At 37.8% G+C, this 72,089-nt stretch overlaps 1 protein-coding gene and 1 pseudogene across 1 annotated transcript; both read right to left on the bottom strand.

The window, feature by feature from the left end:
* Nucleotides 1–32,812: 32,812 nt before the first annotated feature.
* Nucleotides 32,813–52,019, bottom strand: LOC132267242 (uncharacterized). The gene is made up of 10 exons (XM_059768343.1): nucleotides 51,792–52,019; nucleotides 51,666–51,694; nucleotides 51,477–51,523; nucleotides 50,773–50,838; nucleotides 49,091–49,131; nucleotides 48,398–48,534; nucleotides 38,748–38,838; nucleotides 35,225–35,296; nucleotides 34,466–34,581; nucleotides 32,813–33,257 (listed from the first exon to the last, which is right to left on the bottom strand). Exons 1-10 carry the CDS (start codon nucleotides 51,869–51,871, stop codon nucleotides 33,133–33,135), a joined length of 804 nt encoding a protein of 267 aa, XP_059624326.1. The 5' UTR covers nucleotides 51,872–52,019; the 3' UTR covers nucleotides 32,813–33,132.
* Nucleotides 52,020–62,163: 10,144 nt separating this feature from the next.
* LOC132267855 (small nucleolar RNA R71) lies at nucleotides 62,164–62,262 on the bottom strand (annotated as a pseudogene).
* Between the last annotated feature and the right edge of the window lie 9,827 nt (nucleotides 62,263–72,089).

The raw sequence follows: 72,089 nt of genomic DNA, 5'->3' as shown, positions 1-72,089 counted from the left end.
AAATAGTGGAAAGACTAGGATCCTTGGCTGCAGACCAATCGAGTTATTCCGGGTTACTAGCCCGCAAGGTACTACCTAGTGCACAAATGTATAAGTTATTCCGGGTAATTACGACCCACAAGGTACTACCTATTGCGCACTTCATATGACTTAGGAGACTCACGAATTCGTACTAGGGCCAAACCCTAGCCATCACATGAGTATGATCCTTACAAGCCTCCAAAAATAATAAGTTCAAAACTTATGCAAAATCAATAAGTTAAACCAAACTTATACATCTCAAATAATGTCTAAGAATCAATTTACTTGCACAAGTAAGGTTGAATTCACACAAACCATGTCTTAGAGTTCAAGTCTAAATAGCATTTGACATGTTATGTTCTCAATATGCAATTTACATACAATGCAAGAATATTTTACAACAATTGAGTCAGATTACAATCCTAAGCCACAAGTACTAAATAAGCTTCAATTTAGTAACAAGCTTTCAAGGTAAACAATTATAGTATTCTAACAAGCTATATACCTACACAAGATATATTTAAACAAGCTTTATAAGTCAATGATATTCTATATCATGCTAAGTCCAATTACCATTTTAAGAGGCCCCAAGTACTAATTCTATATCCAATTAGTAATATGCTCACAAGGTAATTAATTTCACTACATTAAAAGGGATTTTCAACCTAACATGAAAAGTCTATAGATTTCATATTAATCCCAAATAAACTTAAATTAATATATGTTAAGGGACACATCATAGTCTTCACATATATTATACCCAAAATCAATTTAAGTGACTACAACACTGAAAAATAAATTAATTAAACTAATTAATTAATTTTCCCTAGATTTTCAAACATATCTAAATGTCCTCAATTTAATATATGTTAAAGAACTCACCAAGGCCTACTTTAATATCACATTACAAGTTGATTCCATGCTTGATACAACTAGGTGAATTAAACTTTCACAAAAGATAAATATTAAATAAAATTTGCAATTCTTAATCAAATAACCCCAATTTAATATATATCAACCACCATACCAAGGCCTAAATTTCTAGCATGCCACAATTTAATTCTAAGTTGCCTAGTATCATGAGAACTAAATCTTACACAAAGAAAATAATTAAATTAAATTCTATAACTTGATCAAGGCATGCTCACAAGTTGTATATGATCATATAATAATAAATACAACATTAATATAACCCTAAAACATTCCCTACCTCGATTTGAGATGAAAATCTCAAAAGCCCACCGAAAAAAAAGTACTCCGAATCCGACGATACCGCGAGGTTTTGTCGGGGACAACACGATCTACATGAACCTCTAGGAAGCCCCATCAAAATCACAACTTGACTTCAAACCCAAACTCAAAATTTGGCCAAAAATAGGTTCTAATAAGGGGGAAAGATGCGCATGGTCAAGACAAACACAAAACGCGAAGGCACTTCAACTTTTTAACAAAAGGAAGAAGGTTCAAATGAAAGAAGAAGGGTGGTAGCCCCCTTGGGCTGCCATAGTAGGTTCTGGTTGTGCATGGAGAGGGGAGAAGATGACTTTTTTTTATTTTAAATCCCCCTATTTATAGAAAATCTCAAAAAGTGCCCCGAATGGGTCCCACCGGGTCCGGAAAAGTAAAATTTGAGCAGACGAGGTCAAACGACAAAACTCCATGAACAAAAAATATTCAAAATGAAAAAATATGAATAACGGAAGAAACAATGTCAAAAACTGAGTTCTGAGCAGAGAGATATGCCCCGAACAAGTTCGGCAGCAACCGGGGTCAGAAACCCTAAAACTGAAGAAAAACAACCAGAAGGAAATTCTAAGAATTTACGAGTCAATGAAAAGTGAAAATAAATCCTGTACGAGGATCCAGGCTCCATACGAAGTATTTTACAATAACTTTCATTAATTGCAAAATGGCCCCTCCAAAAAGGGTTAATTGCACTAATGCCCCAGAATGAAAATATCTTCCAAAAATATTTTCTTAAAAACCCCTGAAATAAAATATCTTCAAATGATATTCACGAAAAACACCCCAAGAAAAGAAAATAATTCCAAAGAATTTTGCATCCATGCCCCTATGGACACCGGGAGTAACTAGAATACTTTCTTGCAAAAGTAAAGATACGTATTTCATGGAAACCACTTAGAATGAAGACACGTGAAGTCAAAAACCAACTCCGAACACAAGGAGTGAGGTTACTCCAACAAAGTGACAAACGGGGAAAAGACAGAATAGGGAAAATGACAAAACAGGGAAAAGGAGGAAAAGTGAATAGTGTCAAAAAACAAAAAAACAAAAAATATGGAAATGACTCGGTCCTCAAAGGAAGTTGTCAATCCAATGGAAAGAGTCTCAGAAACCATTTCCGAACACTCGAGACGACACTAAGCGACGAGAAACTGAACTCAGACAAGAAATTTCAACGAAAAAAATTCATCCGTGAAATTCTGAGGAAAAAGAAAAGGAAGGAAATGACCGGGTCATTACATAATTAATGAGGGGAAACATGTGTTGCAATTTGAGAGTGTGTGATTGATTGTTTCAACAAGCATGGATGACTAATGAAGCATATATTGTCTAAGCAACCTAGTGAATAGCATAATACATCAAACAAAGCCATTAATCATCTAAACACATCACATGGTTAGAAAATAATACTACCTGCATTAATAAGCATGGAACATCAAACAATAAGCATGGATTGTCCTTCCATCTAACAACTAAGGCAACTACACTACAACTAAGCTAAGGGCATAAAAATTAAACTAAATCAACTAAGGGAGAGGCACAATCCATCAAGACATGAGTATGAACCATCAAATAAACCACAATAGTATTGTATTAAGCACTGTGCCTTGACAATCTCTAGATCCATAGCATCAACACACATAAACATGCATCAATAACACAAAAACTAGAGATAAACATATGAACATCTATTCTAACATATGGATAGAATTAAATGATTAATTGGAAGTATTAAACCACACAAATCATTGAATAAACAAGATTCATATATAAAATAAGTGTCAAGATAAGATTACAACACAAATTCCCTTAAAATACAAAGCATTAGAGTCTAGAAGGCATGCTTAGGGCTAACTCTAGCTCCAAGAAGATGTTTAGCCACTCATTGAAGTAGTCATCTAACCCTCAAGGGCTATTTTCGTGGTAGGAATGACCTCCTTCTTGATGGAAACCCTAGAAGAATGGAAGAACTCCCAAGAATGTATCTCTAGCCTCTCCTCCTCTCTTTTCTTCCTCTCTAAGAATGTTTCTAAGTATATCTCTAAGTATATTAGATGATATGTAAAAATGGCTCAAAATCGTTATATAGGTAGCTCAAGTGTCACACCTAATGGTATGGACTTGTGCACGAGGGCTCCTGCAATGATTGCACCATGAGCCAACTTTTAATGAGCTGGAACTTATTTTTTTCGGACTTGAGGAGGTTCGATCGATCAAACTGTGTTAAGATTGATCAAACTTAGGTGAGATCCATCGAATGCTGCAAAGATCGATAATCCTTGGCGGTGCCTTTTTGACTAAAGACAAATCTCTGAGATATTTTGGGATATTTTGGGAAAGAGACAAAAGTGGCAGGTGGGGTGGTAGGTGTGGATAAGATCGAATATTTTCGATCGATCGAAGAAATGTTGGATAGATCGAATTTGGTGGATTCTTTTGGAAAAGGACAAAGGCTTGGATCCATCTTGAAGTGTCCAGATCGATGTTGCTTCGATCTTTGAATGAAATTCACTCAATCAAGTTTTAATGACTAAAGATTGAATCTTTGAAAAAAATACCTCAATAAAGGTACCTATTATGTCACTGGACCTTTTTAATGTACAAAAATTGAATCTTCGAAAGAAAATGAGCATTTTGAGTTAAACTTATTCGAGTTCCATTTGACATCCCGAAGAGTGTTTTAGTGAATAAAGATTGAATCTTTGAATGAAAATACCTCAATCAAGGTACCTATTATATCACTAGACCTTATGAATGTATAAAGATTCAGTCTTTGAAAGGAAATTAGAGTTTTGAGTTAAACTTATTCGTGATCCCTTTGACATCGCGAAGAGTGTTTTAATGAGTAAAGATTGAATTTTTGAATGAAAATACCTCAAAAAAGTTACCTATTATGTCAGTAGACCTTTTTAATGAATAAAGATTGAATCTTTAAAAGAAAATGAGAGTTTTGAGTTAAACCAGTTTACTGAGTAAAGATTGAATCTTTGAATGAAAATCCTCAATCAAGGTACCATTATGTCACTAGACCATTTTTATGTATAAAGACTAAATCTTAGAAAGAAAATGAAAGTTTTGAGTTTAACTTATCGAGTTACCTTTGAAGTTGTGAAGAGTGGTTTAATGACCAAGATTGAATATTTTAATGAAAATACCTCAATTAAGGTACCTATTTTGTCACTTGACCTTTTTAAGGTATAAAGATTGAATCTTTGAACGAAAATAAGAGTTAAGAGTTAAACTTATTCGAGATCCCTTTGACGTCACGATGAGTGTTTCAATGAGTTAAGATTGAATCTTTAAATGAAATTAACTCAATCAAGGTACCTATTATGCCACTAGACCTTTTTACTGTATAAAGATTGAATCTTTGAAAGAAAATGAGAATTTTGAGTTTAACTTATTCGAGTTACCAACGAAGTCGCGAAGAGTATTTTAATGACTGAAGATTGAATCTTTGAATGAAAATACCTCAATAAAGGTACCTATTATGTCACTGGACCTTTTTAATGTATAAAGATTGAATCTTTGAAAGAAAATGAGCATTTTGGGTTAAACTTATTCGAGTCCCATTTAACGTCCCGAAGAGTGTTTTAGTGAATAAAGATTGAATCTTTGAATAAAAATAACTCAATCAAAGTACCTATTATATCACCAGACCTTTTGAATGTATAAAGATTCAGCCTTTGAAAGAAAATTAGAATTTTGAGTTAAACTTATTCGTGATCTCTTTGATGTCGAGAAGAGTGTTTTGATGAGTAAAATTGAATCTTTGAATGAAAATACCTCAAAAAAGTTACCTATTATGTCACTAGACCTTTTTAATGAATAAAGATTGAATCTTTGATACAAATTGAGAGTTTAGAGTTAAACTTATTCGAGTTCCCTGTGATGTCCCGAAAAGTGTTTTACTGAGTAAAGATTGAATCTTTGAATAAAAATCCTCGATCAAGGTACCATTATGTCACTAGACCATTTTTATGTATAAAGACTAAATCTTAGAAAGAAAATGAGAGTTTTGAGTTTAACTTATTCGAGTTACCTATGAAGTCGCGAAGAGTAGTTTAATGACCCAAGATTGAATATTTAAATGAAAATACCTCAATTAAGGTACCTATTTTGTCACTAGACCTTTTTAATGTAAAAAGATTGAATCTTTGAACGAAGACGAGAATTGAGAGTTAAACTTATTCGAGATCCCTTAGACGTTACGATGAGTGTTTTAATGAGTTAAGACTGAATCTTAGAATGAAATTAACTCAATCAAGGTACCTATTATGCCACTAGACCTTTTTATTGTATAAAGATTAAATCTTTGAAAGAAAATGAGAGTTTTGAGTTTAACTTATTCGAGTTACCAACGAAGTCGCGAAAAGCATTTTAATGACTAAAGATTGAATCTTTGAATGAAAATATCACAATAAAAGTACCTATTATGTCACTAGACTTTTTTAATGTATGAAGATTGAATCTTCAAAAGAAAATGAACGTTTTGGGTTAAACTTATTCAAGTTTCATTTGATGTCTTGAAGAGTGTCTTAGTGAATAAAGATTGAATCTTTGAATGAAAATACCTCAATCAAGATACCTGTTATATCACTAGACCTTTTGAATGTGTAAGGATTCAATCTTTGAAAGAAAATTAGAGTTTTAAGTTAAACTTATTCGTTATCCTTTTGACGTTGCGAAGAGTGTTTTAATGAGTAAAGATTGAATCTTTGAATGAAAATACCTCAAAAAAGTTACCTATTATGTCACTAGACCTTTTTAATGAGTAAAGATTGAATCTTTGAAAGAAAATGAGAGTTTTGAGTTAAACTTATTTAAGTTCCCTGTGACGTCCCGAAAAGTGTTTTACTGAGTAAAGATTGAATCTTTGAATGAAAATCCTCGATCGAGGTACCATTATGTCACTAGACCATTTTTATGTATAAAGACTAAATCTTCGAAAAAAAATGAGAGTTTTGAGTTTAACTTATTCGAGTAACCTAAAAACTCGCGAAGAGTGGTTTAATGACCCAAGATTGAATATTTGAATGAAAATACCTCAATTAATGTACCTATTTTGTCACTAGAACTTTTTAATGTATAAAGATTAAATCTTTGAACGAAAATGAGAATTGAGAGTTAAACTTATTCGAGATCCCTTTGACGTCACGATGAGTGTTTTAATGAGTTAAGATTGAATCTTTGAATGAAATTCACTCAATCAAGGTACCTATTATGCCACATTTGTTTTATCTTGAGCTGTCCATTTCTTTAAGGTGGGAAGAATGTTTCCTTTTCGTGTTCGTCGTGTTGACACTTGTGGGGGGGATAGGGTTCTCACCTTTTCTTGGTCTGTGTTTGGGACTTCACAAGGAGTGAGTCTCTTCTCTTCGTTGCCTTGTGCACGGTTTGGGGTTAGTTGGTTCGTGAGAATTATTGTTGTCGTTTTGAGTCCTTAGTGAGGATTTGGTGGATTTTGGTCGACTTACTTCCATGGAGAGGGTGAAGTCTTTGACCTTATTGTCTTTCTTTTAGATATGGGGTTGTGGTGCTCAAAGTGAATTGATTTGTGTGAGATCATTTTCGGGGACTTGTGTCCATCTGATTGAGGATTTGGTTGATTCATGAGGTGAGCTCGATGCTATTTTGAGAATGTCTTTTAGAGACTTGCTTTGGTTTTTGGAGACCTGGATGTGGTTGACTCTTAAGAGAGGTTTTGAAAGATCACTGTTGGATTTGGTTTGTTTATGGAGTTTGCTCGTCCTAGATATGGCTAGGCGTAGTTTTAAGGAATTGTTGTTCCAGTGATTGATTGTGGATTGAAATTAAAGGATTTTGATTTAGCTTGGTGATGCCAAGCACGGTTTTGAGAGATTTATTTTGTGACTTTAGTTGTCAGGACTTGATGTGTGTACCGCTTAGTGGACTTGTATTTCAAGGATTTAGTCATCCGTGATAGGGATTTTGATCTATATTTGATTTCGGTGTGGTTTTGTAGTTAATCTGTTTCAGGATGATATCTGAAATTTCGAGACATTGGAGTTGTTGGTTCTGCGGTATTCAGGATTTAAGGCCTTAAGCGTAGCGGTGCCTGTGACATTATTGTCAGAGCTTTGGGATTTGCTACCCTAACTCTCACATGATGCATGGTTTCCGTAATACTTTTGGTAATGATGATTCACGACATTGATGTCATTGGTATCGAAAGGTTTCATGGGTAGACCTAGTGGGGGGCATGTTATGAACAAGTGCCTTATACTGTCATGCTACCGTACAAAGTTGTATGTTGTAGGCGAGTGCTAGTTGCCGTCAATGCTACCTTACTGACGAGTAAGTGTGGGCGGGCACTAGGTACTATCGTTGCTACCACACATTTGAGTACGTTGTGGCCGGGTTCTGGTCGCTATTCGTACTGCCATGTTGTCTTTGTTCTGTACCTTGATTTGATACGTGATTGTATTGAAGTTCTTTGGGGGGTTGTTTTTGGATCGGTATGATGGTTCATCAAGAAAAATGCTTACGATTGTTGTCTTCCGTTCCTTTGACTGGCATAGGGTTCTACGAGTGACCTTTGACTTGTCGGGTGGCCGTGTGGTCACTTTTCTTTTGAGAGATTGTCCTGTCGTAAGTACGTGGGTGCGAATGACATTGGCTTGTGCGGTGTCTTTCAGTCTTGGGGTTGCTTTAATAGCATGTCGTGGGGTACTCGGAGATGTACTTCGTAGTTATCTTAGTTTCGCCTTTTGTGTTGTTGGGGCTAGATTTCGGGGATAAAATCCTTTTAAGGTGGGAAGGTTGTAATGACCCGGTCATTTTCTTCCTTTTATTTTTTCCTCAAATTTTGCGGATAAATTTTTTCCGTTGTCTTTTATTTTCTGTGGATGGTTTTTCGTCACTTAGTGTCATCTTGAGTGCTCGGAAATGGTTTCTGAGAATCTTTTTCGTGGATTGACAACTTCCTTTGAGAACCGAGTCATTTCCACAATTTTCGTTTTTTGACACTATTCATTTTTTTGTCCTTATTCCTATTTCGTTCTTTTCCCTGTTTTGTCATTTTCCCTATTCTGTCTTTTCTCCGTTTGTCACTTTGTTGGCGTAACCTCACTACTTGTGTTCGGAGTTGGTTTTTGACTTCACGTGTCTTCATTCTAAGTAGTTTCCACGAAATACGTATCTTTACTTTTGCAAGAAAGTACTCTAGTTGCTCCCGATGTCCATAGGGGCATGGATGCAAAGTTCTTTGGAATTATTTTCTTTTCTTGGGGTGTTTTTTGTAAATATCTTTTGAAGATATTTTATTTCAGGGGTTTTTAAGAAAATATTTTTGGAAGATATTTTTATTCTAGGGCATTAGTGCAATTAACCCTTTTTGGAGGGGTCATTTTGTAATTAATGAAAGTTATTGTAAAATACTTCGTCTGGAGCCTGGATCCTCGTACGGGATTCATTTTCACTTTTCGTCGACTCGTAAATTCTTGGAATTTCCTTCTGGTCGCTTTTCTTCAGTTTTAGGGTTTCTGGCCCCGATTGCCGCCAAACTTGTTCGGGGCATATCTCTCTACTCGGAACTCTGTTTTTGATGCTATTTCTTTTGTTGTTCATATTTTCTCATTTTGAATCTTTTTCGTTCATGGAGTTTTTCCATTTGAGCACATTTACTCAAATTCCACTTTTCCGGACCCAGTGGAGCCCATTCAGGACACTTTTTGAGATTTCTTTAAAAGGGGGGTGAGATATTTCATTTTTCATCTTCCCCACTCACCTTGCACGACCAGAGCTCCCATGGCAGCCCAAGGGAGGCTGCCACCACCTTTCTCCTCTTTTGAACTTCATTCCTTTGTTAAAAAGTTGAAGTGCCTTTACGTTTTGTGTTCGTGTTGACTACGCGCACCATTACCCCTTATTAGAAACCAATTCTGACCATATTTCGAGTTCGGGATTGAGGTCAAGTTTGGATTTTCATGGGGCTTCTTGGGGATTCATATAGATCGTGTTGTCCCCGACAAAACCTAAGAGTTTCGTCGGATTCGGAGTCGTTTCAATTCGGTGGGGATTTGGAATTTTCATCTCAAATTGAGGTAGGGGATGTTTTAGGGTTATATTAATGTTGTATTGATTATTATATGAGCATATACAACTTGTGAGCATGCCTTGTTCAAGTTATAGAATTTAATTTAATTATTTTCTTTGTTTAAGATTTAATTCTCATGATGCTAGGCAACTTAGAATTAAATTGTGGCATGCTAGAAATTTAGGCCTTGGTATGGTGGTTGATATATATTAAATTGGGGTTATTTGAATAAGAATTGCAAATTTTATTTAATATTTATCTTTTGTGAAAGTTTAATTCACCTAGTTGTATCAAGTATGGAATCAACTTGTAATGTGATATTAAAGTAGGCTTTGGTGAGTTCTTTAACATATATTAAATTGAGGACATTTGGATATGTTTGAAAATTTAGAAAAAAATTAATTAATGAGCTTAAGTAATTTTATTTTAAGTGTGTTGGTCACTTAAATTGATATCGGAGGTAATAGGTTATTAATCCCTTGAAACGTAGTTCGTTTAATCATCTTGTGAGCATATTACAAATTTGATGTAGAATTAGTACTTGAGGCATCTTGAAATGGTAATTGGACTTAGCATGATATAGAATATCATTGACTTGCATAGCTTGTTTAGATATATCTTGTGTAGGTGTATAGCTTGTTAGAATATTACAATTGTTTACCTTCGAAGCTAGTTACTAAATTGGGACTTATTTAGTACTTGTGGCTTAGTGTGGTAATGTAATTCAATTGTTGTAAAATATTCTTGTTTTGGTGTATAAATTGCATATTGGAGGCTTGACATGTCATATGCTATCTAAACTTGAATTCTAGGACATGGTTTGTGTGGATTCAACCTTATTTGTGCATGGAAGATGGCTTTATGCATTAGTGGATTTGGTATAAGTTTGGTCTAACTTATTGATTTTTGTATTAGTTTTGGACTTATTGATTTTGGAAAGCTTGTAAAGACATATTTCACGTGATGGCTAGGGTTTGGCTCTAGTACGGAGACAAGAGTCTTCTAAGTTATAAGTGCGCACTAGGTCGTACCTTGTGGGTCATAATTGCCCGGAATAACTTATGCATGTGCGCACTAGGTAGTGCCTTGTGAGTCGTAATTACCCAAAAACACTTGCTTGGTCTAGTGACCACATGTCCTAGTCTTTCTACTTTGATTTCGCATTCAATTTCAAGTTGTTAATCATGGATTACTTGTAGCTTGAAAATTAATGCTTGCTTTGGATATTTGAATCTTACTTAGTATACTTGAAACTGTATACTTGTTTTGTGCATTTAGATCTCATATAGTGTACTTGAACTTGTATGCTTGCTCTGTGAGTTTAGATTTCATTTAGTATGCTTGTGCCGTGTATACTTGTTTTAGGCGTATCTCTTTTAACTTAGTATACTTGTGTTCGTATACTTGATTTACGAGATTTTCATATAAAATGCATACTTGTGTAAATATGCTTAGACATTGCATGATTTGTCTTAATGTGGTTTAGTATACTTAGAAATGTATGCTTGTATGTTGTATAATGTGTTTAACATTGTTTAGTATACTTGAGCATGTATACTTGTATACCGTTATCACTTTAAATTGCATGAGTAGCTTAGGATGCTCCCTGAGTCTCATTTTGATATAGACGTTAGGTAGCATGAGCCCCTTTGACATGTTTCACCTTAAGGTGATATAATTGTAAAATGCTAGGTCGATGCATACTCATCTCCTACGAGTAGCTTTATGTTACTCACCCACGTAGTGGGGACATTTTTCAGGTACCGGGATCAAGATTTGGGATTCACATCATGCTTGGATGATTTGTAAACTTGAAGTTCTCATTTTATGTAAATGTTGGCTTGAAATGCCATTTATAGTTTTATATGTCAAAATGTGTAAATTTGATTCTATTTTTGTAATGTGTACATAAGTACACTCTTTACAATGTATTTGACATGTATGAGATGAGGCCATAGCCTAATGACATCTAATTTGTATCATATGTAACTTTTAACTTCATGAAATATTATGAAAATATTGAAAAACGCCAAGTCATTGTCTCACCATGGTTGCATCGGGTGTGGGAATTCTGTTTTCATTCTTTCATAGGGTCTTATAAATCATGTTTGAAGTGTGGCCAAGGGCCTAACGGTCATTTGACCCTTTTTGTATTTTTAGATTCCGAGTTTTCATTCCAAGTTCCATTTTTGTTTTTTTGCCTTTTTGCCCGTTAGGGTCGGATTTTGTATCGGTGGTATTTTTAAGTCATGGACCATTGTAGCATGTCTAAATAGGTAAGTTACGTTTGTGTGCATGGTCATGTCCGGACAAAACCTTATCATTTGTGTTTTGAGCTTCCTATGAATTTATTTTGAAGTTTTGTTGCATAATCTGATTTTAGGGCACTTTGGGGTTTTCCTTCGGGAAATAAATTCCGTTCTTGACACGGTCACTTAGAAAACGTAATTTTAGGGGCTTCTTCGTGTTTTTCCAGAAAATGTCGTCTTGGTACCGGAAATCCCGTGCAAAGTTCGGTTTTTCTGCTATGTTATAGTAGTTTTTTTTCAACTTCTTGCCCTTTCCTAATCTAGGGGCAGTCTGGGTACTTCATGGTGTTTCTTTTGCGTTTTCGTTTGTGGTCCGGGTAGAAAACGTGATTTTAGGGGGGGTTTCTTCTTCGTGTTTTTACAAAAAAAAAAAAAATCATCTTGATGCCGAAAACAACTCGAAGATCTGGAAAATCTGGTCGTTCCAGGTTTTTCGGGAAAAAGTGCTGATCTAAAGGGCATTTTGGGTATTTCACTTGAAAAATAAAAACTTCTCTTGACATAGTCATGTAGAAAGCATGATTTTTTTTGGGGGAGGGGGGGGTTTCTTCACAACTTTTTGCCAAAAAATGTCATTTAAGCCCTCAAAATCCCATTTGAATTTGGAAAATGTGTGCAGGCCCGCTCATACTTGAAACCCAGAAAGTCTAATTTTTTGAAACATTGAAGCTTCATATCTTCATCATCCGAACTCCAAATCAAGTGATTTTTGAGTCTAAGTTTATTAGTTTTTGCTGGTCTATATAACGGTATGGACGGTTGCATCAAATTATATCTGAAAAGACCATTTTACCCCTTGTAAAGTACCCTTGCCGCACTGATTTGAAACCCAAAAGTTATTTTTATGAAACTTTGACGTTTCATATCTTCTTCGTCCGGACTCCGAATCAAGTGATTCTTGAGTCTAGATTCATTAATTTTTCCTGGTCTATCTAACAGTATACTCAATTGCATCTAGTTTGGTCTGAAAGGACCACTTCAACCCATGTAAAGTACCCTTGCCGCATTGATTTCAAACCCAAAAGTTTGATTTTATGAAACTTTGGAGTTTCATATTTTCTTCATCCGGACTCCGAATCAAGTGATTCTAGAGTCCATCTTGATTAGTTTTTCATTATCCTTCCAGCGGTGTGCTCGGTGGCACCCGAGTCCACAGTTTTTAGAAATGACTATTTTACCCCTGGGGGCTTATTTGTCATATTTTTGGTCTTTGCTTCCGCGTCAGTTCTCATTGAGTTCCACGACCTCATGGAAGGTCATTTTGACTTCTTAGAGTCTTGTTTTCTGTTTATCGCTTCCGCATATCGGATCCATTATCGGGTCAATCTTCGGTTCATCACAGGACAGGCTGGCCTAAAAACCAGGGTCGTTACAGTGCCATTAATTGAATTACCAAGCATGGATGGCCAAGTAAGCATACATTGTTTAGTCAATCTAGTGAGTAGCACAACATATCAAATTAAGCCATTAATCCTTCCATAAGTCCACAATTAATGCGCACTCATTAAATTAAAGAAATATACTACTTGCATTCATAAGCATGGAACATCAAACAACAAGCATGGATTGTCCATTTATTTAAAAAAGTAAAGCAATTACACTACAACTAAGCTAGTGACATGAAAATTAAACTAATTAAACTAAGGAGGTGGCACAATCCATCAAGAAATAAGTATGAACCATCAAATAAATCACAATAGTAATCTATTTAAGTACTATGCCTTGACCATCACTAGATTCATAATATTAACACACATAGACATGCATCAATGTCCCAAAATCTACAGATAAACACATGAACATTCATTCTAGCATACACAGACATATGGATAGAATTAAATGATCAATTGGAAGTATTAAACTACACAAATCATTGTAGAAACAGTAGTTATATATATAAGATGTCAAGACAAGAATCACAACACAAATCCACATTCATTACAAATCATCAAAGTCTAGGAGGCATGCTTAGGGCTATCTCTAGCCCCAAAAGAATGGTTTTGCCACTCATTGATGTTGTCATCCAACCCTCAAGGGTTATCTTCAAGGTAGAAATCATCCCTCTCATATTGTATTCTTAGTAGAAACCCTAGATGAGTGGAAAAACTTTCCCAAATGGTATATTTCTCTCTCTAATCTCTAGCCTCTTGTCAAAACCTAATCAACCTCTGTGCTCTCCCTTACTAAAAATTGCCCAAAATCCTTATACATGTAGCTCAAATGTCACACCCAATGGTCAGACCATGTGCACTAGGATTTCCAAATGATTGCACCACGAGCACACCTTTAATTTGGTTGGAACTCTGTTTTTCACGTAATTTGAGGCAGTTCGATAGATCACAAGGTTACTTGGATTGATCAAACCTGGCGGCGCACTTTTTAGATAAAGACATGGCTTAGATTTTTTTGGGATATTTTTGGGAAAAGGACAAAAGTGGTAGGTGAGGATAAGATCAAAACTGTAAGATCAATCGAAGGAAAGGTTGGATCAATCGAATAGGAAATTTTCCTAAAGATAAGGACAAAAGGTTCGATCCATCATGGCATGGTTAGAACGATCACAGTGTGATTGATCGGAGCTTGATTCGATCGATCGGAGAAGGCTTCTTCACCACTTTGCTCCTTTCTTCTACTAGGCTTGAGATTGCTTCTTTTAATGTTCTAATTCAGTTGAATTGACTTATTTTGAGGATAAGTGTCTGAAAGAGAAATAACATGAAATTAGACTATAACGGGAAAATAAGATAGAAAGATCCTAGAACATTCAAGCTTAAGGGGTTTAAATGTGCACTTTTCAGCTCTTATCACACTCCCAAACTTAAATATTGCTAGTCTCTAGCAATGAACTACGAAGAAAATAAAGAAATGAACAACTAAGCAACTATGAACTAGAAAGCAACAAATGGATAACGTCACTTTCGTAGGGAACACGATTGCATTTAGCACATGCAATAAGCCTTTTAAACCCCTAGGTTACCCCTAGTGGATGAGTGAAGTCTCGTGAGGGTTTCCAGAAATGATACCCCCAAACATTAAGCTCTTTCTCACTAAAGAGGCACCAAAATTCCAAACAAGCATTGGGAGAAAACTACCTCAAGTATGCAATTTTTCAACCATTTCCAAGCAGTCTCCCAAAATTTCAACATCAAGCAAACAAATATGGTCCTCCACACATCAAGACAATGATCATGTAAATCAAAACAACTCTAGAATCCTTTTTAAGTGAACCAACATCAAATATGTTACTATCTAAGCCAACTAAAGAAATGATCACATCCGGCCTCAAGCTAGCACACAAATCTAGTACCGATCATCAAGACAAAGAATGGACCTTTTATTAAAGCTTTATTCAACTAGGTGCGTTTATAATTTTCACTCGATTTTTTTTTTTTTCTTTTTTCTTCTAATCCTAAGGATCAAAGATGGAAGCAGTGCGTTAGGTCAATGACTCCCAAACCGGACGGCCATAGGGCATTAGATGTTTAAACACCCCTAAGGACTTACAAGCTCAAATCAACTAGGCTACGAATCAAAACAATCTCCATCTAATCATTTCCCATTTCTCACCTTTTGGGAGAAGACCTCACTTTTTTTATTTGCTTTTTGCAAACTTGCTTCTTTTTTTTTTTTTTTTTTTATACCTAGAGTTTTGGCGTGATAAGGCTAGATCCCGGCTACTTAGTGAAAAGGGTTTGTTATCCACCTTTATCAAGAATGAAAGCTTTCAATGCACTACTAGCTTAATTGGGATATAATCAAATCAATAGTCAACAAAACATGTACTCTACAAATGAATGCTAGTGTTCATCTGTGCTAATGTAGAATCCTAGAGTGAATTTCAAAACAATCACAAAATCAAGATGATGTGGACCACAAGTGCAAGCATGATATCAATCTTTCAAAAAATTTACTCCTAAATGGCATTCACAAAGCATACAAGGAGTATTGGACTCTCAAGTCAAGCAATTTTTAAAGTTTAAGAAATATAGTCCTCAAAAGATCAAAATCATAGCTAGTCATGAACCAATCATAGAAAATCTCAAATACACCAGTCATGCTCAAAATCTTAAATTAAATACAAAGAACACACATTACCCCCCAAACTTAAACTGCACAATGTTCTCAATGTGCAATGAGAACAAAAGAAAGAGGAAAGAGTATACTAGTGTAACTACGGTGACGAATGATCGGGATACAAGTATCCGAAGTGGGTGGTATAACCCCCCCAAACTTAGAATTAACTGTGGTCCTGAAAAGATGGCACTAGAATAAAGCCTCATCAAATAACAAATGGGATAATAATGGTGCATAGTGGGCATGCAAGTGCAAGTAGGATAGGAAATGAAATAAAGAGAGGGGGATAAAGGCGGTCCTAAAAAATATGGGTTGCACTCTCTCATTGATGTCACTGGGATGCACTTGATAATGGAGTCCTTCATAAACAAATATATCAATATAAGAACCTGACATCCAAAATATCACAAATAAAGAAAGTATAAAGTACATCAAAGTAATCAGGCCAACAGACTGGCCGCAAAAATGGAATAACAGTATCAAAGTATCAGTCTAAGAAAACAGGCATAAATATGATAAAGAGAGAAGGGGTTCAGGCAGATGAAGACGGTCTGGCAGGGCATGAACCCCGGATATATCTAGAAATGTCCTGCAGCAATGTCATAACATCCGTGCGGAGAGTGGTCACATCTGCTCTGAGGGAGACGACTGTCTGGATACGCTCCCCTAAGCTATGTGTCTAAGCCTAAGTGTCAGGAATGACTGGATCATCCCGACATGGCAATCTGAAGTCATCAGGAGATTAATACTCGTCCTGGCTCTACAAATGATGGCTCTGCTCCAAAGAGTGATGTGGTGACCCCACTGGAGGCTCATACTCCAGGTCAATATCTATGTAAACTTTTTCTACTGCTGGTGCCTCTACTACTGCCTCTGCTGCTACTTCCTCCTTCTCAGCCTCAAGATCCTCCACCGCCTAGGCTGCCTCTACCTCCAGACTCTTAATAAGAGCGTTATAGCTCTTAGTCCAATCATTCTTCCTGTAATGGCAAGGTCCAGTCTCAATGTCTTCCTCTAGGTCAAATAGATAGTGCTGGTCCCAGAGGAGCTGTGTAATCAAATGGGCACAGGGGAGGAATTTGGGCCACTTTGAGTTACTCTTGCTGATAAAATCAATATACAGCTTCATCATGACACTCCAATAGAGTGTAGGAACTAAGAACCAATGCCTTGTATAGATAGCATATAAAGCTGCTAGGAAATCTGCCCGCCTCTGGATCTTGTGACTAGCCATAAAAATATTTCGGTATAAAACCGAATCAAAGAACCACATGCTGTTAGGCAAGTAGGTCCGAGTGGCATAAGTGTCGGTGGCAGTAATGGTGCCATAAAGAGCTGTGGCCATATCTGCAAATGAAGGCCACTATAAAATTGGATAATCAATGCCCGGACGACAGGCATGTGGGCACTAAAAAGCTGTCGCTAATATCTTGACAGTAATGCGGATAAGATGCCCATCAATGGTAGTCCGCAACTCGGTCAAGTTACTCGGAGCTGGCTGGAGGTTCTAGTAGAATAGCCGAACAAGCCTTAGGTAAACTGGATTGGCAACTAGGGCCAATATGGGAGAAAGATGGCGGCAGTAGATCTCATCATACGACCACTTGGTCATGATCGACCGAGCAAAGAAGTCCTCATCAAAAATAAACTCATGCGCCACTGAAAGGTGCGTAAACCTCCGAGTGACCCTATCTCAGGCAATGCCGGGCTGTACCAGTGGTGGCACTGGAGCAGGTGAAGGAGGTGGTGTAGGCTCACCCTCCTGAGATGAAGAAAAAGAAAAAGAAAAAGAATGCTCAGACTGTGCAGGAGCAGGCTCCTCTATCCGCTGCCTCACTCGGCGGTCATAGGTCCAGTTAACCGTGGTCTTGAACTTAGTCATAGCCTGTAAAAAGAAAGAACACCTACAATTATAGTCAGCAACTGGAAATGATATATAAGATGCAGAACTAAAAGCACAAAAGATAGAAGCATGCTTGTCATATCAAGATAGACAACACAGAATAGAATACATGAACCTATCTATGCAAGTGGTAATATAGCCAAGTATAAACAGTGAATAATCAAAAAAGTGTGAAACATGCTAGACATAAGAAGTACAGAATGCAACCAATGTGGAAAACATAGGCATTGGGCATAGATATAATAGTATGGACACAGAAGAGGGTATAGGAGCATCAATTATACAAAATAGTGAAGTTCGAAGGATCATAGAAAAATGTGATCGATCCATGTTAGATCGATCATAACATACATTGGATTGATCGTGCCCTGATTGATCAGGGCACTAGTGTGATCGATCAAACCTGCTGAGAAATGAAAATTCACCCGTTCGTGACGTAGAAGACACGGGGCGCATCCTAATGGTCACTTCAAGGCTCGTGACCCCCTATACACCTCAACAATGCACAACTGGTCACTTAAAACGGCACATGACGCCCGAACCAAATTCAAAAATAAAAACTATATATACACATATATACATATATATATACACATGCTCACAATTCTAAAAACGGAAACAAAATCAACATGGAAGGCTTGAATCTAAACATAGCAACACAAGAACACATGAATCAACATCAAAATTAAAAAGGGAAGCTTGAACTTACCTAAATCCGAGAAGAGAGATGAAGAAAGATGAGAGATGAGATCGGAGATGGAGAAGATGAGCTTTGGGGCTCGCCGGAAACTTGCCGGAGATGAGGAAGATGAAGGATAGCCTCGGGAGAGAGAGAAGGGCTTTGGATCGATGTAGTGAATGATCTAAATGACCCTTGGGTCATTTTTTTAAAAAACTATTCCCGACATGTGTGATCGATCACATGGTTCAGTGGATCGATGAACCTGGACCGATCATGAAGGTGCTCAGATCGATCGAACATACAAAACGATAAAATATTTTTAAAAATTTTTGAATTTTGAAAATTGAAAATCTTTTTGGATTTTTGAAATATATATATATTTTTTATAAAAAAAAATTGAATTTTAAAATTCAAAGTCAATGGAAGGAAAAACTCAGATCGATATCGATCCAAGAACTAAAAACCTGCAAAAAGCTTCGAACGATAGACAAAGAGATGAAATTTTCAAAGATTCAAAAATTTTCTAAGTATAACACTGAGATCGATTGCAGGGATAACTGGATCGATCGAGGGATCTTTGAATAATCGAAGAATGAGTTCGAACGGTGGACGGAGAGATGAAATATGCAGAGAATTTTCGATCGATCGAATATCTCTTGCAATCGATCAAATAGGCTCTAAATACCTAATTTGGAGATAAAAGAGCATGCATTCCCCATCAAAGTCTCAACCAATATATATGATCCCAGATTATATCTAGACGACGGAAGAAAATAAAATAAAATAAAAATGAGGGAGGAATAAGCACTAGTGTTTAACGTCTCTAGCAAGACATTGGGCTCTTTTAGGCCGGAACAAAGATCTTAGTGTACATCCCCTCCTTAATGGGGTGAAAAGAACTTTGAACCCCACCCAACAAATTATTCCCTAAGGAACTTGTTAGATTTGATTCAAATGGAATTAATGGTCCTTGATCAACAAAATCTTTGGGCTTCCATGCCCTTTTAACACTTGACTTGAAAACACTCTCTTTTGAAAACTTTTTGGAAGGCAAAACAATTGATTGTTCAATATCAATCGAAGACTCATTTTTGTCAAATTCATTTCCAAGACATTTTTCAACAACACGTACTTCTTCATATTTTGTCCATAGAATTGGGGGTTGGATTAAAAATGTTCAACTTCACCTTTATATGACTAAATGAAATTTTCATTATCCTCATCCTACAATTAATGTTGGCATTAGCGGTTGCCAAGAAGGGACGGCTAAGGATAACGGGAATTTGGCTCTTAGATTCGGGACCGGTTCCGTGTCAATGACAACGAAATTAACCGGGAAGAAGAACTTATCAAATTTGATCAACACATCCTCAATAATACCCTGGGGCTTTTTGATGGATCAGTCGGCTAGTTGCAAAACTACCGATGTTAGTTTTAAATCTCCTAAGCCCAATTGAACTTTGCTCCTAAATCAAGAAGATCCCGGTTGATAACATAATCACCAATAATGCAAGAAGTGGTAGGTGAACCGGGGTCTTTGAATTTTGTGAGGGTGTTATGTTGCAAAATGGAGCTTACATACTCGGTCAAAACAACTTTTTTCGGTGCTTGGCTCTTGTTCTTCCTCTTAAGAATACAAAGATCTTTCAAAAATTTAGCATAAACTGAAATTTGTCTAATTGCATCCAAGAGAGGAAGATTGATTTTCACTTGCCTAAACACATCAATTATCTCATTTGCTTTACTTTGTTATTTTTCAAGAGAATTGGACCCTTTTAAGGCATCCGAAAACGGAGCCTTGGACTCAAAAACTGTAACGACCCGGTCAATTGCCTTCCTTTCCTTTTTCCTGAAATTTTACGGATAAATTTTTTCCGTTTTATTTTTCTTTTCTGAGCTCTATTTTTTGTCACATAGTGTCATCTCGAGTGCTCGAAAATAGTTTTTGAGACTCTTTTCCATGGATTAACAACTTCCTTTGAGGACCGAGTCATTTCTGCATTTTCATTTTCGGACACTATGTGCTATTTCTTCTTTTCCTTATTCTATCTTATCTCCGTTTGTCAGTTTTTGGCATAACCTCACTTTTCATGCTCGGAGTTAATTTTTGACTTCACGTGTCTTCATCTTCAGTGGTTTCTTCGAAATATATATCCTTACTTTTGCAAGAAAGTGCTCTAGTTGCTCCCGATGTACATAGGGGCATGGATACACAGTTCTTCAGAAACCTTTTCTTTTCTTGGGGTGTTTTTCATAAATATCTTTTGAAGATATTTTATTTCAGGGGTATCTAAGAAAATATCTTTTGAAAGATATTTTCATTCTGGGGCAGTTTCGTAGTTAACCTTTTTTGTAGGGGTCATTATGCAATTAACGAAAGTTATTGCAAAATACCTCGTCTGGTGCCTGGATCCTCGTACGAGATTCATTTCACATTTCGTTGAGTCGTGGACTCTTAGATTTTCCTTCTGGTCATTTTTCTCCAGTTTTAGAGTTTCTGGCCCCTATTGTCGTCGAACTTGTTCGGGGCATATCTCTCTACTCGGGGCTTGGTTTTTGATGCCGTTTCTTCCATTGTTCATATTTTCTCATTTTGAATCTTTTTTGTTCACGGAGTTTTGTCGTTTGAGCGCGTTTGCTCAAAATTCACTTTTCCGGACCTGACGGGGCCCTTTCGGGGCACTTTTTGACACTTACTATAAATAAGATGCCCTAAAGTGAAAAATTAGATTTTCACTCATCTTCTCCACCTCTTGGCCGGCAGCCATGGGAGCTCCTTGGCTGCCACCCTTTCTCCTTCTCCTCCACTTGATTTCCTTGGTAGAAATCATTCAGCCTTTACATTTATTGTTCCCCTCGACATGTTCTATCATTCCCCCTTATTAGAAATCATTTCTGACCATTTCTTGAGTTTGGGGTTGAGGTCAAGTTGTGATTTTCATGGGGCTTCCTTCGGATTCATGTAGATCGTGTTGTCCCCGACATAACCCTTCGATCTCGGCGGATTCAGGACACTTTTTTTTCAGTGGGGATTTGGGATTTTCATCTCAAATTGAGGTAGGGGGTGTTTTAGGTTATATTCTTGCTATCTTGCATGCTATTGATGTTTGTACAACTCATATGCTCACTTTTGGTTCAAGATTTAGAAATTGATTTAAATGTGATTTAAATTCTGCATAATTGTATCATGCTTGTTTTCCAATTTTGACTTAATATATGGCATGGCCATGACTTAGTCCTTGTTATATATTAATTTGGGATCATTTGAATAACCTTTGAAATCTAGAGATTTAGTTAATTTTAAATTAATTAATTTATACATGATGATATCTTGCTCACTTTGTGAAATTGATGTGATATTTGCAATCACCATGAAATGGACATTCAGATATATTATTTTGAAAATTTTTGGACAACTTTGATTTCTAGAGAAATTAATTAATTAGCTTAATTAATTTCTACTTAGTATTCTAATGAATTAGACTCGTATTTCATGGGGCTTTTGCCTAATTATCATGTATCATGACTTGTTGCAATTTAGCTCGATTAATGTGGTTAATGAACTTGCACCCTTACATTGGAATGATTTAATTGTTCAAGAGTTGTTAAACCAATAATTAAATCATTAATCTTATACTTGAGGTATATTCACATCAATGGATTCCTTATGTTTTAAATCCTAGTTTGTAGTTTATATAGATGCACTTGATAATTTCTTAACATTTCACATGCCATCATAGTAGAGAATCTAGGGCATGACTTGCGTGTTCCAAAATCTTGATTGTGCATGGAATGTGGCTTAATGCATTACTTGTATCTTGATACTATCTTGACTTGCATAACTTGTTGATTTTAGAACTTGGGATATCAATTAAGAAATGACATGGCTAGGACTCGGTTCTAGTACGGGGGAATGTCCCTCTACACTATAGTGCGCACTAGGGGAAAGTTACCCATGGGTTAGCAGCCCTAAAGTGATCTCAAGAATACGGTTTTAATCCGGGCGATATCCAAGTTTCCATATTGGTTGATTTCACTCTTTAAATTTCAAGTTGCTATTCCTTGAAGATTTAAACTTGTCGTGTATGTGAAATACACCAATCTTGTCTCATTGCATAGATTTTATGCTTCATTCATGATTTAACTCCTTAAATTTCAAGTGTTGTATTCCTTAAAGATTTAAGACTCTTTTTGTGTTATGTGGTAGGTTCTACCCATGTTTAAATGCATAGATATTATTCTTTGTTCTTGAATCCATGTATAACTCTTATCGTGTCAATCGGAATGTTCCAATCTTGTTCACTTGCATAAATATTATGCCTTGTTGTTGATTCCATGTATGACTCTTTTCGTGTTTCATGTAGCGTCCCATTCTTATTTAGTTGTATAGATATTATGCCTTATTCTTGATTTCATGTATGACTCTTTTCGTGTTTCATGGAATGTCCCATCCTTGTTAATTGCATAGACATTATGCCTTGTTCTTGAATCCGTGTTTAACTTGCATAGACATTATGTCTTGTTCTTGAATCTGTGTTTAACTTGCATAGATATTATGCCTTATTCTTGAATCCATGTTTAACTTACATGGACATTATGTCTTGTACTTAAATCCGTGTTTAACTTGCATAGATATTATGCCTTGTACTTGAATCCGTGTTTAACTTGCATAGATATTGTGCCTTATTCTTGAATCCGTGTTTAACTTGCATAGACATTATGCCTTGTTCTTGAATCCTTGTATAACTCCTATCGTGTTAATCAAAATGAACTAATCTTGTTAATTGCATAGATATTGTGCTATGTTCTTGATTTCGTGTATTATCCCTATTGTGTTAATTGGTATATTCCAATCCTGTAAATTGCATTTCTTTATGTGATCCATGTATTCTAGTATCTTCTTGTCATGTTGTATGAATTATTCCAAATCTTGCTAAATTGTATTGAAAATGCAATTTATGTTAATCTATGTTCAAGCATCCTTCTCGTCATATTCTTTGGATTATCCCAAACTTGACTTTTTTCATATATGTATATATATCATTATTCTTGTTGATTAGACTCTAAGATAGCTTAGGATGTTCCCTGAGTCTCACTTTGACATTGACGTTAGTTGGCATGAGCCCCTTTAACATGTTTCACCTTAAGGTGATAAAATTGTAAAATGCTAGGTCGATGCATGCTCATTTCCTACGAGTAGCTTTATGTTGCTCACCCCAAAGTTACTGGGGCATATTTCAAGTACAAAGACTTGGTTCATGATACTTAGCATTCCTTGGATGTCGTGTAGCTTTCAAGTTTCCATTTCATGCAAATGTTAGCATGAAATGTCATTTTTTAGCCTTACATGTAAAACTTGTATTCTTTGATTCCATGTATGTAATATGTACTTAAGTACACTCTTTACAATGTATTTAACATGTATGAGATGAGGTTAGAGGCCAATGACCATTATATTGTATTCTATGTACTTTTTAACTTCATGAAAATCTATGAAAGGCTTGAAAAATCGCAAGTCATTGCTTCACCATGGTTGCATCGGGTGTGGGAATTCCATTCTCATTCTTTCATAGGGTCTTATTAATCTTGTATGAAGTGTGTCCAAGGGCCAAATGGTCATTTGACTCCATTTTATATTTTTGGATTCCATGTTTTCCATTCCAAGTCCATTTTTGCCTTTTCGGCCGTTGGGGGGTCGGATTTTGCATTGGCGGTATTTTTAAGCCATGGATCATTGTAGCACGTCTAAATAGGTAAGTTATGTTTGCGTGCATGGTCGTTTCCAGGCAAAACCTCATCGTTTGTGTTTTAAGCCCTCTATGGATTCATTTTGCACTTTTGTTGCATATTCTGATCTAGGGGCATTCTAGAATTTTCACTGTGGTTTTATTTTCTTTATTCAACATGGTTGAATAGAAAACATGATTTTAGGGGGGTTTAATTTTTGTGTTTTTCCAGAAAATGTCGTCTTGGTATCGGAAATCGCTTACGAAGTTCAGCTCTCAGTTTTTCAATTTAGCAGCTTTTTGGACCTCCATGACCAGATTTCATGGAGAGGAATTTTGGGCATTTTACATTGCGTTTTTTTTTTAATTCTTTTGCGATTCACGTAAAAAAATCGATTTTGAGGGGGGTTTCTTCTTTGTGTTTTTCCAGAAAATGTCATCTAGGCCCTCAAAAATCCACTTTTTCCCGAAAAACCCCTGCTACGAGGTTTTTGGGTTGCACGTTACTGCCCTCTTCACATCTAACCGGTTAGATGGGGTCTTCTAAATCGTTAGATGACCTGGGGCAGTGTCTTGGTCAAGATTTTTGGCCTCCTAACCGGTTAGATAGGTCTCCTAACTGGTTAGATGTTCATGGGTTGTCTCTTTTTGACCTTTTTGAACCTGTTTCTTCCGTGGGCCATATATTCTTCGTCCGGACTCCGAATCATGTGATTCTTGAGTCCATCTTGCTTGATTTTTCGTTGTCTTTCCAATGGTATGGTCGGTAGAACCTATTTTCAAGTTAGAAATTATCATTTTGCCCCTAGGTTCATTCTTGTCTCTTTTTGTAATGTTGCTTCCGCATTTATTTTCTTTGGGTTCCGTGACCTCATTGAGGGTCACATTGGTGTCTTAGGGATGTGTTGTGTCTCTTGAGACCATTATTTCATCTTTTGATTCCGCATTCTAGATCCAGTTTAGGTCATCACAGGAAACGCTGGGTTGAAAAATCCAGGGTCATTACAAAAACTTTTTCACAATCATTTTTTAAATCTTTCTCAACAAAGGGTTCTTTCACATGCAATGAATGAGGAATAGGATGTGAGACGGGACGGGTGTTAACTTTTGGTTGCACCGATTCACTCTCTTCATTGTGAACACCAATTTAATTATCAACAACTCTTTCACTACTCAAGGCGGTCACCGCATTTACATGTTCAATTGTATGACCTTCCGAAGAGGAATTGGTCTCCACAACAAATTATTGCTTAGGTGGTGGATTCAAAGGCATTTTCCCTTTTTCCCTAGTATTCAAGGTACTAGCTATTTGCCCGACTTGGGTATCTAGCTTTGCAATTGATTGGGAATGAGAATGAAGTAATTAGGTATTTGCCTCCAAAGTACCCAAAGCGGTTAAGACTTTCTCCTTAAATGCAGGACTTCTTGAATTCCCTTAAGAATATGAAGATTGATTTGGAAAGTGAGAGTTTGAAAATTGGTTTCCATGTGGTGCATAGAACGTTGAGCGATAACCTTAGGAACCTTGGCTTTGCATTGGGAACGGAACATACTTGCCTTGAAAACCACATTGGGAAGGGTTTGAGCCTTCCTCTTGGCTTTTCCAAGAAAAGTTTGGATGGTTCCTCCACCCGGCATTATAATGAGTGCTATAGGGATTATTCCCTTGGTTGACAAAAGCTGCATTCATTTGTTCATGGTGTTCACTTTGCACATGTCTATGAGGACAATTGGAAGTAGAATGTAAAACACTAGAACAAATCATGCAAGATTCATTGGAAATATGATGAGTAAGACTAGGGAAGGAAAACACTTGATTCGCCGAGTTTTGGTTGATCAAAAATTGATCAAACATTTGGGATAAAGACTTCACTTCGGCGGCTATATCATTGGAATGGTCAACTTGATATAAGCCGACATTCTTCCGTCCACCTAGATTTTTACCATTTTTGGATGATAAGGATCGATGTATTAAATTCTCACTTATGCTCTCATATAGACGCCATACATCATCCTCATGCTTATCAAGATAAGAACCACCCATAGAAGCATCTACCATTCCTTTATAATTATTTGATAAACTTTCAAAGAAAAATTGAACCAATTGCCATTTAGGAATGTCGTAATATAGACACTTCCTAAGCAAGTCATTCAAGTGCTCCCATACCTCATGAAACATTTCCCCTTCCCTTAAGAAAATTCTCGAATTGAAGTTCTTATTGCATTGGTCTTTGAAACCGGATAATACTTTTTCAAGAACTCTTGTTGTATCTCTGCCTAAGAAGTCATCAAAAAAGGTCTTAAATTGTTGAACTAATATTTTGCCTTATTTTTAAGGGTGAAAGGGAAGATTTTTAACCTCAAAACCTCTTCCGGCATGTTCGTGTATTTCACGGTGGAACATATTTCTAGAAACTCATCCAAATGCTTATAAGGTTATTCACTTGGTAGCCCATGGTAATTGGGAAGCATTTAAATTGTTTGTGGTTTGATTTTATAATGGTGTGCTCTAAATGGAGGTAATTGAATGCATGTTGGTGCATTATACTCATTTGGCATATAATGATCTCTCAAAGCAAGAGGAGGATTCACAACCGGTGGCGCTACACGAGCACCATAATTTCCTTGAACAATGGGAGGTTCGGTGGAACAAAATTTGGCCGAGGCATTCCCATTAGACCATGGCCTTGTTGTTGTGGAATGAAGGATCTAGGCATGCCTAATGGTACTTGAATATTGTAATAATGGTGATACACATTAGGGTTAAGGATGCTTTGTTGGTCTATGTAACCAATGTCCTCCACATGATCCTCATTATGTTCTTCCATTGATGAAATGGAGTCACTAGATTTACCCATTCCCCTAAGATTACGAACAATGGAATCAATATTCAAATTAAGTGGGACAAGAGTAGGATTCAATGATCTACGACCATGCATGCACTATCAAAACAAACAACAAGTCAACAACAAGCATGTGGCAAGCACTTCTCCTCCACAACAAATCAATCAACAAACCTCCACAAATATTGATCACATACTCCCATGCTTTCAACAATATGCAAGAAAAATAAATTGCCTCCACGCGGGCTCACGATTTATCTAAGAAATTAAAACTTGCCACCACGCGGGCCGACGATTTAACTAGGGAGAGAGTTAGAAAAGCTCACAGAGGGTCCTTAAGCAACTTCAAATTATTTTCAATTTTTCTTTGCCTTGCTTTGCTTTGCAAATTTTATATTCTTAGCTTTTTATGCTTTTGCTTAGCTTAGCTTAGCTTACCTCTTTGCTTTAGAATCATTTTGCTTCACTTCCCTTGTTCAATGCACCTAGCCAATCAAGAACAAACACAATAAGTAACCAAACTGAAATAAAATAAAGATAGGATCAAAAGAGTACTAATTCCTAATTGTTTCCCAAAATACGGCGTTGCCAATCCCCGGCAACGGCGCCAAAACTTGGTGTGGTCAATACCAGTTGCACAAAAGTGGTGTGATAAAATGTGGCCAAGTTTGAATTTATAGAATACCACTACTACTACTAACTATTAATGTAACTAGAGTAAGTAGGGATTGGCCCAAGGGAAAGAAAGCGTATTCTTGTTTGGAATCAATGTTGGATTAGTAGGTCAAATGATCAAAAGATGATTTGTTGGTTGAATCAGGATTCAATTTAAACTAAATAAATGTAATGTAAAACAATTTAAGTATATAAGGTGTAGAGAATATGAGAGAGGAGTCTTGGGACATAGAGTTCACCACTAAGTATTACCTTTCTAGACATTCAAAATTTGATGGATTAGGGGGATTGTGTGTTGTAAATGAAAGTGTGTGCCATTAATTGAATTATCAAGCATGGATTGCCAAGTAAGCATACATTATCTAGTCAATCTAGTGAGTAGCACAAAATATCAAATTAAGCCATTAATCCTTCCATAAGTCCACAATTAATGCACATTCATTAAATTAGAGAAATATACTACTTGCACTCATAACCATGAGACATTAAATAACAAGCATGGATTGCGCACCTATCTAAGAAAGTAAGGCAATTACACTACAACTAAGCTAGTGATATCAAAACTAAACTGATTAAACTAAGGAAGTGACATAATCCATCAAGAAATAAGTATGAACTATCAAATAAACCACAAGATTAATCTATTTAAGCACCATGCCTTGACCATCACTGGATTCATAATATTAACACACATAGACATGCATCAATGCCACAAAATCTAGAGATAAACACATAAACATTCATTCTAGCATACATAGACATATGGATAGAATTAAATAATCAATTGAAAGTATTAAACTACACAAATCATTGTAGAAACAAGATTTATATATACAAGATGTCAAGACAAGAATTACAACACAAATCCCCATTAATTACAAATCATCAAAGTCTAGGAGGCATGCTTAGGGCTATCTCTAGCCCCAAAAGAATGGTTTAGCCACTCATTGATGTTGTCATCCAACCCTCAAGGGCTATCTCCATGGTAGAAATCATCCTCCTCCTCTTTCTGTTCTTGATAGAAACCCTAGATAAGTGGAAGAACTTTCCCAAATGGTGTATTTCTCTCTCTAATCTGTAGCCTCTTGTCAAAACCTAATCAACCTCTATGCTCTCCTACTAAAAATAGCCCAAAATCCTTATATAAGTAGCTCAAATGTCACACCTAATGGTAAAACCTCGTGCACTAGGACCTCCAAATGATTGCACCATGAGCACATCTTTAATTTGGCTGGAACTCTGTTTTTCACGCAATTTAAGGTAGTTCGATCGATCACAAGGTTGCTTGGATCGATCGAACCATGGCCGCGCACTTTTTGATTAAGGACAAGGCTGAGATATTTTTGGGATATTTTTGGGAAAAGGACAAAGTGGTAAGTGAGGATAAAATCAAAACTGTTCAATCGATCGAAGGAAAGGTTGGATCGATCGAATAAGAAATTTTCCTGAAGATAAAGACAAAAGGCTCGATCCATCATGGCATGGTTGGAATGAGCACAGTGTGATAGATCGGAGCTTGATTCGATCGATCGAAGAAGGCTTCTTCACCATTTTACTCCTTTCTTCCACTAGGCTTGAGATTGCCTCTTTTAATGCTCTAATTCAACTGAATTGACTTATTTTGGAGATAAGTGCCAGAAAAGGGAAATAACATGAAATTAGACTAAAATGGGAAAATAAGATAGAATAAGGTCATAGAACATTCAAGCTTAAGGGGTTTAATGCGCACTTTTCAGCGCTTATCAGGAAACTTTTGTATTCCAAACTTTTAGGTCAAAGGTGAGTGGAAGGGGACTAAACTCAAGGTTTAAAGCCTAGGTTAAGCTTTCCTTCAATGGTGGCTAAGAGGTTTTGTGAGGAAGAAGCAAAGTTAGTGGAAAATGTGTATTTCTCCACTAACTAAAGGTTGTTGGTCAAATACACACACACATAAACTACCTCTCTCACACACACAAAATGTAAGACAAAGTTTAGAGCCTACACTTGTCACAATCCTAAGCATCCATCCTAGGCTTAATCTTAAGCCTACACTTGTTAACCATCCAAGCCAATAAATGCACCTATCCTAGGTCAACAAGTGGGTGAATCCTCACCCTCCACATGTCATCACCCAAGGCCCCCAAGTGTGAACCAATGAGATGCCTATAAGTGGACCAATGAGAGTGTGACACTTGTCACACTTTCCGGAAATTGCAAAAACGTCATTTTCCAAAATATCTTCCAAATTAAATTGCAAAATGGTCCCTAAGACAAATTATTATTACAAAATTTAATTACACTAAAATCCCAAAAATCAAGAATGTTTCCGAAGATACTATGCATTCATGCTCTTTATTAAAAAGTAAGCAACTAGCATACTTTTCTACAAAAGTAAAAATACACATATTATTGAAATTAAATATAATGGATGCATGCAAAGTCAGAACCAAATCCAAGCACAAAAAGTGAGGTTACGCAAAGAATACCGAAACCGGGAAAAAGACAAAAAATGAAAAATGTCAAAAAAAAAAAAAGAAGTGTGAAAATGACGCGGTCCTCACAAGGACGTTGTCAATCCAAAAGAGAGTCTCGAAAACTATTCCCGAGTACTCGAAACAACACAAAGTAACAAAAACCCAAACTCGGAAAGGAAAAAATCAACGGAAAAAAAAAATAAAATAAAATAAAAAATTGAGAAAATGGTAAGGAAGGAAAATGACTGGGTCATTACATGTTGCCTTCTCTGAACAGCGCGATTACCATCACTAATAAGAGTAATCCTTTCCGTCGCATCATTAATAAAGTCAAGAACTGATAATATGATTTTCACTCCAACTTCAAGCCAACAACCAAGAGGTCTGCAAAGTCTATTATACATAACCTCAAACATTCCTTTCCAGTAGTCTTTTGTTAATCGTTGCCACAGATAAACTCCAAAAAGAGACGTAAATACTTCCAAGTGTCATACAAAATCTAGGATATAACTTGAAGCATATCCTCCAAGACCTGATTAATTCTCTCGATCGGTCCCTCCCTTTAAGGATATGAAGCACTGCGAAATACATTCCGCACCCAAAATCTTCGAGAAACTTTTCTGAACTAGAAACTCTTATCCACTGTAATGGATAATGACATAGTATAGCACATTGCCACCTCCGCAATGTAGAGCTAATATAAAGCTCTAAAGTAAACATTACTCGCACAAATGTCAACAAGTGAACTTGATTAATTCATCACTCATGACCCATATGTAAATATATTTCTTATCCGACGTTGATAATTTTCTTCATATCATCCACGCATGTTTGTTCCAATTTCCATTCCGATGTAGGAGGTGGCTACAAAAATCTCAATGATCTCTGATGATTAATGTTCACCCCTCTATCAGATAATACTCTTAGAGACAATTATGAGAGTGTCCCTACCCGTACCCGTGCACCAAAATTAACGTTTGATATCTTGATGTACCTTGTAACCTTCTAGGTGCATCGAAAATCATAAACTATACAACCTAGTCACCCGTACCTCCATAACATCATTTACAGAACCTACCAATCGTCCCCCGATACTCTAAACTTTTATCTGAGTAAAGTAACACACTTTCCTTAGCCAGCTCCAAAATTTTAAGTCAACCTCCCTAATTTCCTTGATAGTAGTAGGTGTCATTATTACACATGCTATAAACGCAATCGGTAACTCAACAACTGACCGAACGATTAATCCTTGTATTGGTTGTTCAGAGTATTTACTTCCACATTCGCTTCCACATAGTGATACTTGATGAAAAGTGTGAATCTTTCACCATTTCCATCCATCTATGTTGTCTCGTAAACAGTTCCATTTGTTTGAACTTAGTGTCTGAACTATAGTAGACACTAAACTACCTGGAAGCTTTCTTAAAAGAAACACTTCTCCTTACGTAAGGTGATACCACTACTGCGAGCTCTAAAATCGTTAGTTCATTAAGCTTGTAAATTATAAGATTACAATATAATGGACAATGATATGCCCTGTACCTTTACAATCTCTACAATGTAAAGCTTCGCCAATTGTTCTGAAAGTGATAATGGTGTAGATAAGCAAGAAATAAGCTGATTTAATCAATCAACTAACCAATAACCCAAATGGAATTATGACCCTGGCGCGTAGTCGGAAATCCCTCAACAAAATTCATCGAAATGCTCTCTCATTTCCACTTCGGTATAGGAAATAGCTGCAAAGAATCTAGCAGTCTCTGACAATCAATTTTGACCATTTTGTATATACTACATTTGGAGACAAAAATAGCTATGTCCCTTTTTATGTCTGCCTGCCAAAACTGCCACTTCACAACTTGATGCATCATATCTCCACCTGGACAAATAAAGAACTGGGAGTTGTGAGTCTCAGTCATCACATCCTCCCTCAAATCGTCTGCAAGAGATCCCACTAGTCGTCCCTTGTACCGCAAGCTTCCGTCTGCTCCCACTGTATAAATTGGAGTATCTTCAAAAGCTAACTCTGCAACTGTTTCCATGCACTGTTGATTTATAACAGGCTTACTGATAATAAAATCAACTCATACGTCAACTCATCAAAAGTCAGCTAACTACGGTCCTTCCTTACACACCGTGCACCCCCTTTTTGTCATATAAGTGATCGGTCTCAAAATCTTGTCTTTGACACATCCTATTTCTTTAACACAAGTACCAATTGGATTTCTTATCTAACTTAAAAAAGAATATGGAACCTCTCCATCCATCAAATAAGTCAACAATCCCTAGCAACATGTAATTGTGAAAATTAGACCAATCTCTAAAGTTTTTTAAAAAGGGACCAATATCAAAAGTTCAAAACCTATATAAAATGATGGAATTTAAGTTTTTTTTTTTTAAAAAAAAAAAAAAAACCAATAAAAAAAATGCGATTAACTAATGCATTTTGACAAATGAAATTGTGAATTGTACAATAAGCAGTTGCCATGAGTACCTAGCCAACTTATAAGAAGGCATAAGCTTTAAAATGGAAAAACAAGCCTTCAAAAATGTCAAGCAATGTTCAATGGCACTTTGAAGTGATGAATGACAATAACTAAACAACTCGTGACCACACAGTTGCCGATTGCTACCCCTATTGTCTTGTAGAAGATATGGAGGGAGAAATTAGAAATTCTTTCGTGCATAGGTAACGAGAACCAACTACATAATATTTCCGTACAAATTATTACTTAAATTTTATTAGGGTAATCATATTTAAAGTTTATTAGGGTAATCATTTATAATATGCTACTTGTAAGTTAAAAAGACACAAGTAATGGTACTCAGTGCAACAACTTTTGTAATTGTATCAATAAGAACTCTAGAATCATTTGTTGTACACTCCCAACTCAAGTAAACAAGAGTAAAAATCATATCAAATAACAAAACACGCAACATTTTGCGCGGGGAGGAAAAAAAAATAAGTACTCAGATCAAATACCAATACATCTTCAAAGCCCAAAACACAAACAGATAATTATTAGAGAAAATTTTACAAACACAGCATCATATTCTTGGGGAACTTCACATGTGCAACGATGCAGCATGTATATATATATATATATATAACTAGCACTGAGTTCCAGCTTCTCACACCTATTTATTCACTATCCTCATCGCTTTCCTCCAAGTTCAAATGATTTAAATTCTTTTCAAGAGGCGGAAGTCCGTCTTCAGAATCATAACAGGAGCCTTCATCTCCACTTTGAGATACCACGTCTGCTCCTGGAGCAGCCAAAAAAAAAAGGTGAGCATATTGTTAGGTTACTATAACCTAAAACCTCTTTTGAATTGCTTACAGTGACCATCTTGATTTTTCAGACAAGATATTATCATTGAACAACCATCTCGTGTCCTCATTAATTTAGAGAAAAGCATGAGCTAGATTATGTCAGTTTCGTAAGGGGTACATGGATATATGAGCATGATAAATAACATGTAAGATAGAGCCATGACTGCTGTGAAGCCTGTACATTGATGTGTTGAGTATGGGTGTCATGACTAATCCTATAAAAGAAAAGGTTCATTAAATCATCCTATTGACTTAATATGCCACCAATGACCATACGACCAAGTGAAGCTAAACACAAAGATGCTTTAAAATAAAAAAAGGTTCAACCAAAAACTGGATTTAGAGTGCAGAGATGTACACTTAATAAGGCAAGTATTAAAAGGAGAGCAATTAAAAGTGATGGCCAGGATATGCCCAAGAATAATTGTTCAGTAATCGATGTTTAATTATCTAAAAGGAGAATGGGATAATGATGTCAACATAGATTAAAGCAGGAAAAATAAGGGTGTATTTATGGAAGGGCACCAACATATTTGAAGGAAAAAAAGATAAAAATCAGACAGTCTGCAAACTAGTTATGCTTTACAATACCAAATGGTGGGCGAGCAACATGTTCATCATTCTGCTAAGATGGGTAAGTAGAAAGACAATAAGGGGGTTGTAAAACTGAATGTATCATGAGTAGGTAGCAAATTAAAAAAGTTGGTACAGATGGTTCAATGTGTTTTGAGGGCCAATAACCATCCACAATAATGAACAATACAGTTGAGTTTAGGTGATGCAGATAACGGGGAGAACTAAAAGCCAGTGGCTTGATTGAGGTTGGACAGAAAGATATTTAAATAAACAATTTGTCAAAAAAGAAAAGGTTCTCAAAGAAGCATAATGATAGAATTGAACTAAAGCAACAACAAGAAACTGTTGAATCACAAATTGTTGTCTTAAGGTACCAGTGTAGCTCACAGGGTTTGAATAAGAGGATCATATAACCTGTTGGTAGGGTAATGTGCTGAATATAAAAAGTGTGACGTTTTTACCGCAAGTGATTAGGCAACATATATTTTTACCTTTGTGGGAACTTATAAAATGGCCTTTTTGGGAAATGTAAAGGAAAATTTTCTTGAGCAAAATAGAACAGTACCTTCTGTGAGTGGTGGAACCTCTGGGACCCGCTGGCGTTGTTGGGAAAGCCAAGCATTTTGAACCGAAATAATGTCAGCACTATTTTCACATTCAGAGTATACCTTTAGAAGTTCCCTGCATTTGTCAAATATGCCAACAGTCAAAACGATGAAAGAGTTGAAAGAACATATATAGCTAATAATTATATTGGGAAGGGAAGCATTTGGACCTTATGAATCACACAAAGTTCACACATCATTTTAAATGAATCCATTGTGTCCTTAAAAGCAATTGAAATCTATAATGCACATTGCTTACAGATTATAGTTTAAAAATCACAATATATATCAATTTCATTTTGTGGTAACATTTTCCTGCAGCAAGTTTGTTTTATAATGGTTCTATTCTAAATAATGAATTTGTGCCTTCAGATCTTACAGGACACAACAGAATTATATCATCTCCATTTATAAGCATATTAATCAAATCATCCACCAAGTGACACACTCGAGGAGGACCGAAACCCATGACAAAAATCATAATAAAAAGAAAAACATGTCAACCATACCCAAAGTCCCAATCGATCTTCTCTATTTCAGTCTACTGGATGGTTGACAAATATTTTAAAAGAATGTATTTGTACACGAGTGCAGGCATAAGCACACAGATGTGCACAAGCACATGCAAACACAAACACAATCAACAAATCTGAGGTCCAGGCAGAATATATATTTTTTGCAACATTAACTTTATGCTGTAAGAAAAAAGTAGAAAGTACCTGTTGAGGGACAGGAAAGCATGACCCCACTTGAACTTGCCTAGTAATAAATTTGCAGTTTCCTTCTCCCCACTGTTAAATCATATGATAGAAATGTAAAACTAACAATGAATTGCTCGATAGATTACTTAATCAACTCTTGCCAACAAGTTTAACAGAACTGAATATAACATAGAAGTGAATGTGACCACACATATTAGGTCAATTACACATCCAAATTAGTTGTATTGCCTGTGTAAGATACTAGGGGATTATTCTTGCTAGAGGTTGAAGGTCAGAAATGGTAGAGGATTAAAATGATAACCGTTGGTCCGTCAAAGAATGCAAACTATGTTAAATATGCTGATAATGATAATATGCAAAAAAGTGTGATCCATTAATCCACATTATATGTTAAACTGGATTTGGGTTCAGATGTCAGTGGCAGATTGTCCAGTCACAAAATTTCACGACATGGGGACTGACTGGATTTTTAAAGTTCTGCTATCTTCTTTCCAGACTTTGGTTGATACAACATAGAGCAAAAATAGAAAGATATTTGGAGTGGAAGAACAGCAATTTCTAAGAAACCAAATAATTCAAAGAGTGTCTATAGTGATTATGTATATACATTTGAAGTTACTGTTTGCATATATACAAATATAAATTTATCTCGTAGAACTTGTAGAGAAGGGATGGTGTCATTCCATCCTTTGGTTGGTCGAGTAGAAGGAAGAGGAGTGGACACCTTTCATTGTTCGGTAAGAGGGAAGGGACGGAGTAGTTTTATAACTTTTTGCTATTACACCCTCATTGTCCAAAACAATACAACACATTGAAGGGTAATAATGTCAAGCTACATTATATATAACAGTTGTCCTTCTCTTTCATCCTCTTTTCCGTCCAATTTTGGATGGATAAAAATTGTGGGCTAGGACGGATGCCCCATCCATCCTTTCTCTCTGACTCTCCCTTGTACCAAAGAATGGAGACATACTCCATCCTTTTCCTTCCCTTCCTCCTCTTCCTTTCATCCTACCAAACAAGGCATTAATGTTGGAAGTGGGTTATGCTAGAGAGTTGTATTTTATATACTTTTCTATATTTGTTAGGGGTAAGTTTGTCTTTTTCCTTTCTTTTAGTTAGTCAGCCTTTAGGGCATATTTATTAAATTATTATTTTGTTCTTGTGTAATGACTTACGATTGAATATACAGAGGATCATCTTCTCTCTTCTATTTCACTGTGCAAACCTTCCATTGCAAATGTATCAGGTTCAACCCTTCAGTACAGCAGAATCAACATCTTTAATTTAAAACTCCAAGAGTTAAAGATTAACGCCAAAAGCAGTCAAAAAAGAAAATTTTGACCATGGAAGACATGGGTACATGAGGTCAACGTGCAACCAAACAAGCCGTAAGTCAAATTCACGGTTGACTAGGAACTTGCCAATTTTTGCAGAATTTGATCTGAGCCAACTAATCCACAGATTAGGAGCAAATCCATCACCCACTTTGATGGATTAGGCATTCCATATTTCATAACTTTTAGTGAAAAGTTTTACAATTGGAAGAAAGGGCTTGACCCGTGTACATGAGTATAAAGGAACCAGAAGCCGGACTCCTATAAAGCTCAACACACTTAAAATAAGAACAAAAACATGTAAAGAATCTGAGACATGGCCATATATTTAAAAAATGAAAAGCATCAAGTATTGATACAACTCCATATCCTCAAAAGTATTCCTCTCCAGCAAAACACTCCACATAAGACATAAATGTGTATCCCATCAAACGTGACAAACTCTACTGTTACAGCAACGTGTGGCCCACGGCCGAAACCAAGGTATGACCTTAGTACACACCGGACAAAGATAAAACACACACCACAAATCTCACACTGCCTCAACATGAAGGATGAGATGATGAGTGTTCTCCTCAACCCTCTTGTAAATGCAGCATCAAGTAGGGGTGAACTTTTCTCTCCTACCCAAATTTTCCAAAATTCAGGATTACCTCCAAGGAAGGCAGTAATCCGAACAAAGAAAGGTACTTCACAAGGTACCTCAAAATTCTAAATACCTTTTTAAGGGAACCTGAATCTACCTACCACACAAAGCATTCTACAAAATGATCAAAATCCAACTGTTCCATGTTCCAAATATTCCACGTTCGTCAGAATTTCAAATCAAAGCATCCTCTGTGACCCAGACAAACAAGAAAAACTAGAAAGGGTCCAAAGAAGAATTCTGAATGACCTCTGCGCTTGCACCACTCCATTCTCTGAGAATCGGACATAATTAGAACAAGCGTTCCTTAATTCAAAAATTCTGTAAAGTTCCACAAATATTACCTTAACGTCAATATCCCCGCACAAGAATCACGATCCTCCTTGACCATCGCCCATCATAGAACTAACTTATTTGGAGTACCTCCACCATTTTCTCATGTTCTTCCAAAGCCCAACCTCATATGAAGCTTGTAACCTCCATAAAGGTCCATCCCCAAGATTGTCCCCAAATTTTCCCTCCACTACATTCCTCTGTATACTGTCAGATTCCACCACGTCTTCACAGCCTTTTTTACTTTGGTTGAACTGCAGAAAAGACCTCACTCCAATCCTTCCAGAATTGTCTTCCATGCCATGAGATGGTACTTGAACTCCTCCATAACAAGGATCAGTAGTGACTCAGATCTGATCCAGCAATAAACTATTAATGGAATAAACCCATTAATCAAAAGGCGCTAATTCGAATCAAAGGTTAACAATCGTCCATCCCGTTCAAAGGATATATTCAACAAGGAATTTTACAGAATAAATGAAGTAGATAATTAGAAACAAATCTTGATAATGTAGTCTTATTAAATATTGACCATAATAAATTATATAAATATAAATATGTACTATTTATACACTTGTATAATATGTATATATTTACTACATGAAGGAATATTGTCAAATCAGATCATGATTAGTTAATAATTAATAAAATAATAGGATTAAACATAACAGACCACAAGTCTCTCGCCAAATCTGGATTATAGTAGAATCCGATCCATTGGCAAACCCAATCATACCAACACATAAGAAATATGTCTAAATCTTCTCGAACCTTTTAACAACCAAGGCTAGTATAGTTATTATAGACATGAAGTATGTGAAACATTATTAAATGAATATATTTGAAACATTCATGATTCATGTAGCATAGAAATATATTAAGCAATAATCTTTGTAACTTTCAAAAACCAAGGAATCCACTTCTCTTTCTTTTGTAAGAGACGCCCGTTGGGCAAGTGTCAGCCAATAGAGGTATATTATATTTCATAGCCATTATCATGTCATGGTGTGTTCATTTTGTCATGTCAGGTCAAACAAAGGTTTTTCTCTATATCTTGAAGTGTCCACAAATGGGGTCCAGCATCTGAATGCTTGCCTCAACAACAAAAGATTATTTCTCAAAGAGATATTTACCTAAATACTACATATCAGTTAGCACCCAAATAAAAGAAAATCAACTCATGGAAGAGCATAAATTTTGGTACCATATTAATAAAGCTGCAGATAACGCCTCAACACAAGATAGTTGACATGGTCGACCATAATTTACGGGATTTGCTGCTACCAACCATGGTACTGAAATTCCAGATAATTTGTTAATTTTAGACACAAAATCTGGGAAAGAACACAAAATAACAATTCCACACATGATCATGAATAAAGTAAGCATAATAATCACCAACACAAGATTCAATATTTTACATTTATCACCTCTCTAGTCTGAAGTACCAATGTTTCTACAAGGAGTTGTATCACTATTGCATACGTATTGGAGGGTAATACATCTTGGGTGCATGTGAATACGTGTCCGATACTTCTATTGATTCTTTTGTTTTCAAACATGATCTGATACATACTACATGACCTTCTGACACACATCTTGAACGTTAAAATACATTATTTCAAGTAAAGTAATTGTTAGAGAAGTAATTCAAAACTTGGACTTTCTTTAAAAATAAGAATGGGATATAATGAGAATATACGATATCTAATTAAGTCCAAAAACAATGTCCATGCAACATAACTCTCAGCCTTTTCATGTGACTTTTAATATCATAAGTTGTAAATTAGAAATACATAATATTTGATAGATTTATAAAAGTACTTGTTTACCATAATTTTTTATCAGTGAATGTTAACCATAAGAGATGTATTTATGACAAAATAATGACTACTTTTAAGGTATGCATAGATACATATATATATTTTACTTCTTATACATATGTACATACATACAAAATATACACACATGCATACTTCTTTGCATCCCTACCATATTTGTATCAATTTTTTTCCTAAAAAAAAATTTATCATATCATTGTTTTGGATCATATTGTATTTGTATCTCGTATATGTGTCCATGTTTCATAGTCAAGACCTATATGATGTCGTATCCAGCCGCAAACCATCTTATCAGCTATGGACCTTTGTGTTCAAGAAGGGATATATATATATCTTGTATATGAGTTTATAATTACAAGTATATATAAATGTTATCATAGATAAGGGCATGAACACTTCAGAGCCACTCTTCATCTCATTGTATTTCTGAATTTGCGACTCCCGCTCCTGCACTCGCTCTAACCCTTACATTCTGGTATCCTAAAGATACACAGTTCCATGTCCTAATTAATGTAATTTTGATATCATTATCTTCTTCTTTTTTTTGATAAGTAAAAATGTATTAGAAAGCGTTTAAAAGGGGAATGCGTCCCAAGAGCTGTACAAAAACGAAGAAAAGAAAATGAGATCTATGGACCCAACGACCCAAAAAAGTCCATAATCTCATCCAAATAATTACAATCTCTCCCCATACCCCAACTAAAAAGAGACCAAAGAATAGCGAACTTCAGATCCCCAATGGAGGTCCCCTCCCCATCAAAAGATCTTCGATTGCGTTCTTTCCAAAGACTCCACCAAATACAAAAGGGAATCACCCTCCAAAAATTACGGGCACGCGCTCCCACCCTTTGGCCCCTCCAACCATCAATCAAATCCCTTGAAGTCCAGGGCATAACCCACTGAACACCAAAGAGACACAACAAAAGGCTCCAGCAATCATGAGCAAGAGAAGATGATCCACAGACTCTCCATCATTCATACACAAACAACACCGGTTAACGATAACATGTCGTCTCTTCCTCAAGTTGTCCAGAGTCAAGATCTTGCCCCAAATAGCAGTCCACACAAAGAAAGCCACCCTAAGAGTAGCCTTCGAGCGCCAAACCGTTTTCCACGGGAAGGTGGAGCCACGAAAACCTAAAAGCTGGTGAAAAAAGGACCGAACTTGGAACGTCCCCTGAGGAGAAAGCGTCCAAGTCAAGGAGTCTGACCCTGTGCCATCCACTTCCTGTCTATACATAAGATCCAACAAACCAATGACATCATCCAACTCCCAATCCTGAAAGGATCGCCGGAACTGTACATCCCAAGACAACCTACCGCTATCAAGGCGATAGCAGTCAGCAACCATAGCATGTCTATTAACAGCAATCCTGAACAACCTCGGGTACAGACAAGACAAAAGACGGTCCTCGCACCAAGCATCCTCCCAAAACCGGATATCCCTTCCTTCCCGGACTCTGAATCTAATGTGCTTTGAGAACTCATCCCAACCTCTCCCAATGGATTTCCAAACCCCCACATCGACAACGATTTGACCAGTCCCTCTCCTCCCCAAACCGACAAGAAATAGCCTTTCTCCATAACCTATGTCGTTCACTGCTGAATCTCCAAAGCCACTTGCCTAGGAGGGCCCTGGTAAAAGGGGCCAATCTCCTAATCCCTAGGCCTCCCAACTTGAAAGGCCTGCAAACCTACTCCCATCGAACAACATGATACTTAAACTCCTCTCCTCTACCGCCCCACAAAAATTCCACTGAAGCATCTCAAGTCTTCCAAGAACAGCAGAGGGAAATAAGTTGGAAGGCTAGATAAAGTGCTCTTCACCAGAGTAACTTTTCCCCCCTTCGAAAGGTATTGCTTCTTCCACCCCGCCAGCCTTCTCTCGAAACGCTCAGTCACTGAGTCCCAGCTTCCCCCCCACCTCCTGAAAATCCCCCACAGATACAATCACGCTCTTTCCCACGCTGACTTTTAGCCCAGAGACTACCTGAAAGCAAACAAGGACACATTGCAAATATCTCAACTGGGGCACCTCAGCCTCACAAAAAACCAGAGTGTCGTCCGAGAAGAGCAAATGAGAAATTTCCAACTGATAAGATGCGTCTGAACCAATCTTGAAGCCCCGTATGAACCCCAAGTCCACAGCCCTCCTCATCAACCTACTAAGAGCCTCCATAACAATAATGAACAGGAAAAAAGAGAGAGGGTCCCCTTGCCTCAAACCACAAGAGCTGCCAAAAAGCCCGGATGGAGACCCATTAACCAACACCGAGAATCTGACAGATGAGACACAAGTTTCAATCCATCGCCTCCATTTCTCTCCGAAACCCATCCTCTCTAACAGATAAAACAAAAAGTTCCAGGAAACATGATCATAGGCTTTCTCGATGTCCAGCTTGCACAAAACTCCAGGAATCCCGTTACTGAGCTAAAATCCACACATTCACTGGCAATAAAGACAGAATCAAGGATCTGTCTACCCCCAATGAACGCATTCTGAGAATCAGAAATAACACAGTCCATAACTTCCCTCAATCGTAGCATAAGGACTTTAGCGATCAGCTTATACATACACCCAATCAGACTAATGGGTCTAAAGTCCTTTACATCAGTTGCTCCTCCCTTCTTGGGGATAAGGGCAATAAAAGAAGTATTCAACGACTTTTCGAACCTCCCATTACAATGGAACTCATGAAAAGTGCCCATAACCTCCAGTCGAACCACCTCCCAACTCTCCAGAAGGAACCTCATAGTGAAACCATCCGGACCTGGAGCCTTGTCGCCATTACAAATCCTCAACGCCAAAAGAACTTCCTCCTCCGTAAAGGGTCTCTCAAGTCCTTCCTTATCCTCCACTAAAATAAAATCAAAATGAAGACCATCAAGACGTGGCCTCCAATGAAGAGGCTCAGTGTACAACCTCTGATAGAAAGAAACGACCCCAGTACGCACTTACTCCTCAAACTCAACATTGTTCCGTTCACACTACATCCACCCAATGTGGTTGCCCCTCCTATGGGCATTAGCGGTACGATGAAAGAACTTAGTATTACTGTCACCCTCTTTGAGCCACAAGGCCCGAGACTTTTGTCGCCACGAGATTTCCTCCAAAACCGCAATTTCGCCACATTCTGCCTGACAAGTTGCTCTCCTATTACGTTGAGACTCAACAAGACCACTCACTACTTCCAATCTGTCTAACTCTGCAATGTCAGCGAGGGCTCTATTCGTCCTCCATTCCAGATTATCAAACACCTCCTTATTCCATTTTTTGAGCTTATCTTTTAGAAGGCAAAGCTTCCCTGCTAAAATGAAGCTCGAAGTTCCCACAACCATATCCTCCTCCCACCAAGACCGCACCAACCCCTAAAAATCCACCACTCTAAGCCACATATTCTCAAATCTTAAGGGGGTACGACATGGACTCAACCTTCCACAGTCCAATACCAAAGGAATGTGATCTAACGTAACCCTAGCCAGAGCGACCTAAACAGCATCCGGAAACTTCTCCTCCCATTCTCTAGAGATCAAAAATCTATCCAAGCGGGAAAAAGTAGGCATCTACCTCCCACTGGGCCAAGTAAAAGCAGCACCCTCTAACGGAAGATCAATAAGCTGATGAACATCAACAAACTCCGAAAAAAGAATCATAGCCGAAGTCCATGACCCCAGTAGATCTCTCCGACGGGGATCTCACCACATTAAAGTCTCCTGCCACGCACCAAGGAAGAGGCCACCTCCCCTTCACCCCACTAAGCTCCTCCCACAAAACTAGCCTATCACAGTCATCCACCGCCACCGGCCCATACACACCAGAGAAGATCCAAGAGAAACCCTCCTCCATCTTGAAGACACAAGACAGAGAAAAGTGCCCCTTACAAACATCCACCTTTGCCATCCATCTCCTATCCCACATGAGAAGAATGCCTCCAAAAGTCCCTACTGAATTTAGGGTCACCCACTCCACGAACCTATTTCCCCAAAGACTCTTAACCCCACGGTCAGTCATAGATTCAATCTTTGATTCCTAGAGACACACCAAATGGACCCCCCATTTTCTCACTGCCATTTTCACCACCTTCCTCTTGCCCGGGTCATTGAGACCACGAACATTCCAAAATAAGATTCGTAGCTTCATGGAAAGTCAAAATCACCCACCTCCCCCAAACCCCTCCCTCCCTCCCTCCTTATCACACCCTCTTTCCACCTCTCCCACAAGCTTCCTATCGTAGTTCACATCAGAACACAGATTTCTCAGCTCCCTCTCCCCTCTCCAAGGAGACTGAATCTTCTTTTTTCTATTCCTCCTTCTAGAAAACTCGATCATCTCCCCTTCCTTCCCCTCCACCGTGGCCTGAAGAATTGCTAAGGCCTGATCCCGATTATCATTACAAGAGACCCCCAAGAATTCACTGGTGACCCCGATATTAGCCAAAACCCACTCCTTGCCTAAGTCACCACACTCCTGCTTATCAACATCGCAATCCAAACCCTCCGAACGCACAACCGCCAGAGGGTCAACAATCCCCAAATTAGAGTGACACTCCTCCCACAAAATCATGTTAAGAGACCCACCCTGGTCTTCCCCACTCCCTCCCTCCCTCCCTCATCTCCTTCCTCAGTCTCCTCAGCCTCGTCAAAACAAGACTTCCAGTCCTTAGAGCTGTCCACCCCACCTTCATGAACCACAGTGAAAGGATCTGCATCAACCTTAGGCAAATCGTTCTGGTGCCTGTGTTTCTGCAATTCCTTAATCAACAGAGAAGCTGCATCATCACTGAGGGTTATGCGAAAGTCTTTGCCCACACAAACTGTCAACAAATCTGTCACATCAGTCTCAGATGACACCAGAGCATCACCCATTGGTGAACGCAACCCCAACTGAGGCTCAGACAGCCCACTCAAATCATACTCAGAAGAGCCAAACTGAGAGGAAGTAAAATCAGAACAAGGACAGGAGGGGTCATGCCCATCACAACAATCAATACCCTCATCCACAAACAAATTGACCGTCCCATCCCTTTCTGACGGTCCAAAATCCCCACACCCAGAAACATCCGTGCCCAACAATTCGACAACGGAATCCACCTCCATCACTGGTGACAACAACCGAGGCTTCCCATCACGAGCCTCTGCCAGCTCCCTCCTCATCACCCCACGAGAAGGAGAAGAGACAGAAGAGGGAGCAGAGAGAGAATACCAAGAGGAAGATGAGTGGTTCGTACCAAGTTTTGGGGCTGCCTTTCGGGCGACCCATTTTTGCTTGTCATTCCTTGTCCATCTTTTGCCAGACTAATGCGACATACCCGAAGAAAAGCCGCCTCTTTGATGGAGTCACAGCTGCGAGTATCATCCTCACAAAAAGAACCTGACTGAAGCAACCCAAATCTGTTATCAGAGAGCAGATTCTGACAACACTCACCATGCCTAAACGTCTTCGATCTCAGTCCAGTACCCGTCATCATGTTCGAACTCACGTTTGCGCAATTCTCCTTTTCCGCTTGTGACCAGTGTCTCAAATCTTCCTTCGGTTGTGCCGAGTCAAGGAGTCTGTGAGAATCACATCTAGAAGCTAATCCAGGAGATGGGCTGGGCTACAGCCCAGTGATGGAAATAGACAACAAACAACTTTAGTTTTGGAGTGTGTGGGCTTAGCAAGAGAAGACCGAGAAGGAAAAGAAGGCTTTAAAATCTTCGGACTAACCTGTCTAGCCCCGTTCATGGCCCACGATCCTTCATGTCCAAACCCAGAAAAAGATGATGACCCAACCAAATTGGGCCTAAAATGCCCAACCCTGCCATCAGCCCTCAAAGCAACCTTCGCAAGCCCATGTTGGGTAGGCCCACTCCTACCAAGCCCATCAGAAGGAGAATTCAAATTTCCAAACGCCTCGCGTGCCAAGTCATGTGGACCATTAGCTGGCTTCCACCTATAACGGGGGGTAGCCGTCCTCCAACCACGTGTCCCTCTGGCCATATTCTCCTTCCCACTCGCCACCAGTGCGTGAGTCTTCACTCGTCCCTGACCTTGCATCCGACTACCTGGAAAATCTTTCCAGTGAATCGCCGGTTCACACCCAACTCCGATTCCCGATCTGCGGGACGATCGTGCCCCTCTATCCGTCGCCTCCAAAGGTTTCAAATGTTAGATCCGGCCTTGGAGATTGGCTCGAGAGAAGGGGCGATTTCCTCTGTGAGAGAGATGCGAAAGGCCCACTGACTGTCCTCCACGATAATGGACTCCGGGATCACACCACCTTCACTCATAGTGATGACGATCCTCTCCGTATTGCTCATCTCATACACCTCGACGTCCCGGAAGCCACCACAAAGATGCCCAACAGCAACAAAGAGTTTCTAACACCATAGGTGAAGAGGAAGCCTATGTACGATGATTCTCCGGCGGTTGTCCTTCTTTCTTAACCCAAAGCACCCAACAATGTAAAACCAGTAGTCAATGTACAACTGTGCATCTCCCCATGATTTCTTTCCGTAATCGAGAACCTTCACAGCCTCCATGACCGACGGGAAGCGAAACAGTAAAAGCCCATCGGGCTAAGTAGAAACCCTAACACTAGCCAAGATCAACCAAGTCCTCATAGCCCACTCTTCAATATTTTCAAGAGTCCCCACCTCTTTATCAAATCTCCCAACAAGACAAACCCTAAGCGTACGTTCGCGAGAAGAAGTGCTGTAATTGTCCACCCTAAACACATAATCACTGGAAGAAGAGAAGCACTCCACCTCACCTTTCATATCCAGACAAGGAAGACTAGCGACCTCCAAAAATGACGGCCTCTAACCGTCGAGAGCTCTCATGAAAGCAACCGAAAAAACCTCGATCCACCACAAACACCTAAACCAATAGAGAAAGAGAAACGTGAAGGAAAGTAACAGAAGATTTCACCGGAGTTTATGACTCTGGTGACTGGTCGGAGTAGTGGACACCGGCCGCATCTCTGCTACGACTTCATGGATGTTTTGAGTTCAGACATTTGTAGTTTGATTAATCCTTCCTTTTCCCTCCACTTTCATAAACAAATACACATGTTAGACTATCCTTTCATCTCATTTCCTTTTGATATCATTATCTATTGACATCATAAACATGTGAAAAAGAAGTAAACTATGTGGGAATTGTCATATGTTAGGTGATTACTTGGTGCAATGATATAAACTCATTACCAGGTACTAACACTAACGTCTGAGGTTAGATCTCCACCCCTCCTAGCACCATACATTGACAAGGTCAACACCAGCCAATAACCTTTAACTATCATGTGTGGTTATTTATTTCAATTTCTAGTGTTTTGTGTCAAATGTCTGAATATTCCATAAATGAATGATAAATGCTACTGTAAACGATTGTACATTGCCTTTTACCCCGGTCAAAGTTTAAAATGTAGGACTGGTGCCAACAGTTCATCACAGACACTCTGCGTATAACAGCAAGAGAGTTGGTCTCCCTTCGAAGTGGAACATTCATGTCATTAGCTACTATTGTTCATTTTCATTTTTTGAATAATAAAGTAATGTCCATTATGGGAATAACGAGCATTCTAATTATTAAATATTCTAGAAATCATTATCATCATCATCCTTACCTTTATCCCATATTATACGGGTCTATAATGTATGTGTCCAAGCCATCTAAACCCACTTTCTTTTGTTTTATCACTAATAGGCATCACTCCTAATTTTTCTCTTACAGGCTTACACATTGGTTATTAACCCCAATTTTTTCTAGTCAATCCTATCGTCCATCTCACCATTCTCATTTTAGATTCTGTTTCTTTTTTAACGCCCTTTCCTCTGTATAAGATAACTGGTCTAATAATCATCCTACAAAGTTTTCTTTTTTTAACTTATTTGATATTTGTTTACCACATAGAATACCACTAGCATGTCTTCATTTTGTCCAACCTACTCCAATCTTACTCATCACATTATCATCTTTCTCCCTATTCTTTCCTATTAATAATCCTAAACACCAAAATGGTTATTTTGAGTAATCCTTTTGTCTTGAATTGTTATAATGTTAAAAACACAAAAGTGGTGGTAAAGAACAGTGGCAGCAAGTAAAGGACAGTGGCAGCAGCCTTTTAAAATGTATAAAAGGCGTGGGAAATTATTCTAGAGCTCAAGCCTTGATTTGGCACATGTTAGGTGAAGTGGGGTCCACTTGCAGTCTTTCATAATTGGGGGGATTAGGTCAAAACTGAATAATTATGGTAACTAACGTCAATTAGTAGCAATTACTTTTATTATGTTAGAGTCAAATATTGATTACCTCAATTATGGGGTAATCCTAGAGTCAAATATTGATTACCTCAATTATGGGGTGATTTCTTTTATTATGCTAGAGTCAACTTTTGATTACCTCAGTTATAGGGTAATCCAAGGGTCATAAGTTGCTATAAGAAGGGTATGATGTAAACTTGGTGAGGCAGCGAATGAATGAATAAAAAAAGTCTTTGAGAATTCTTTTTGAGTGATTCACAAGATATGAGGGTGTGAGGCCTTCTCTAGGTGTGATTCCTAGGCCATGTTGGAGTGATTCCAATAAGTTTTTGTTTTCTATTGGTGTGATGCCAATAGGTTTTTTTTGTTATTTTCAGTCCTTTCCCTCTACTAACACTTCCTGAACCCCAATGCTGTTTATTAGAATTTTCAGCCAATAAACTCCTTTTTATTTCAACTATTTGAGGCTATCCTTGTCCTACATCAAGTGGCAATCATGAAATAGAAACATACTGGTTGTCTGCATTACAATTTGTTGTTAGCCAAAATCGATTCATAAGACATGCACTACTTTTGTCACTATATCATGTTTAATGCTTAACTTTTTCGCATTTAAGATGATTAAAAATTCAAAAGGACAATATACTAAATTAATACAATCTGAGACATTTACAGGATATCCATACATTAGCTAGCAAAATATATATAAGTGCAAAGAGGTGTGCATGTTATATAAGAAGCCTATGAATAAATTATTTAAAATTCATACGGAGACGAGGTGCAGCACAACGCAGCTTTGTGAAAGGAACATCATCCAAGCGTGCCCACGAGCAATCCACAACAGCTAATCCTTTCCTCTTCATTAAGACATAATCTTCCTTTGAGACACATTGCTTCCCAGCAGGACTGAAAATATGGAGAACACATAAAATAGTAAATATGTGTGTGTGTGGACTAATTAAAAACCAGAACATAAACATATGGGTGCTTATGTATAGCACTTTCCATGAAAAGCGATGTAAACCAATTAAGTTTGTATGAGAACTATAGACCGCTTGGTACAGGTAATAAGAAGAACAGTGTAAAGTTAATTGATCTGTAGCTCAACCAGTTCCCTTCACCAGGGAAAGCAATAAAGGCTAACTAAAATGGATGCCTTCACTGACTGATCACACTCTTCCGAGCACAGTTATATGAAGGAGGCAGGCAGATTGAAAAAGTTCCAGTTTTATCAAGCTATTATAGGATTATAGAGTTCATCATATGACATGTTACGGACTATCCAACTTGAAGACGGGAAGAAAGTAATGTTTTCTTTTTAAAACGGATCAGAATACCTAGTTGGTATCCAAGAATGGCAAAGATATCCATTTCGTTACTGTTAACATAAAAGAAACAACAGTTTCCATGATGACCACAAACGTATAATGGCACAATTTTCAAATGAATTCTGTGTTAATACCTCAAAACAATGCCTCCAAAACCATTACTGACGCGCAACTCCTGCATGAGAATGTTTAGTCATCATTAATGGTTAAAACAAATAACATGCAAAAACGAGTGAGCTGCATAAATTATTGGCCTAGTGCAAAAATGGTAGACTGATGTTTATAGTCTACACAAGTTGGTGCAAAACAAGAATCTTGATTATCACAACTCAAATCAACCCAAATTAGTTATACATCATTAATTTGCAAAAACGTTTCAGACTCAATAACCAAAGGGCAAAGGCAGCTGGCATCTTAGTCAATTAAATCAAGCACTGTAATCAACTTTGAATTAGGTTGATAAAGTATTTTCTAATGTCTTGAGATACTTGGACATTTATAGAATATCAAATAAAGGTTGCTGCCGTCTGATATACATTGACTAAGACGTCTAAAGGGACCATAACAGCAAAATAATTTCCCGAAGTGCACAGCCGATGATGAAAAGCTTAGGCATGGAATCAGACTGCACATCCTTTGGACAGGGTCAAAATACTCACTTTTAACAATCCCATGGGGAGTTATTTTTGAAATGTCATCAGTGGACTAAAATGGTGGTCTAGGCCACCAGAAAGTTCGAGACACTTTCAAAGAGGCCGTTTTTTTTCTTTCCCCGAGTAAAACTTTCATAGAACAAAACTGCAATTACACAATAGAGCAATGTGAGGGTAGGGCATACCCTCACTATAAAAAGGGCCAATAAGCCCGAGAAACTGGCTACTACAAACGGCATTATTGACACAAAACATAATACAGAGTATTACCATCATATTCTTACATATCCTGCAAATCTCATGCTGATTCCTCCTTCCCATCTTATACCTGCTAACTCTCAAAGAGGTCTTTATCTCTTGAGAGAGTGGACTGTAACTTCTACAGGATTCTAAGATCAACAAATTCCACAGCCAGGAGCAATTCAGACTTACAAGCGTCCTTTGAGGAGTACGGCCCCCTCATCGTTCTAAATTAATTTGTTGATCTCCCTTTAACAAAATATATTCCTCCTTTACATAGTCATTGCTATTAAGAGACCCATGCTTCTTGGTTGAAATTAGGACAAATGCCTTTGATTTAAAAATTTCCTCAGAATAGACATAGCAAAATCCCATATTCTATATACCAGGAGTAATTTAATAACTTTTAATAATCATAAAATTTGAAATGATAATGAGGACAAATAAAATAATAGACATCTAATCTATTTTTTTCCTAGTTGATACACCCCCCACAAGGAATTGTTTGCACAAAAGAGGAGTCGAATCTCAAACGTGATGCTTCACGAGGCACCATGGCCAAGTTAGTTACCCACTTGAGCCAACCCCTTGGGGTTAATAGACATCTCATCTCCATCTTGCTCTGAGGAAAAAAAAAAAAAAAAGAGAGAGAGAGAGAGAGCTGTTGATTCTTTCTGTGCCAGCCGAACACTCCAATTACTATAAAAAGATATAGGCTTATAGCTCATAATTTGATTTTGCTCATTTCATTATTAGCAATATCTGATAGACATAATAAGATTGCTCTTGCATAAAAATAAGAAAATTGCTGCATTTGTGCTGAAAATAGGATAAGAATGTTCTATCAGCCTGGACAAGAAAAGAGGAATCTAGACATTTCTAATACATTACAATCAAAACATGCATGTTAAACAGATACTTTCTTTCAACAAACCAAATCTTGCAAGCTTGCGCCCTGTACACCTTTTCGCATCACATTGCCCAAAATCCTGAACCAAAATAACAGCACCAATTAGATGAATAATCACAAGTTAAAAAAGTATACAAAACAGAATTAAAGATCTAAGTTTCTGTATGAGGTTTGATCCTCCTTAACATTAACAAAAGGCAAAGTGCACAATCTTATAACTTCTGTAATTTATATATGTATATGTACATATGTATATATATATATATATATATGATCTTTGTCAAGATAGAAAACCTTCTAAATTTTCTCCCTATTACTTTGGACTTCATGTGCATACTTGTCAATTTAAGAGGAAGAACAACAATTAATATTTGTCGCATTCATTGAAAAAGGTGAAGAATCAGTAATTGTACATGTCTTGAATTTCTATCAAACACAAAAAGTGAACAATGGCCGTAAAGATGGGCAACAATTACCAAAGACTTGTGCAATTAAATTACTAATTGGATTTTTTGAAATTAAGTGAAAATACCCAAAAAAAAAAAAAAGAACAGCCAAAAAGAAGAAAATTTTCATTTATGCAAGTTGCAACTGCAATAAACCACAACCATGCTTTGGAACACACACAAATTCATTCTGACTTGATGACCAAATAATTCAGAGATGATTCAACTTTATTCCTTTACCCAACTACAAAATACACAAATACATACATACCCACATTGCAAGCTGAATTTTAGGAACCGTTGGCTCATCTTCAGCTTCTGCAATAAAAGGAAACTTGTCAGGAGGCGTAACATCAAAACAGCCTTCCACAGACGCATTATATCAAACACCTTTAACACATCCATATATACATAAATACACACAGTACACATATATACATAAACGTGATGAAGTTGATACCTGGTTCGATTGGGAGAGACTCATCGTCCCTGAAAAATTAGAAAGTGACCAGTGATTATTAACACATCAGACGCTAAAATTGAAGAGCATGGAGTTGAATTAAGATTGAACAGGAAAATGGGTTACCCAGAAACTTGATGGGTGCGACTGGATTGAGCTCGATGCGATTGTTGGTTTCTGTATCGCCTTGGCTTGTTGTGACCCATTTTTGGGTGAAGGTTGAGACGAGCGAGAACAAAGTGTGACTGTGTTTGGAATAGCCTTTGGCTGTTGTGCGCAAAATTTATAGGTTGCCCTTTGTGTTTTCACTACCGTGCGCCGATAGAGATGGTTGAGGCTTTTCAGTTTTAGGCCGACTTTGACGCACTAATAAAAGCATAAATTTTTTTTCAATTTTACTTGGGCAAAAACATATACTTACAAACACTTTTTGCCCACGGCCAATTCGAACTCTTCCTCAAATACGATGGAAAAATTATAGCATTAAGCTACATTTTGACATAAAAGTTTAAATTAATAAATTAATAAAATTGCACTAAATAAAACTAATCAAATGTCTGCTGCAAAAATATTTTGCTTAATGCTGCTGATGTTTGGTTAAATTAGTTTGCAGGACATTGTGGAAGGGTCTCAAATTGCAAAGTGGATTGGATTAAGAAGAAGATTAGTATGGTGTATGGACTCGATTAAGAGAAACAGTAATATTACATATGGATCGGGTTATGAACTTATGTACAGTGGTAATATTTTTAAAAAAAGGTTTCGACTTGGGCCAAGGTTAGCCCTTAAGTAACTCTGCCCTTAGGCGAATTGCAAAAGACTTCCCTCAACTTGAAACATTTCTTTTGAAGTTTTTGCCACTAAACCCCTAGGGATGGCAACGGGGCGGGTTTGGAGTGGATTTCCCTAAATCCCACCCCGACCCATTTAATTTTTGTTAAGTCAATGCCCGCCCCGCGACCCGCGACGGGTTAAATTTTCATATCCAACCCCGCCCCGTTGAAAAATATTGTGCCCCGTGCCCGCCCCGCTAACAAATTTTTTTCTCTCACTTTTTGGGACTTAAACTGCTGCTATTTAAAATGTGGAAAGCCTGGGAATAACACAACATAAATGAAATTATCAATCCCAACAAAAAAAATAAAATAAAATAACATGCACATAAGATAATTCAAAGAACATAATCAACAAAAATAAAAGTTTAATATAATAAAATCACAAGAAATTCTAAGCTCCAACTTCCACCATAACCAAAACAAAAGTAAACTTAATACCAAGTTTACATCCCAAATAAGTTATTAATATTATATATATATATATATATATATATATATATTAAATATAGTTATATGTTTAGCGAGGCTGGTGGGGGCAGGGCCCCGGCGGATATGTATACTGAACCATTACCCGCCCCGTGACTCGCAACAGGTACAAAATTTGTATCAATGCCCGCCCCAACGGTATAAAAGATGTTCCCATGTCTGTTATTAACGGGGTAGGACGGGCCAGGGCCCCGACGGGGCAGTAAAAATTGACAACCCTATAAACCCCTCTCAACTTAACTCGGGCTATGAATTGATATACAGTAGTAATAAAATAAATAAATAAATAAAAACTTAACTCAGGAAGTGCTAGCTATATTTTGAGACAAGAATGCCCTTGCCTTTCTATTGCTCCACGGACTCTTTCTTTACTCAGCTAATTATCTTCTTTGGTGGTTAACTTATTTTATAATTATACATCATTATATTATTATTATTACAACAAAAACTCAAGGAGTGAAGTATTCACAATAAAAACTAGGGGTCCAACTTGGGCGGGCTAGCCCAACCTAACCCGAATCCAGCCCATAAATTTTAAAATTTGGACATTATTTTACAATTCGGGCTTAAGTCGAGATGGGTTTTATCAAAACCCAACCTTATTCGATTTGGGCTGGGTTCAATCCAAACCTAACCCGAAAGCCCAAATTAAACATTTCATGCCAACACAACCCAACTTAGCAGCAAATCTGAATCATCTAATCCACGATAAACACAAACTCTAACTTTCTCTCTCCTCATCCTTCTCTTTGATCTCTTTTTATATCGCCTTCTTACCGATCTCCCGTGAAAGTCGAAACGAGCAGCGAAGCTCGCAACCTACCGGTGACTCTCTCTATCTCACATCTCTCAGCGACTCCCTCGCCTCAAACGCCGCTCTCGCCACCAGAGAATAGGTTTTCTTTAAATTCACAATCTTTCCCTATCTGGGTCTTCGATTCTCAATGCAATTATCATTTTACACATATATATGTTGTTCAATTTATGTAGATCTTTGAATTTTGATCAAGTTTTTTTTCTTTGGTTCATTTGATTTGAGCCTTTTCCTTTGTTCCAATACTAGGGTTTTTTGTGTGTATGTGTCACTGTGTGTGATGCCTATCTAGTGGGTTGAGATAATAATTAACTTTTCTGATCTTTAAATTATGCTCAATATTTAAAAGTGCCAAATTAATGGTTTTTTAAAATTTTATTTCTATATGAAGATACATACCACCATTATTGATCTTATTTGAAAAATATAGTAGGCAATTTGGTGACTTTTAAATGTTCTCTTCATTTTTTCTTTAGTAAATTGTTCTCTTCATTTTTTCTCTAGTAAACTGTTCTCTTCATTTTTTTCTTTTTTATTTTGTGTAATATATTTATTATTTAGGCTTTTGCAGCGAGCATTTCTTGAAGATGTTAGACATGGAAGAAAGTGGATATGAAACCCAACCAACTTCAAACTCTTCAACTTGTTTTGAGGAAAATTATTTAAAAAGGAAAAAACCCTATAAGACTACATCTTTTGTTTGGGACCCTATTACAAGAGAAATGTTGGAGGACAGATCATACATGAAAGCCACATGTAATTATTGTCACAAAACATATAATTGTCTGCGTAGTCATGGTACTACTACCCTTAGTAGGCACCTTAGTAGGTTTCATGATTATCCTTATAATAAGGATAAAGTCAAAAAATTCTCAGCATCAACCCAAAACCAAGATCCGAATTGGACATTTGACCAAGATGTTCTTCGCAAAGAGCTTGCTAGGATGATTATTGTTGATGGATTGCCATTTAGTTTTATGGCAAATAAGGGTTTTAAAAGGTTTATGAGTTATGCAGAATCAAGATTCCATATGATTTCACGAACCACAATTACAAAGGACTGTATTGAATTGTACTTGAGTGAAAGAAATAAGTTGGAGACACTTTTTGAACTTTCTGCTTCACGTGTGTGTCTTACTACCGATTTATGAACTTCTATTCAAAACCTTGGGTGCATATGCCTTACGGCTCATTTTATTGATAAAGATTGGAAGTCACACAAGAAAATTATAAATTTGTGTGTATTTCCAACTCCACATCGTGGAGAGGCTATTGCACAAGCCGTGGAAACATGTTTATTAAGTTGGGGTCTTGAAAAAATGTGCACTATCACCGTAGATAATGCAAGTTCAAATGACACGGCGGCAACAAAGTTGGCACATAAGTTAAATAAAAGAAATGAATTGTTGCTGAATTAGGAATTATTTCATGTGAGGTGTTTTGCACATATGTTGAACCTTATTGTGAATGATGGAATAAATGAGGTAAAAAAGTCCATCCTTCGTATTCATGAGTTTGTGAAATATGTAAGGAGTTCTCCTTCAAGATTACAAGCATTCAAAAAATGCGTTGAGGAGGAAAGAATTTAGAGTTTAAAGTCTTTATGTTTGGATGTTCCTACTAGATGGAACTCAACATATCTAATGTTGAAATCAACCATTGATTTTCAAAAGGCACTTGAACGTTTGGCAGAGCAAAATCCTAGTTTGGGATTATGTTTGGTAGAACAAGATACAAGTTTGGAAGTTTCTGAGGAGCCGATGAGTGATGAAGATTGGTTGAAGATAAGGGATCTTTCTAAATTTTTAGAGTACTTCTACAATATCACAAAAGCGCATATCAGGGTCCAAATATATTACCTGCAATAAATACTTTCGTGAAGTGTTTGGAGTGCAAACTATCCTCTTAAGATAGACAAAAAGTGAGGATTTGCGTTTTAGAGAAATGGCTATTAAGATGAATGCCAAATTTGAGAAGTATTGTAATATTCAAAAATTTGATTTAATCTTGATTATTGCTGTGGTTTTAGATCCATGTTTAAAGATGAAGTATGTGAAGTTTTGTTACAATAAATTATATTCATCGGAAGAGGTGGATGAGATCATTGGAAAGGTGAAGAGTTTGATGGAAAGGCTTTTCAAACACTACAAGATTTGGGTGAAAGATGGTGTAGATTATTTTGGTAGAAGTTGTGTTGAAGTAAATGAATGGATGTGAGAGAAGCTATGGGGTCATTAAAGCTATTGAATTCTCTTTTTGATGGGTTTTGGAGGCAAAACAAGCACTTAATTGTTAATATTGCTCTCGAAGGCAAAACACTAAAACCCCAAAGCACATTTTTCTAATTATCCTTTTTCTACTACACTGATGATTTTGATGTTGCAGGCTAATAATTCACGTTTTATATTATTATTACTTATGGTAAATCTGCATATTTTTTTGCTGAGGATATATATTAGTATATATGTACAAGTAACTACTGCTAATTCTTGTATAATTACCCTTTTGCTTATCCATATATGTATAATAGGAGAATCTTACATACTTTTAATTTGCATTTTGTAGGAATTGCTGATGGTTTTGAAGGTTAACCATTCCGTGAATAGTTAGCAATTGAAAAAAGAAGTTCAGCATTAGATATCTATCTTGCTCTGTGTTGGGTTGGCTTGTGGTGCTTTAATGTTTCTCTTTATGAGATTATGTGGAGCTTGGGCAATAACATATGGTTATTTGGTTTATTGGAATGGTTAAATGCCAAATTTCTTTCTTTTGATAGCATCTTTAGAAATGAACATGAACAACCACATTTGCTGGACAATTTATGTGATGTTTGCATATTGTTGTTGTTTTGGTTTGAATAATATTAGACGAAATTAAGCTTGGTAATGTTATTGATTGTTGTTCAAAGAGTACTATATCGTTGTTGTTCTTATAGTGATATTTGTATATATATATACACAAATGTGTATGTATATATATATGTATATGTATATGTATGTATATTGAAAACATTCCACCATTGACTAGCAGGGGTTTAAAATCTTCTATGGCCTTCTGAAAGGCTATGACTATGTTTGCATCGGACTCATTCATAGAAAACTTGTGGAATATTCCTAGGAATTAAGCAGTCTTTCTAGGGTTCAGTGATTGTTTTTTCTAGGAAAATTAGTGAAATCTTTAGCAATTTTCTTTTACCCCTAGTGTTACTGGTTGGGATTTCAAGCCCTATGAAGGTGGTTTCCACTTTGCTTTCAATAAAACAAAACCCATACAAACAAGTTAGTAGTTGCAGAGAGAGAGGAGGGCAAGTTTGAGAGTCGAGAGACAGTGGCTGAAGGTTGCGAACCCGAACTGGAACAGCGGGCGATGGAAACTGAAAGATATGGGTTTTGATTTTTCAAACAATCTAAAATGATATGCGGATATGGGTTTTGAACTTTTAATTCTTGCAGACAGATAGATAAACTGAAATATATGGGTTTTGAACTTCTGATTCTTGTAGATTTCGTAGTTTGCAGTTGCAGAGAGAGGGAAAGAGAGGGCAAATTTGCAGTAGAAAAATGTTTTATTTTTGGTTTAGTTACTAAAAATATAATCAAATATATATATATAATATTTTTTTTTTAAAAAAAAAACTCAACCCGTGAACTCGACTCGACCCGCCCGAAAATATTCGGTCCAGGTTATAACCCAACCCATGTTGGGTACAATTCGGGCTGGCCTAACCCAACCCGATTTCAGGTTGAGGTTGGGTTGAGACTGGGTTAGGTTAGGCCAGCCCAACTTGCAACCCTAATTAAAACTTATTAACCACTAATTGATTCTAGAGGGGGGTGAATAGAATTAATGGGCAATTTTTACAATTTATAAAAATTATTTTCAACTAACTATCATGCAATAATCAATTGAAATAGTTAAGCAATATATAGCACAAGTATAAAAGAGATAGAGATAGGAAATTGCAAACAATGACTCGACGATTTAGCAAGGTTCGGAAATTCCTACTGCTCGGCTTAAGGTCCCCCCTTGAGACTTCCCAAATTCACTAGAGCTTCTCCATAATGGTGGAAAGCAAACCTTCAATTGAAGCAAAACCTTGCTTCTCTTCCTTGCTAGGAGAACAACCTTCTCCTAGGCTTCTTTTGGGTCACACCAACCCTTTACAATAACTTATAATAGAAATGAAGTGTACAATAAATCTCTCAAAGACAGTAGTACAAAGTTTAGCTCACAACTATAGTAAAGATGAATATATATATGAAGCTCAATATCACTAAAATGGAATGAAATATTAGAAAGGAAATGAAAGCTCAATGAATGCTTTTTTAATGATCTTAAAAGGTAGTAGAATGCTCTCTCAAAGGTATAATTTTTCCTTCAGACTTCCTTTAGTATTTATAGAGTTTTTAGGATCTGAATAATGATGTTAAAGAAGGAAAAATCGAATTAAAAGTCAAAGGAGCTGTTGGTCATAGATTTCTAGGAGCAGAGCCTGCTCCCTTTTCTTTAAGAGCCGGCTCCCTACCTCTGTGAGCCTGCTCCCCATTTTGGGAGCTTGCTCTCTTGTTGGAAGTTTGATTTTTCATTGAAAATTTGGCTACTGGAATGTTGGTAGCCTGCTCTATCTTTCATAGAGCCTACTCCATTGTAGTATGTGACTTAAAATAAATTTATTTTAGTCATAAATACTTTCTATGATGTGTGGCTCATGTGTGAATGTGTTTATGAAGTTTATGAGCTGTTTTTATGTTCTTGAAAACAAAATGAGAATGCTTATGCATGATCCTATGAGATTAAGCTTCAAGTAAATATTTAAAAATACCTTAACATTGATACCTAACCCACTCACCAACCTATCTACCCCTTTTCTTTATTCTTTGACCATGATCATTTAGGCTTGATGAAGTCGTGTTTTCTTTCTTTGAAAATGCTTGAATGATCATTGTAGTCTGAGTAATGATTGGATATGCCTCTGATCACTTGAATCCATTGTTTGAAATACTCGGAATAGACTTTAACTCATCACTTTGTATCCATTGCTTGGAATGCTTGGATTAGACCGTATAGCTCATCATTGAATCTATACATCACTCAATGAAAATATTAGTACTTAAACATCATGAATGTTTTGTAATCATCAAAATATTAGATTGATCTTTAGAAAAAATCCTTAAGGCTAACAATCTCCCCCTTTTTGATGATGACAAAACATTGATGTGTTTATTGTCAAATGGATTAGTGATGAGCGCTGAAAAGTGAGCATTTAAACCCCTTAAGCTTAGGTATTCTAGAACCTTTATCTATCTTATTTTCTCGCTTTAGATTGATTTTGTATTATTTCCATTTTTAGGTACTTATCTCCAAAATAAGCTAACTCAGCTAAATAAGAGTATAATTGAAGCAATCTTGAGATGAATCAAAGAAAGGAGCAAAGTGGGAGCAAAAGGAAGCAAGTGGTGGAAATTCAGCAAGTTCAATCGATCTGAGCAAATATTCAATCGATCAAAAGTTCATCGATCTCAGCATTCCAAGATGGATCCAAGCTCTTTTGTCCTTATCCAAAAATCCCACAAAATTCGATCGATCCAACTTTCTTCCGATCGATCGAAAAGATTCCATCTTATCCACTTATACCACCCTACCTACCACATTTGTCTCTTTCCCAAAAATATCTTCAAAATATCTCATTTTTGTTTTTATCCAAAAAGGCGCCGCCATAAAGGATCGATCCAGCTTAAATTCAATAGATCTCAGCCATGTTCGATCGATCTCACCACAAGTTCGATTGATCGAACTCCCCAAATCCCGAGAAAATCCAAATTCCAACTCATTAAAAGTTGTCTTATATCCAATCATTGGGAGGAATATTGGTGTACGAGCCCAGCTCATTTGGGGTGATATTTAACCTACCTATATAAGGAATATGAGCCACTTTTTGAGAGGAGATACTTGATATGCTTGAGAGTAGATAGAGGCATAATTTGGATATTCTCAGTGAAGAAGAAAAGAAAAGAGGAGGTTAGAGACACAAGCTTGGAGTTCTTCCATCAACCAAGAAGAGGAGCAATCTCTACCATGGAGTTAGCCCTTGAGGGTTGGAAGACACCATCCATGAGTGGCTAGACATCCTCTTGGGGCTAGAGTTAGCCTTAAGCATGATTTTTACATCTTGATTTATGTATTTTTGAAGGGATTTGTATTGTGATACATGTTTTGACACTTTTATATATATAGATCTTGTTTATTCAATGATTTGTATGGTTTAATGCTTCCAATTGATCATTTCATTCTATCCATATGTCTATGTATGCTTGAATAGATGCTCATATGTTTGTCTATATTTCTTGTGTTGTTGATGCATGTCTATATATATTAATGATATAGATCTAGAGATTGTCAAGACATTGTGCGTAATGGAATGCTCTTATGTTTTGTTTGATGGTTCATACTCATTTCTTGATGGATTGTGCCTCTCCCTTAGTTTAATTAGTTTAATTTCATGTCATTAGCTTAATTGTAATGTAGTTGTAGTTTAGATGTTAAATGGGAGGACAATCCATGCTTGTTGTTTGATGTTCCATACTTATGAAAGCAAGTAACACATATCTCTAACCTTGTGATGTGTTTGGATTGTGAGCTTAAAGAAATGATTAATGGCTTAGTTTGATATATTGTGCTATCCACCATGTTGCTTAGACAATATATGCTTAATTTGTCATCTATGCTTGTTGAAACAACAACACACACACTTTGTTGCAATACATGTTTCCCTCCTCATTAATCATTCATTAAAGGTTTAGAAAAGCTATGCTTAGAGGTGATCTATATACCCCAAGATCTCTTTCTTATTTTCTCTCCATTACATTTAATTGCCTACTTTAGTTTAAATTGCATCTTAGTGTAATTCAATCACCAACCAATATTTTGATCACTCGACCTACTAACCCTAATCTCAATTCCACAATCTAATACAACCCACCAATCCCTTGGGACGATCCCTACTTGCCCAAACTATATTTTTAGTGAAAGGTAGTAGTGGTAATTTCTAAATGTAAAACTTGGCCACATTCATCATAGCTCTACACCATTATCTTTTAGTGCACAAACTATGGGTTTGGGTTGACGCCCCGAGCCACACCAAGTTTTTAGCACCGTTGCCGGGGATTGATTGAAGGCAAAGTTGTATTTGTGGAATCAATTAAGAATTAGTACTCTTTTGATCGGGTATTTACTTTGTTTTCATTTTGGTTACTTATTGTGTTGGTTCTTGTTTGACTAAGTGCATTGAAAAGAAGGTGAATAAAGGAGCATTTCAAGCAAGGAGCTAAGCAAAAGCAAAGGAAAAGGCTAAAAATCTAAAAAAATTGCAAGGCTAAAATTGAAAATTGTATTGAAGTGCTAAAGGACCTTTTGTGAGCTCTTCATTAACTAAATCTCTAGTTAAATCGTCGGCCCGCGTGGAGGCTTGTATTTCAATTCCTAGATAAATCGTGAGCCCACGTGAAGGCAATCTACTTTTCTTTGCATATTGTTGATAGCATGGGAGTATGGGATCATTGTATGTGGAGGTTTGTTGATTGTTGATTTGTTGCGAAGGTGAAGTGTTTGTTCATTACTTGTTGCTTATTGTGTTTTGTTGTGCATGCATGGTTATAGATCATTGAAACCCACTCTTGTCCCTCTAAATTTTCATCTTGAATCCGTTGTTCGAAACCCTAGGGGAAGAGGAAGTTCTAGTCAATCCATTTCATCAATGGAAGGACATAATGAGGACCATGTAGAGGACCTTGGTCATATAGACCAACAAGGCATCCTCCACCCCAATGTGCATCATGATAACATGCAAGTACCATTAGGCATGCCGAGGCCATTCATTCACCCACCACAACAACAAGGCCAAGTTCCATTAGGAATGCCAAGGCCAATCTATGCTCCACCACCTCCCATCATTCAAGGCAATCAAGGTGCCCATGTTGCACCTCTAATTGCTAATCATCCCCTTGCTTTAAGAGATCACTATGTGCCTAATGAATACAAAACACCCACATGCATTCAATTGCCACCATTTAGAGCACATCACTACGAGATCAAACCACAAACCATTCAAATGCTTCCTAACTCATGGACTCCCAAGTGAAGAACCTTACAAGCATTTGGATGAGTTTCTTGAAGTATGTTCCACCGTGAGATACACGAACATGCCGGAAGAGGTCTTAAGGCTTAAAATTTTTCCATTAACCCTTAAAGACAAGGCAAAATATTGGTTCAATGATCTTAGATCTTTTTCAATAACTTCTTGGGCAGAAATGCAACAAGAGTTCTTGAAAAAGTACTATCCGGTTTCTAAGACTAATGCCATGAGAACCTCAATCCGAGAGTTTTCACACGGGGACGGGGAAACGTTCCATGAGGCATGGGAAAGATTCAATGAATTGCTTAGGAAATGTCCACATCATGACATGCCCAAATTGCAATTAGTTCAATATTTCTTCAAGAGCTTATCGGACAATTACAAGGGCATAGTTGATGTTTCCATGGGTAGCTCTTACATTGATAGGCATGAGGATGATGCGTGGCGTCTTTATGAGAGCATGAGTGAGAATTCTTTGCATCGATCTTTATCTTCTAAGAATGGTAGGAATTCAAGTGGAAGGAAGAGTGTTGGCTTACATCAAGTCGACCATTTCAATGAAATAGCCGCCGAGATGAAATCCTTATCTCAAAGGTTTGATTAATTCTTGATCAACCAAAACTCGACAAATCAAGTATCTTCCGTCCCTAACCATTCCCATCATGCATCCAATGAGACATGTACGACTTGTTCAAGTGCTTTACATTCTACTTCCAATTGTCCCCATGGACATGTGTAAAGTGAGCATCATGAACAAGTCAATGCAACTTTTGTTAATCAAGGGAACAATCCTTATGGAAATCATTGTAATCCTAGTTGGAGGAATCACCCGAATTTTTCTTGGAGAAACCAAGGGGAAGGCTCAAACCCTCCCCAAGGTGGTTTCCAAGGGAAATATGTTCTACCTCCGATGCAAAGCCAAGGTTCCTAAGGATATAGACCATTTCAATCACAAGGAAACCAATTCTCTAATTCTCATTTTCCTAATCAGCCATCATATTCTCATGGAAATGCTAGGAGTCCCACTTTTAAAGAGAAAGTTTTGACCGCTCTAGGCACTCTAGAAGCGAACACTCAATTGCTTCATTCTCATTCTCAATCCATTGCTAAGCTAGAAACCCAAGTAGGGCAAATAATTAGTACTTTAAATGCTAAAGAGAAAGGGAAAATACCTTTGAATGCCCCACAAAAACAACAATGTGTTGTGGAGACTCATTCCTCATCGGAAGGTCACACAATAGAGCATGTCAATGCGGTGACTACCTTGAGAAGTGGGAAGATTATGGACAACCAAATGGGTATGTCCAATGAAGAGAGTGAACTGGTGCAACCACAAGTTAACACCCGTCCCGTTTCTCATCCAATTCCTCTTTCATTGCATATGCATGATTTTTCAAATGAGAATATCTTGAAAAGTAATTTGAAAAATGATTTTGAAAAGAAAAATATGCAACATGATTTCAAAACTTCTTGTGTTGAAGAGACTTCAAAGAAAATGTCTGAAAATGTTTTTGACCCAAGAGTTCCATTCCCGGATGCCTTAAAATGGGTGCCACCGTGCACACCTGACCGGTGCTTTACAAGGGTCGCGATACCAAGTCAAGCTTAAAGAGTTGTGTGTGTTTAGGAGGTGGCCAAGTTTTACATTTATAAAAAGCCACTACTACCTTTCTCTATATAAAATATAGATAGGGCGAGTAGGGATCGTCCCAAGGGATTTGATGGTGTATCGAATTGTGAAACTATGGTAATTAGGATTAGTAGGTCAAGTGATCACACAATTGGTTGGTTGGTTGATTAAGCTAAATTGAATTCAACTCAATAAAATAATATGAGGTAAACAAGAGAGAGAGAGAGGTCTTGGGGTGTAGAGATCACCACCAAGCAATACTTTTCTATACTACTAACAAGTGATCAATTGAGGGTAATGGATGTGTTGCAATATGATAAGGGTGTGTGTGCATTAGGTTGATTCAATTGGCAAGGATGACAAATCAAGCAAGTATTGTCTAAACATCATGTGAAGAGCACAATATATCTAAGCAATAGAGCATATATTGTCTAGACAACATGGGGATAGCACAATAGATCAAAACAAGTCATTAATCCTTCATTAAGCTCACAATCCACATGCAACACAATATTAGAGGAATATGCCATTTGGACTCACAAGCATGGAACATCAAACATCAAGAGTAGATTGTCCTCCCATCTAACATTATACTACCACTACACTAAATCTACATTACTAGCATGAAAATAAAGCTATCTAGACTAGGGGAGAGGCACAAACCATCAAGAATAGGCATAAACCATCAAATGAACCAAAATAGCATTCATTAAGCATATCATCTTGATAATCTCTAGATCTATAGCATCAATACACATAGAAATGCATCAAAAACACTAAATCTAGAGATAAGCACATGAATATCCTACTTTAGCATACATAGACATATGGGTAGCATAGAATAGTCAATTGTAAGCATTAAACCATACAAACCATGAAATAATCAAGATTTATATATACATGAATATCAAGATGTATCATACAACACTAATCCCTCAATAATACACAAGATTAGAGTATAGAAAGCATGCTTGGGGCTAACTCTAGCCCCAAGAAGATGTCTAGCCACTTATGGTAGTGATGATCCAACCCTCAAGGGCTAACTCCATGGCTGCTCCTTGTAGATGAAGATCTCCTCCAATGGTTGCTCTAGCTTCCTCCCTTCTTCCTCTCCAAGAATAGCCTCCAAGATGATTTTCAATGTGTGACAAGAGACTCTAGGCTCCTCACCAAAAATTGTATCATATTCCTTATATAGGTAGGTCAAATACAACTTATGATGAGCTGTGGTCGTGCAAGGCATATTCTCCAATGATTGGGTGAAGGACAGAATAAATGAGCTGGACTTTAACTTTTTCTCGCTGGAGGAAGTTCGATCGATCGAACCTTAACTTGGATCGATCGAAGATAAGTTCGATCGATCGAACTGCATCTTGGATCGATCGAAGTGGTCTGACTCCTCCGGATAAGAACAAGGCTGAGATATTTCGAAGATATTTATGGGGAAAAGGACAAAAGTGGTTGGTAGGCGTACAGCTGTGGATAAGATCAATCATTTGAATAGGACAAAATAGGGTTCGATCGATCGAAGGTGATGTTGGATCGATCGAACTTGGAATTTCAGCAAAGGCTAAGGTTGGATCTATCGAGAAGTACTGTGATCGATTATAGATGTTCGATCGATCGAACTCTAAGTTGGATCGATCGAACTTTTCAGCTGCACAACTTTGATTCCTTTTTGCTCCTTGCTTTCTCCACTTTGCTCCCTCCTTTGGTTTATCTCAGGATTGTTTCAATTAAGCTCTTATTTGGCTGAGTTAGCTCAATTTTGGGATTAGTGCCTGAAAATATAAATAACACGTAATAAGTCTAAAACGGCAAAGTAAGATAGATAAAGGTACTAGAATGCTTAAGCTTAACGGGTTTAAATGTGCACTTTTCAGTGCTCATCACACCCCCAAACTTAAATATTGCTAGTCCCTAGCAATGAACTAAGAAGTAAAGGAATGAAATGAACAACTAAACAAGTATAAACTAGAAAGCAAGTAAAATGATAGCGCCACTTTCGTAGGGAACACGATTGCATTTAGCATATGCAACAAGCCTTTTAAACCCCTAGGTTACCCCTAGTGGACGAGTAAAGTCTCGTGAGGGTTTCCAGAAATGGTACCCACAAACATTAAGCTCATTCTTTCAAAAGAGGCACCAATATTGCAAACAAGCATTGGGAGAAAACTACCTCAAGTATGCAATTTTTCAACCGTTTCTAAGCAATCTTCCAAAATTTCAATATCAAGCAAGCAAGCATGGTCCTCCACACATCAAGAAAATGATCATGAAAATCGAAACAAGTCTAGAATCCATGTGAGAGGTCCGGCATCAAGTGTGTTGCTATCTTAGCCAACTAGAGAAGTAATCACATCCTTACCCTCAAACTAGCACACAAATCTAGTACCGATCATCAAGATAAGAGAGTGGACCTTTTATTAAAGCTTTATTGTTCTAGGTGCGCTTATTCTTTTCACTCTATTTTTTTTTTATTTTTTTTTATTGAGGATCAAAGATGGAAGTATTGTGCAATGTGTTGATCTCTTAAGCTTTCTAGAAGATTCATGTAGCGAGCTTTAGGTCAATGACTCCCAAACCAGATGGCTTTAGGGCATTAGGTGTCAAGACACCACTACGGACTTACAAACTCAAATCAACTAGGCTACAAATCAAGACAACAACCATCTAATCATTTCCCACTTCTCGCCTTTTGGGAGAAGTCCTCACTTTTATTGCTTTTTGCAACTTCTTCATCTTTTTTTTTTTTTTTTTTCAATGATTATTAACCTAGAGTTTGGGCCCTCCACCTTTCGGCGCGAGAAGTTCACTGCTTAATGAGGCAAGAATCCTGGCTACTCAATGAAAAGGGGTTGTTATCCACCTTTATCAAGAATGAAAGCTTTCAATGCACTACTAGCCCAATTGGGATATAACCAATTCAATAATCAACAAAGCATGTACCCCACAATTGAATGCTAGCGTGCGCCGGTGCTAGTGTAGAATCCTAGAATGAATCTCAAAACAATCACAAAATCAGGATGATGTGGACCACAAATGCAAGCAAGATATCAATCTTTTGAAAAAATTACTCCTAAATGGCATCCTCAAGGAATACAAGGAGTATTGGACTCTCAAGTCAAGCAATTTTAAAATTTTAAGCAATATAGTCCTCAAAAGATCAAAATCATAGCTAGAAATGGACCAAGTATAGAAATATCCCTCAAATACACAAGACATGCTCAAAATTTGAATTTTAAAATAACACTGAAATATACACCAATATCCCCAAACTTAAACTGCACATTGTCCTCAATGTGTGAAGAGAACAAAGGAAAGAGTATACCAGTGCTTTAGACATGAATGATCGGGATAGAAGTATCCAAAGTGGGTGGCATGGCCCCCCCAAACTTGGGATAAACTGTGGTCCTGAAAAGTTTGCACTCGGATAAACTCATTAGATAACAAGATAGGATAATCAGTGCACAGTGGACATGCAAGTGTAAGATGGGATAAATAGAGAATAGAGAGAGAGGTGTAAGAGTGGTCCTGAAAAATTAGGCAGCACTCTCTCACTGAAGTCACTGTGGTGTACCTGATGGAGTCAAACATACGAATATGAGATACTAAGAGACATCCATAATCAAAAAGCAATATATAGAGAATATAAAGTGCAGGTACATCAATAAAATAATAAAGCCGATAGACCGGCCGTAAGGTATAATACAGTAACAGTGACAGTATAATACAGATCCAGAATAAAAGAAATGAAAGCATAAAACAACTGGAAGTGGAGTCTCAGGAGGCCTGATAGTGAAGATCTGCAGTGGCTGGAGGTGCAGGTGCGGGTGCAGGTGCAGGGAGTCGGCTGGAGAGATCGGCAAAGCAAGCCATGACATCCGCCCTGAAAGAGGTGAACTCAGCTCGGTGGGCAGTGATGTCGGCTCGCATGGCTGCTACGTCTTCCTCCAGTGTCTGCAAGCGTGCTCCGAATCCGGGAGTGGGAACTGGAGACTCAGGCAGAGATGCCTCTGAAGAAGACTCCCGAACTCGCTCCTGAGTAGCGGCTCGATCACTGGTATCATCGGCATCAGCATCATCTGCAGCACCGGCATACTCCTCCGCAGGTCGCTCCAGGTCAATGTCCATGCGATCAGTAACCGGACCGACTGGTGCGTCGTCCGCTGCTATATCTGCTGCTGCTGGAGGTGCCGGCTGTGCCTGAGCTGCCTCCTCCTCCTCTAGGTCAGTTGCTGCCTCTACAGCTGGCTCTTGAAGACTCCGAATAAGAGCATTGTAGCTCTTATTCCAGTCGTTCCTCCTATAGAAGCTAGACCGTGCAAGGGGCTCCTCATCTGGGGGCACTCTGTAGCGCTGGTCAAGAAGGATCTACGTGATGAGGTATCCGAAGGGCAGAACCTTGGACCGCTTAGGGTCCTTCCTGGAAATGAAAGAATCATACAGCAACCTCATCACGCTCCAGATGAGGACTGGGATAGATACCCAGCAGCCCGTGTAAAAAGCGTAAAGAGCTGTTAAGTAGTCATGACGCCTCTGGATCTTGTGGCCCGCCATGTAAATGTTCTGAAAAAGAACTGTGTCGATGAACCAGAGGTCGTCAGGCAAGAAGGTCCTGGTGGCGAATTTCTGACCACCGGCATGATGGCCTGTCAAGGAGACAGGCATGTCAGAAAATGAAGGCCTATGCAGCCTCAGGTATGTCTCGGTAAGCTCAGGTGGACACCAGTGTGGGCACCGGCAAGCACGGGCCAGAGTGTCAACTGTGATGACAATCTCGTGGCCGTCCAGTGTAGTGATCATCTCTGCGGTAGATCGTGGCGAGGGCCGGAGATGCTGAAAGAATAACCGCACCAGTCGCGGGTATACAAGGCCGGTGACTGGGGCAAAGATAGCTGAGAGGCCCCGCTGCATAATATCCTGATAGCCAGACCAGGTCAGGATAGACTCGGAGAAGTACGCAGTATCGAAGTACGACTCCTGAGCCACGGTCATAGCTACATATCTCGGCAGCAACTGGTCACGGCGCTGAGCCGGTAGAGGTGGCTGCGGTGATGGCATGGCGGCTGTATCTGCCTGATGGCGCACAGGAGAAGGTGATGGTGTGAAGGCTGGAGGAGCCTGGGATGTAGATGGCATGTGGTCAGCTCCCTCCTCAGCCTTGTGGGATGGGGACTAAGGGGGAGTAGCCTGTGCGGGCTCCGCCTAAGCATGAGATGGCTCTGCAACCATCTCTATCCTGGGCCGCATATGTCTGCGGGGTCGCTGTGGCCCCGAAGATCTCCTGGCTGTACTCTTGTACCGCGGAGGCATGATCTGCAAAAAGACAAGAAAATTTCAGTATAAGTCAGTGCCAGATATATAAGAATTTAAGTGCACAATAGAAACATGTATGTCAAATAAGATAGACAAAATACGGATGACATGAATATATGATGATGATGATATGTGAATCATGCTAAGCAATGTAGGTATGAAATGCATCCAATGTGGAATATCACAGGCATTGTGCATATAAAGATAGCATGAAGATAACATAAGATGAATGGAGTGTGTATGTATGATCTGTGAAAGTTCGATCGATCGAACTTTAAGTTGGATCGATCACAGAAATTTTCGATCGATCGAAGTGAAAAATGTTCAAAAGTTAGATCGATCGAAGTGAATTAGATCAATCCAACACTTGGATCAATCGAAGCATGAAAGTGCACAAGATTGGATCGATCGAAGATAGTGAAATGAAGTTCACTACTTCGATCGATCGAAGAACAAGTTCGATCGATCGAACTGTGCGAATGCCGAATTTGAAAAGTCACAGATCTGTGAGATCTAGAGCACGGGGCCCACACAAACGTGTTTGTGGGCGCATCTACACACCAAACTGCCCATCCTCAACATCCAAACACTCCCCAAATGCCAAATCAAATCAAAAATCCCCAATTTGGTTCGGCCGAATGCATGTGTGAATATGTATACCATAATCATGAAATTGATGCTTCAAAATGGATGATTAATACACATACAACATAAATCAATATAGAAAATCATGAATCATGCATTGATTAAACTTTTAAACCAAGAAATGGCTCGCGATTTACCTCAAAACCGAGAGGGATGAGATGAGAGAGAGGGTACGAAGCCGCGGTGAAAATAAGGCTCTACCTTGCCGGAATTGGCTCGCCGGAGGTGGGGAAGATGATTGGAATGGAGGTTGGCCGGATTGAGATGAGATTGAGAGAAGAGGGAGACTAGGGTTTGGTTTCTTTGTGAAGTTGGATCGATCCAAAGTGATCGATCCAACTCGGTTATATTTTTAAAAACACGATATGCAGAGTTCGATCGATCGAAGATGGAGTTCGATCGATCGAAGATGGAGTTCGATCGATCGAACTTAGGTCTCCACTCTTAATGGCATTTTTTGAAATTTTTTTTTTTTTTTTTTTTTTTCATGAGATGCAAATTTCGATCGATCGAAGAAAGATTTCGATCGATCGAAGAGGATAAAGAATGTACAAGTTTAAGGGTTCAAGAGTTGATATGTGCTGGAACCTTGGATCGATCGAACTTGGAATTCGATCGATCGAACATGAAAAATTTTGAAAAGTCCCGAGAGCATGCATTTTGGAATTTGGATGCAGGTCCAAAATTTTTCTAAGTGTTGGAACTCATGATCGATCGAACCACATGTTGGATCGATCGAAAGGTAGTTCGATCGATCGAAATGGTTTACGATCGATCGAACTTTTGAGAATTTGGAGATCCCGAGAGCATGCATTTTTGAAAAATAGATGCAGGTCCAAAATTTTTCTAAGTGTTGGGTGCAAAATGAGAGCTGGATCGATCGAGTCCATAGTTGGATCGATCGAACCAAAGTTCGATCGATCGAACCAAGACTTGGATCGATCAAAATTATGTCTAAATGCTCAAAATGACTTGAATGCTCATGCAATCCCTTACTCAGTTCCTTCCAATGTATATGAACCACAAAAACAGTATCTAGACTTTGCAAGAATCAAAATGCAAGATAGAAAAGAGGGAGGAATAGGGTTTTGACATCCTACGAATTTCGGTGCTAGTCTTTAACGTCTCTAGCAAGACCTTGGGCTCTTTCAGCCCGGATCAAAGATCTTGCAATGCATCCCCTCCTTTTTGGGATGAGAGATGTTTCGAGTCACTCCCAACAAATGGTTCTTAGAAGAACTTGTTGGGGTAAACTCAAAAGACGTCTTGAGTTCTTTGTCAAAACCTTCCTTGGGCTTCCACGCCCTTTCACAACAAGAGTTTGAAATCACTTTTTTGGCATGCAATGCTGAAGGTGAAGATGAAGGCTTTGAAACATTGTTCATGCACAAAAGCTCATTTCTTTCACAAGCAAGATCATGATATTCCTCTACCACATTAACCTTTTCTTCATATTTGTCAAATGGATTGGGTGTGGGGTTAAAGATGTTCAACTTCACTCTCATGTGCCTAAAAGAAATCTTCATTATCCCCGTCCTACAATTTATGTTGGCATTTGAGGTTGCCAAGAAAGGACGGCCAAGGATAACCGGAATTTGGTTCTTTGGATTGGGCACCGGTTCCGTGTCAATGACGACAAAGTCAACCGGGAAGAAGAGCTTATCAATCTTAATCAACACATCCTCAATTATCCCCCTAGGCTTCTTAATGGATCGGTCGGCAAGTTGTAAAACCACCGACGTCGGTTTCAATTCACTTAGGCCCAATTTGACATAAACCGAATAGGGAAGAAGGTTAACACTAGCCCCTAAGTCAAGAAGTGCCCGGTTGATGACATGTTCACCAATGACACAAGATGTTGTAGGTGCACCGGGGTCCTTAAACTTTGGCAAAGTGTTGTGTTGTAGAATGGAACTCACTTGTTCGGTTAAGACCACCTTTTTTGATGTTTGGCTCTTGTTCTTCCGCTTTTGGGTGCATAAGTCCTTTAAGAATTTAGCATAAGCCGGAATTTGCTTAATTGCATCCAAAAGTGGAAGATTAACTGTGACTTGCCTAAACATATCCATTATCTCATTGTTCTTGGTCTTTTGCCTTTCTTTTGAAATGGACCCTTTCAAGGCGTCCGGAAATGGAGCTTTTTCAAAAACTCTTTCAGCATTTTCTTTCAAAGAATTTTCAGCATTGGACTTGTTCGATTCATTGGATTTCAAATCACTTTTCAAAGAAGAATCATGAATAACATTTTTCAAAGAACTTTTCTCAAACACATTTTTCAACACTGTTTTCAATAAATCTCTTTGGAAATCATCTTTCAACTCACAATTTGAGGGTTTCTCATTCTCAAGATCATGCATATGCAATGAAGGAGGAATAGTGTGTGGAACGGGACGGGTGACAACTTGAGGTTGTACCGATTCACTCTCTTCATTAGGCATTCTAACTTGATTGTCTACTACCCTACCACTTCTTAAGGTTGTTACCGCACTGACATGCTCAACATTATGCCCTTCCAATGAGGATTTGGTTTCTACAACACATTGTTGTTTGATTGGGGCATTCA

The sequence above is a fragment of the Cornus florida genome, unplaced genomic scaffold, assembly GCF_030987335.1.
Source record: "Cornus florida cultivar Cherokee Brave unplaced genomic scaffold, ASM3098733v1 CherokeeBrave_3.0.0_Hap2_Chr07, whole genome shotgun sequence".
In the NCBI taxonomy this organism is placed as follows: Eukaryota; Viridiplantae; Streptophyta; class Magnoliopsida; order Cornales; family Cornaceae; genus Cornus; species Cornus florida.
This window is presented reverse-complemented; position numbering and strand designations above follow the sequence as displayed.

Coding starts and splice junctions, on each gene's coding strand:
- LOC132267242 (XM_059768343.1), bottom strand. CDS start 51,871: ATGGGTCACAACAAGCCAAGGCGATACAGAAACCAACAATCGCATCGA. Junction 50,839..51,476: donor AAATTCAGCTTGCAATGTGG/GTATGTATGTAT, acceptor ATTTTGGTTCAG/GATTTTGGGCAATGTGATGC. Junction 35,297..38,747: donor TCTGCAGCTTTATTAATATG/GTACCAAAATTT, acceptor ATGATTTAACAG/TGGGGAGAAGGAAACTGCAA.